The following is a 68089-nucleotide window of genomic DNA, read 5'->3' on the forward strand; positions in this document are numbered from 1 at the left end:
CTCGTTGCAGGTGTTCATGCTTGCGTGGGTCACCAATTTAGTGTGTTGTGTACTAAGTAGTTGTAGGTAGATGTTAAGTAAAACTCGGATGCCGTAATAAGACTGAGATATTTATTTCCAAAACCAGGGTTCTTATATTATCAAAAATGTATTCCAATTAGTGGGTCGTCAAAATAAAACTGCGAACGCATCGCATAGCTCGCTAGTGTAGGTAGGCCGCTGCAGCTGAAATCTACGCCACATAAATACGGCGCGTGCCCGTTGCCTCGCTCAGTGCACGGCGAGGACTCGTACGGAATGGTCACGCCGCTGCTCTTGCGCATGTGACGTCACCCATCGCCGGCGCACGTAAATACCGCGCGCAGCCGCCGTTCGCGCCAGTCAGCATAGAGAAAAGTAAGTAATACATAGGAAATAGAGAACCCTCTCTGTCAAATTTTTGAGCCTACTAATTGACAGCCTGGTGTTAAATTCGCTGTACTTAACCTACGTACGTAACGCTCACATACACACATAGTACACGCACACATACATACATAAAGTCCACGCACACATACACACAGTTCACGCACACATAGGCCCTCATAACCTTCAAAGAATTATTGTTTTTTTGATGTACAATGTAGAATTTTTTCAAATCCATTATTTTGAAAGTATTTATCTTTATGGTGTACGTATTGTATTATTTTCAAAACAATGGATTTGGAAAAATTCTACATTGCACATGGAAATGCAAATAAACAAAAACTTTTCAATTTAATAATTTTACTTTATTTATGAACACACATAATATTATACACCAAAAGCGTCTTTTCGCAAAGTTTTCAACAACACTAAAAAAGCATTTGCACTTTGAGAAAACTCAGATCACTTGTTAACATAACAGAAAGTTTCTTCGCGATTCACGAAGGAACGAACAAAACTCCGATAAACCAGAACAGCAGCAGGTACGAAGGAATGAACTTGAATTTGACTCGACTCTTCAATACTTTAATAGGGCCACAGAACTCATAAACGATGGCTAAGAAAACAAGAATGCATTCAACCTAACAAAAACAACACCGGCCATTTTGGAGGAAAAACAAAGTTGCCATATGTTAAATAGTAATTTCTACTACTCTATTAAGTAAATTATAACAAAAAATGTCACCGTTCAGTTTTAAATTAAAACAAATTAATTTCATTTTAAAAAAAGTTTTCACATTGTAATTAACAATATTCTGAAATATATTTTAATTAAGAAAAAAATGAAAATATGAAGGAAACAGGAGCAGCGACATGCGTTTTAGGGTAGTTAAAAAGTATTGCTTCCTCATTGTTTGTTATAGCATTGCTGCAAAATCTGAAAAGCTTTTAAATATTTTAAGATGTGTTTCTGGAGTCTGGTGGGGTGCTCAGTGCTCACCCAGCGTCATTAAGACTTTTATACAATGCTATTATAAGAAGTGTACTTGACTATGGCAGTTTCTATCTAGAGCCTTGCGATTCAATCTAAAGCGCTAAGGATTATAGCTGGTGCTATGAAATCGAGTCCAATTAATGCCTTGCAAGCTGAATGTGTTGAGCCCCCAGTGAAATTACGCCGCCAATATTTATGTGACAAGTATCTTTTCCGTGTACTTCAATTTGCTGACCATCATAAATATAGCAAACTCAACAGACTTAATGATTTAATTGATACTTCCTCTTATTGGTCACGTAAATCTCCTCCTTGTGTGATTATTAGTTTTCGTAAATTTATATCAATCCAAGCCCCAGTCTACAGAACCTCCTTTCTTCCGATCATCATCAACAGCCCTTTACAGTCCACTGCTGGACTATGAGCCTCCTCCACTATGGTGGAGGGATTTGCCATAATCTCCACGCTTGGCAGGCGGGTTGGAGATCGCAGTTTAAAAGATTGATGTTTTTCAGAGAGCGCTGCTGCCCATTCTCTATTTGTTGTGTAGTCCCTAAGTCGCCTCTTACGACACCCGCGGGAAGAGTAGGGGTTGGTGACAAATGTATTCTACTCTGCCGTCACCACACGGCGATTCTTCCGATATTTTCTGTTGAATCCCTTATTCTTACTCCGACAATTCATTTCAACCTAGACATACATAAGGATGACTACAATGCTAACATTAAGTTCAATCAGATCGTAGACGAACACTGGGGCGATTGGCATCATATCTATTGCGATGCATCTAAGCACTCTCCAACGGGTCATGTTGGCGTTGGCGCATACCATAAACAATATCATATTGTCCAGAAAATAAAACTCCCTCCAGAATCATCAGTCTTTACAGGAGAATGTTTTGGACTGTTTAAGGCTTTAGAGTATGCTCTCCTTATGAAATTAAACAAAACTGTAAATTTTGTGACTCTAAAAGTGCTTTGCAGGCATTACATAAATTTCCATTTAAGAACAATACTAATTATCCTATTATTACAGAATGCAGGAAATTACTTCACAAATGTAGTCTTAACAGTCATTTAATTAATTTTGCGTGGATTCCTAGTCATACCAATATTCCAGGAAATGATAAAGCTGATAAGCTGGCCAATGAAGCGGTTGAGTGTGGAGATATACATCCGTACACAAATTATTGCCATGACTTAACGGCAGCCCTTCCCAAAGCTTATCTCAAATCTGCCTGGGATGAGAATTGGGAGTTCACTAGCCAATCTAAGGGGAAACATTACAAGCTCATTCAACCATCCATCCTTTGTAAACCATGGTTTGTTAAAATGAATCTTTCCAAAACAGTTACTACCATTTTAACTAGAATGCGACTTGGTCACGTGTGCACTCCAGCACACTTGGCTTGGCTAAAATTCATGTACTTGATAATGATTCGTGCATTTGTGGTTCTGGCGTCGGAGACTTAAATCACATATTTTTTTACTGTTGCCTATATGATCGTTCCTCTTTTATTAGTTCTCTTTTAGCCATTAAAATTCCTTTTCCTACATCCATCACTTGCCTATTATATACCAATAACATTGATGTTTATAATATCCTAGCCGAATTTATTACCCATAATAATATAAAATTGTAAATAGTAATGTATATTGTACTTATGTAAATATTATTTTATTTTTATTATTTTGTAATTATATCACACCTAAATTGATCCTATGAAAACCATCCTTTGTTCCGTTTCCATCCGTAATTGATTCGTTTCCCTACCTTTTAACTTTAACCCAATCCCACCCTGTCTAAACGCAATGTCCGCAAAACTTATGGCAAAACTGAACGCAAAAATCAAGAACCCTGTCGTGGCTAAACGCAATCCGCGAGAGCCATAAAGAAAAAAAAAAGTATTGGAATTTATCGACTGAAGTCGCTGTTTGGAAGCAAGTTTGATCGTAGTATGGAAGTTTCCGTACCCTGCCAGTCAGTCTCAGGCGCGCGGCGCGTGCGGTCAAGCGGTGGAGCAATATTGATGATGCGATGACGTATGAGCTAGGTGGCTACACAATTAAACAAACCATGATGTCAGTGCCTTGTTTTTTCTTTAGCAACGTAAGATCATGTCATATAAAATACTAGCTTTTGCCGGCGGCTTCACCCGCGTGAAATTTAATTTGTCGCAGATCGCCATAAATTATAGCCTATATGTTATTCTGGGTTATAAACAATAATACTGTAAAGTTTCATCAAAATCAGTTCAGTAGTTTTTGCTTGAAAGAGTAACAAACATCCACACAAACTTTCGCGTTTATAATATTTGTAGGATGCATGCAGTATAAAATTTCAGTGTCCTAGATAGGCTAGAAATGATATTTACAGGTATGCGCTACTATCAATGCAGGGTTATTATAATTCCGATTTTTTCCACTTCACATAATGATACCATGGAGTCCATGGTATTATCATTTTTGTTATAATCTTACTAATTAAAAGTTCGAATAAAAAAAGGAAACAGTAAAAATGTGAACACCAAAACACAAGAAAAAGAAATGATTGCAAATAATTTAAATATGGTGTTAGTTTGTACTTATTACTATCAAAAAAGTAAGTAGTTAAGGATTACTCATTGTTTTATTCCTAAAACCAACATCTACCAGCTGTCAGAGGTAAAACCTAGCATATGCTGAATTCGAATGGTAAAAGCTCGAAAAAATCGTCGTATTTTCAGAAATACTTACATTTACCAACTCATGTCGGTAAATCATAAGACTTACACTTAAATCTTAAGATTAACCGTAGTTCGAGCTTTTACAGTAACATATACGTTCCTTAGGACATTTCTTAAAGTTAGATTTAGCCTTAATAATTTCCTTAGAAATATTTGTTACAACCAAAATAGTATTTGCCATAATGATAAACTAAAATAACACAAGTTCAACAAAAAATGTTCGTAAATTTTCTAAGTCTATACAAAAATATCCGTAAATTTTCTAAGTGTTTGGCACTTGGAACACAAAACCGGCGATGATTCCCCGTCGGTTCAAAATTCACGAAACTAAAGTCCCTGACGACACTTGTAAAATTTTGAACTCTTCACTGTTCACATGCACTAATCACGAATTTTCTAAGTTCAAATCTTCTTGTAAATAAGGTTCAAAATGTACTCACAATTTCTGTCCGTAACACAACTCACACTTGACTGAATGACGTCACTTCTGGCAATGTCCTGCTCGATGGTAGGGTGTCCGCGGGGGTGCTCCCCCCTGCAGCCGACGATGAGGTCCGAGTGGTGACGTCAGAGGAGGTTCCCTCCTCGACTCTGACGTAGTACGCCAAAACAGCTCGCCGCCACCTTGTGCTGCTCCAACAACCGCCAAGCACCATAGGCAACAATCCGCAACCTCTTCGGCGCCGCAATGGACACTGCACTAGTACTTCTTCAGAATATCGCCCTTAACCGGCAATACCGAAGGACCATGTACAAGTCCCAAAAAGCCCACAGCGATGGCTCCTACGTATAAAGGCGAAACTGCCGCTTACGCCTTTTTCCAATTATTTAAGCAATGATTTGCTCAAATCTATAACGTCAGTAAGAAAAAAAAATTTTTTTTTCCATTAGATACAAAATAAAATTTTAGGCAAATAGGCGTATGTGCAAAACTACGCCACGTATAAAGCCCAATCATACGATTCGTCAATCTATACGAGTAGTTGCTTACATAAATATATATTTTTTATAATCCAAATCTTAAATAAAGCCATGAAAATATTTAGCAAATTGTTTTATTTATAAATTATGACATATTATATGGTTATTTAATTTTTAGCGTTAAGAGTCGCATCTCAAACTAATTTGAAAATTATAAATAACTTGAAAAAATCGAACTGCCTAAGACATCGTGGGTTCAATTCCCGCCTTAGGCAATTCGATTTTTTCAAGTTATTTATATTTTTTTAAAATATGACACATTATGTTAAAAGACCTAACTAAATCTCAAGCACAGTATATGGGCGTATTTGCGTTAAAACGTAATAACGATACATTAAACAACTTTTTCTAACTGATTTATTATTGATATAGCACATGATAACAATTAAAATAATTACATGCATAAATAAAGAGAGTAATCGCTTAAAATATTATATTTACGTTGTCATTTAGGTCTCTTTACGTTGAACAATATACATGAAATTATAGAAATATGACGACGTAAAAGGGCAATGCGTAAAATCTCAAAATATATAAGAAAAATATAAAAATTGATAACAGCAGTAGCAAAAGCATTACATGTTAAGGCTAAATGTGAAATTTCATTAAATTCGTTTTAGTAGGTCAGAAGATATGACCCAAAAATATGGTTCTGGCCACTTAAATGGCTCTCCTGTAAAATCTATTTTTTTCACTTACGCCAGTATACGTAGGAGCCATCGACAGGTAGTAACTTGAATAAAACCAAGATTCCAGTGGCAAGTCTCATTTATTCCGAACCAAATTTGAGTATATGTAGGGGCCGTCTAAAACTTACATACCGCGATTCAACCTACAGACAGCGCCATCTATCGGTAACTCAATACACTACATATATGAAGATTAACATTGAACAATAAGTCTATCTGATGATGATCATAATAATATACCAAAACAGAGGAGACAAGAGATTATCGAATCGAGTGACACTGACTTAAGTAACTTGACTGTAGAGAGTGCAGATCGACGGTCCCTACGTATAATTCAGTATCTACCAGATCCGTGATTTGCCGTTTTTGTTTGCTAAACCTTCAGAGCACCCAACAGTTTCGGCTCAGTCAAAAAAACATAGTTTTTATTCAAATTGAACCTTAAAACGTCAAAAAACTAATCCCGCAACTACAAAATTAGAACGGTTTTCGCAGTAAAATTACATTAGTTGGGAGTTAAGAAATGGCAATGCCAGATTTTGTATGGAAGGTGGCGTCTTTTTTTTTTTTTTCGCGCGGCCATCGACCGAACCTTATTTTTTGATTACAAAATAGTGTGATAAACCAAACTTACTATGACATGTATACCTCTAAACTCAGTCTGAACTGAGTTACGAGCATTAGGAGTTTGATGATTTTACATACTAGATTTGCTTTCTGCGCGCAAGTTTTGTAAGAAATTGCAACAAAGTAGTGACATTGTATGTGTAAACAAACAATATCATCCATTATAGGCTCCAGCCATCAGTGTGGAGCAGAATCAGCGCAATAAAAAAGACGTCACTATTTTGTTGCAATATCTTACAAAACTTGCGCGCAAAAAGCAAATCTAGTATGTAAATCATCAAACTTCTAATGCTCGTAACTCAGTTCAGACTGAGTTTAAAGGTATACATGTCATAGTAAGTTTGGTTTATTACACTATTTTGTAACCAAAAAACATGGTTTGGTCGATGGCCGCGCGAAAAAAAAAGACGCCAATTTCCGGCATTGTCTTTTTACGTTGGACCGCACGCCTTACTCCGCGCGCCCCAGTAAATTGATACGTAATTTATGAAGGAAATAGGTATTATTATGGTTTCTGACTTAATTTATTTCACTCAACATTATACCAACGGCAAATTAATCAGTTAACTGTAGGCATAAGGTAGTTGCATTGTTTTACTAGGGACAATTAAAGTTACTTTTATAAGTAGGTGGCACTTACTTATTTTTACGTCGGAAAATTCAAGTATCTTCTAGCCGTAACTGCCACTATAAATGTTTTACTTTGGAAAAGTTTGTTTTATGTCTATAAGTTAGTGCCAGTAACGGTGTTTTAAGCTGAGAAATTGTATTTTAGCAATATCTGGTGGACATAAAAGTGAAGACAAAACAATATAAGATATGATATACAACACGACTGAAGTATCTAGGGTCATTTATTAGACTCAACGCAACCAAGTTCTTCTCATATGCTACTTTATAATACAAGATACAAGTAAAAAATCGTAAAATTTATTTTATTTATTTATTTAGCATATTAAGGCATTCAGAAATAAAGATAAGCAGGTAACACTTACAAACAAAAGTTTAAATTAACTGCATTTAGAATCTACTATTACATGATATTGCAAACATATACCCGTCAGAAGGATGAGGTATACCCACTAAAAAAACCCTAGTGCCCCGTCACTCGCTATAAGTGCTAACTTTGAGATTCCGGACAAAGATCTCCCACCTACACGGCGACAGTTGGGACACGTTGGGACGAGAGCAACCGGAAGTACACAGCTTTTCCGTGCACACACTCACCGTCAGCAGACGGTGGTGGTGGCCTATCTATGCAATGCCTCCCGTGCGGCCTCACGCCCCCGTTACGCTGGCCATTACCGAGGAAGGAAGATAGGAGGCAATCATACTGTCACCTTCCCTGGAGCGTTTGGTGTCTACTCTATTTGTGCGTGTATGAGGGTCCATAAGAAGATAAAAGAAACGTACACTTTAGATGATGATTTATTAGACACTGACTTGTCACATAAGATTTCAAACAGTTTCGTATAACGCTTTACATATTAGGAATACGTATGAGTAATCTCGCTAATGCCCGCTACAATACATCCCCCTTTCTTAAAAATAAAATACATGGTTAAACATTGTAACATACATGGTTACATAGATGGTTAAAAATACAATACCTATTCAATAATGCTTTAATTAAAAGATAACACTTTTTGAAATAAGTAGGTAATAGTTAATTATAGGTACCTACATACATGAGTATACACAAACGAGTACACAAAATACGATTACACAATTATACGATGTAACGGTTAGCGTTACCGCTGACCTTTATCTTAGACCTAAATTCTAATTTAATTACTATTATCTACCTAAATAAATAAACTTTAATAATAATATATCTAAATCTACGTAAACTACCTAACTAAATAACTTAATTAAATAATTTATATTGTTCTACACTAATAAAATAAATAAAATAATGAATCTACAAGCAAACCCGCGCGAAACAAGTTGTTAAATATTTCTTTTGTTCTCTGTCGAGCGGGCGGGCTGTTTTTTATGCATGCGCAAGCGACGCGCCTACGGCACAAAATATAACAGAAGGTAAACTCATGTATGTACCTCGCTTTGCATACCTCTCTCGCTCGCACGTCGGCCGTCACGCTAGGGTTGTCTTGTCATGTGTTGCGTTTATTTCGTTATGATAGAAAAATGTTACTCTTAATACTATGCAAGAAAGACTATAACAGATATCCACGTATTCTTATTTATATTTAGTACGTTATTATAGTAATAGTTTGCAAACAAATACACGAGAAGGAAGTAGTATTTAGTTGAGTGGTTGACACTATTATCCAATCCAACTAATATTATAAATGCGAAAGTTTGGATGTCTGGATGTTTGTTGCTCTTTCACGCAAAAACTACTGAACGGATTTTAATGTAACTTTACAGTATTATTGTTTATAACCCTGAATAACATTTAGGCTATAATTTATGACGATCTGTGACAAACTAAATTTCACGCGGGTGAAGCCGCGGGCAAAAGCTAGTCATCCAATAATTCCTAAAACCTCTCTAAAACAATTCGATATTCCTAATAATTGAGTTGGCTTTCAATTTCAATTGAAATTCAAATAAATAACTTACTTACCTCACCGAATCAACTGGTAATTAAAAAAAATGAAAATTCGGTATTTAATGATGAGTTTAAGCAACCAAATACCGAACAATTATAATACGACTTTTTCTGTTCACTCATTTTCGTCAATTTCGCAAAACAAAATAATATCACAGGCGGTTGACCGGCGCGTGACTCAAGCGAACCACAGCGAACGTGTGGCGAACGTCTGTCGCGTCACGTCGCGCTCGCATTCGTCCAAGACAGTCTTGCTAGAGCGGTGTCTATGTGTGCGTGGCTCGAGCACGTTTAGTATGGAGTTTGTCTTCTGTTATATTTTGTGCCTACGGCCTCGATGCTCCCGCCGCGTCTCGTAGTCCGAGCCAGAGCGTTATTGAGCACGGACGTATCGCTGTCCGTCACCGCCGGACCCGCGATGTACGTAACTTTATAAAACTCCAAAATGTAATCGCGTATTCGTGAACCCCGCTACCGGGTGAGTGTTGCAAAAGTATTTTTAATGACTAGATTTTATACTTGTCCTAAATGTAAGTGCCTAGCCGCCATTTTGTTCTTGAAATGTGCTATCCATGTGCTCGGTGTCATTTCATACAAATTTCCTATTTCTATATCTTCTTAATATTATTATTTTACAACTTACTACATGATTAAATAAGTAAACTAAATATTTTATAAAATGACATCGACGCGTCATGACCTTACATGACCTTGGTCGTACTGTAACGACACTTATTCCAAATTCTATTTAATTTGCTAAATTGAACTATTCTAATCTTATTCTACTTGTTCTATTATTCTAAATTATTGCCTACCTATATTGTTTTACAAATTAATTGCCTACATAGATGCTATTATGCTAAATTATTTTCTACCTACGTAATTTAATATTTTGCCTACTTCACTTTGCAATCACATTCACTGCACCTATTGTAATTCTGTTTGACTGCCACATCATTACATCACCATTTATTACCAAATCATTCCATCTGCTTCGCTAGTATTTTGATGTCGCAGTCAAACGGACAAAAGCTAGCAACTGCTTTAGTGTCCGCTTTGATTTGCAGGGTTCACGTTCACCCTCACCTCCAACTTCACTAAAACTACCTGCCATGCATGGCCAGCGGCTCCTCAACCCGGCAGAGCTGCCTGTCGTGTCGGACGGCCCGTACGCACACTCTAAGTGGCCCTACACCACAGTGCGTACGGTCCCTAACCGTCTGGCGCGTCGACGACCCTGCGGGCTCACCACCAGCGAGGAACCAAATCACATCACCATCAATGCTAGCGAGGACAGTGGTTTGAATATACTACCACCGGTGACGAATCTCGTGCGATACGATAGTTAGCTCGTAACCCACACCCTTAAGGTCTCTTATTCTTAATTTAAATAAATTACTTGTTAACTTAAATCTATCTTTTATTTAACTAATTAACTCTAAATTCTAATTATGTCACAGCTCCTAAAGCCTCTAACCGTGACATTGGCGCCCATACCGGTCTATTCTATCGCACTTGAGACGTTACCAGTGAGTTTTACTTGTAATAAATGGTTATTTTTGGTGTTGGCATTCAAATAACTTAGTTATAAGATTGTAACTAATATTGTAATCTCTGTGTGGTAGTACTAAACTTGTAATTTTTGTGGAGAATAGCTACACTATTCTACCTACTATAATTTTCTTAAATATAAAATGTATCTACCTACATTTTATAATATTAACTAAATTCTACCTACCTTTGGTAATATTATTTAACTTTTAATCACTACCTACCACACACAGATTTTGCTTTTGTTTGACTTTTGTGGTGTCTTATTGTGTAAATTGCAACACACACCCGCGCGCCTGCCTAGAATTTTTTTTTATATTACGTCCTCGGTAATTCTAATCTTAAATATAAATTTAACTTGTAACTAAAAACATTACTTATAATTAAACTATTAAATTAAATAATAAATTGTAAATAATACTAAAAATAAACAATTTATTAGACCTACTCGTATCTTACCTACTGGTATCTCTTAAACCTATAATTGAAAATCTACCTTAATTATAAAGTGTAAAACTATTTTTTAACTGTCTTGTCTGACGCACCATCTAAAATGGATTGCAAGGTACACTCTACTAAGTACCTCTTTGCATTGCTTAGGACTTAAGATAGGAAGTTGTTGGGTGCAGCAGTTGCTAAACAACTGCGCATACTTGTAATTAGCTGTAGTCTACCCTACAGATAATATTCCGACCTCTTCATTAAATAATGGTTATCTTATGACTTTCTCTAAATCTTAACTTAATAAATCTTGTGAGTATTATGAGATCTACTAATAATCATATACTCTGTACGTCAGGTTGCAAGTAAACAGACCTAAAATGTTTATTTTGTTAGTCAGACTCAAGATTAGCTAGTACAGTTGAGATAGCGGATTTTCCTTAGGTAAAATCCTACCGTAAAAAGGGGGATATGTAACGGTTAGCGTTACCGCTGACCTTTATCTTAGACCTAAATTCTAATTTAATTACTATTATCTACCTAAATAAATAAACTTTAATAATAATATATCTAAATCTACGTAAACTACCTAACTAAATAACTTAATTAAATAATTTATATTGTTCTACACTAATAAAATAAATAAAATAATGAATCTACAAGCAAACCCGCGCGAAACAAGTTGTTAAATATTTCTTTTGTTCTCTGTCGAGCGGGCGGGCTGTTTTTTATGCATGCGCAAGCGACGCGCCTACGGCCTCGATGCTCCCGCCGCGTCTCGTAGTCCGAGCCAGAGCGTTATTGAGCACGGACGTATCGCTGTCCGTCACCGCCGGACCCGCGATGTACGTAACTTTATAAAACTCCAAAATGTAATCGCGTATTCGTGAACCCCGCTACCGGGTGAGTGTTGCAAAAGTATTTTTAATGACTAGATTTTATACTTGTCCTAAATGTAAGTGCCTAGCCGCCATTTTGTTCTTGAAATGTGCTATCCATGTGCTCGGTGTCATTTCATACAAATTTCCTATTTCTATATCTTCTTAATATTATTATTTTACAACTTACTACATGATTAAATAAGTAAACTAAATATTTTATAAAATGACATCGACGCGTCATGACCTTACATGACCTTGGTCGTACTGTAACGACACTTATTCCAAATTCTATTTAATTTGCTAAATTGAACTATTCTAATCTTATTCTACTTGTTCTATTATTCTAAATTATTGCCTACCTATATTGTTTTACAAATTAATTGCCTACATAGATGCTATTATGCTAAATTATTTTCTACCTACGTAATTTAATATTTTGCCTACTTCACTTTGCAATCACATTCACTGCACCTATTGTAATTCTGTTTGACTGCCACATCATTACATCACCATTTATTACCAAATCATTCCATCTGCTTCGCTAGTATTTTGATGTCGCAGTCAAACGGACAAAAGCTAGCAACTGCTTTAGTGTCCGCTTTGATTTGCAGGGTTCACGTTCACCCTCACCTCCAACTTCACTAAAACTACCTGCCATGCATGGCCAGCGGCTCCTCAACCCGGCAGAGCTGCCTGTCGTGTCGGACGGCCCGTACGCACACTCTAAGTGGCCCTACACCACAGTGCGTACGGTCCCTAACCGTCTGGCGCGTCGACGACCCTGCGGGCTCACCACCAGCGAGGAACCAAATCACATCACCATCAATGCTAGCGAGGACAGTGGTTTGAATATACTACCACCGGTGACGAATCTCGTGCGATACGATAGTTAGCTCGTAACCCACACCCTTAAGGTCTCTTATTCTTAATTTAAATAAATTACTTGTTAACTTAAATCTATCTTTTATTTAACTAATTAACTCTAAATTCTAATTATGTCACAGCTCCTAAAGCCTCTAACCGTGACAACGATTACACAAATGACTTTTTTTTTAATTTGCGCACTTTTGGAACTTTGCACTTTCACTTTTTCACTTTAAACTATCACTTGTTGTGTATGCTGGGCGTGAGGGGAGTGGCTGATGAAGCCTGACTCTCCTCTGCGTACTGCTAGCACAGGAAGTTCTTGAAGTTCTCTCCTTACGTATCTTCCATAGTTTCTTTTCACTCTCTTCCAATAGAAATATGCGATAATTATGATGATGAAAATGGTAATAAATATCAGGTAAAATTCCATTCTCTCTCTATCCATTTGTGTAGAGGCGGCAGCGGCGGCACTGTTTCCGGCTCCGGTTTGGGCAATTATGATTTTTTCGTCAGCAACTTTACTTTGACTTTTTCCCATTGTAGATAAAATCAATTAGCAAAAGTGATTCGTGATTACGGGGCGAAGCGCACAACAGGTTTGACTTTTCGTCCCGATCTTGTGACTTTGGGCTCATTGTTTACATTCGTCGTTGCCTTATTTGTCGCAACGGGATCATCGGGTAGCACGACCTTATTTGTCGTGTTCCCTTGTTCATCAATCTCTAGCATAAATGCAGGTTTTAATCGATCTATACTAATTATTTTCTCTGACTCTCCTTGCAATATTTTAAAATATTTATCAGTCTTGCAAATAACCTTATACGGACCTGTGTAAGGTTGCGTTAAGGGTTTAGTCACTGAATCACATCGGACAAATACGTAGTTGCACTTGTTATTGGGCATTAGTCATTTGTAAATTAGGAAATATTAATGTATTAAAGCAGATTCTTTAATAATAAGAAACCAGAAACCTTACAATAAATTCTAATTTACGAATTATATAAATCTAAATTTTAATGTCACTTAATATGGCGGCTGTGCAATGTTTTGTGTGTGTAGTGTTTAACAAGTTAAAAAGTGTACCAATTATACATATTTACCATGGAATATTAATATAAATCAGGTATGTAGATATATATATTCTAACACGGCCATACTGACATGTACTTCGTTCTCGAAGTACTTTTCGATTTTATAAAAACAATACAGTGTTTACATTATAATTATTTAAATGTGAATTAGCCTGATGTATAACTACAGGAATAGCCACAGGCATTAAGCCATAAATATTTAGTCATAGTTACTTAGCCACAGGCACAGCCACCAGGTACAGCCACAGGCACAGTCATAAGTATTTAGCCACAGACACAGGCACAAGTATTTAGCCACAGGCACAGCCACAGGCACAGCCACCGGCACAGCCACTGGCACAAGTATTTAGCCACAGGTACAAGTATTTAGCCACAGGCACAAGTATTTAGCCACAGGCACAAGTATTTAGCCACAGGCACAGCCACAGGCACAGCCACGGGCACAGCCACGGGCACAGCCACAGGCACAGCCACAGGCACAGCCACAGGCAGAGTTTCTTATTGAACATTATATTTGCGTTTGGCACATACATAATAATTACCAATTATAAAATACCACAATCGCTCTGTCAGCCCTGACATCTATCAATCATTTCCTTGGGCCAATACCGCTAATTTTCTTATGAAACTATAATTAACACTAATTTTCATTCCTCTCAGAGCAAAACAATTAGGTATATTATAAATATTGACTCTATGCAATATTATTACTTGAATTAAAAATAAATGCCTATTATTTTGACAAAATGCCACATAGATTTTTTCTTATATTTTTCTGATAACCAGCACAACTTGCCTCAACACCCAGTTTCGGCTTGACGTTACATTACGGGACACCCTGTATATGCAGAGTTATTTAAAAGTTTTGAAAAAGGGAGGTTAAGTAATAGATAAACAATCTATACTTAACTAGTAGCCTGATCATAATGTGAAAAAATGTTTCCTGTTTAATAATATCATGTTTTTTCATTTCTATTCTAGCTACTAACAAGGAAGAGATTGTCCAAGAACAATACGAAATGCAATAACATCAGCTATCATCGACAGCTATCAGGGCACTGACAAAAAGAGATATATATTTCCCCACACAATTGTTTTGTGTTTAGTCCTGTCATTAATTGTCATTTAAGTAGCTCGCATTTAAAATGGTTTGATTTAAAATTACATTTTGTTTTAATCGATTGTACTTGTCCATCAAAGAATATTCTTATTTCTCCCTTCCCAGAAAGAAAGTTGAACTGTCCTTATTTAGGTTATCTACTTAAGATGATTAAAAAAGATGTGAGATGGTATATTGTTGACAATGACTAAAGAAAATTGTACTAGTGACAAATCCTCTCATGAGGTTAAATGAAGTGAAACTGCACCAGTGACAAACCCTCTCATAAATTAAATTATAGTATCAACACAAGCACCGATAAAATCGCCGAGGTAATTCAACTAGATACTAATAATAAACACATTTCCTTCATTATTAAACCAATGCCTTAAAAGGTACAACTACACCGACTCCAGGGTATAATATTTTTTTACGTCAGAATGAGCGTTATAATCTCATCAAAATAAAGAAAATTGAAACGCTTTTCTTTATGCGGTACATTCAATAACAAGTAGTTACTACAGATGGTGAAAAAAAAATAATGGCCTTATTTATATTATCATTAGGGCCGTTTAAATAAGTAAATCGACAGATTGTCTACGACTTGCATTTTGGCAGTATAACAACTAGCATGATTTTCATTATTGAAATATTTGGCTAAAGTAGGTTGTTTTCAAAGATATATTACATATTTGTGTTAATGACATAAATGATTATGGTGTAATTGTGTATAGTAGTGTTTGTTTATATTGCTATTCGTTTCTAATGCATCAATGTATAATAATTATCGAATAGGTCCATCATTAAACGGTCATTGTATATAATAGTATATTTGTCTCAATGCTTTTTAGCAAACAAGGTTGTAAAAAACCTATAGACTTTGAAATAGTATTGTTATTTTATTGTTAAATTTTCATAATTCGTTCGGCCAATCTGACATTTAATTACAATTATCGTGTTGGATATGTGTCAGAGACAGTACAAATATTACGCTCCATTTGATGGATGTACCGATAGTAATCATGTAATGAACCAAGTGTTTTTAATAGTAGAAGTAAACTAAATTTAGAAAAACCATTAACCAAGATTAGGATTATGTCTAAAACCTTCCGTGGATTTTATGAGTCTGAGCGGCATGAAAAGGTAACACAGCAGACTACAGAAGAAAAAGGATAAAACGCCAAGAGACTAGAAGAAAAGACTTATCGAATAGAATACAACAAAAAGGAAAAACTAATAAGAAAGAATACCTAGGGGCGGTGAGATATTCTTACGGAAAAAAAGGAAAAAAAAAAATAGCGTAGTGGTTTATGCTAATATTTTTGTCGAGTTGAATTTGAAATTTATTTTACTTTACTAGCCTATTTCATCAGATATAATATATTTTTTCAAATGTATTGTAATATTGCAATAGAATTAGAATTTATTTATTTAGTATGTAACTATGTGAAAAAATTATATGAAAACTATTTTCTTACACAATGTATTTTGATTATTGGAATAAATGTCTTGTGCATTGTCTTTTCAATCCGACGAAATGGCCCTCCCATTTAGGACCATGGTGACCTTCCATGCAAGTTAAACAACACTGTTATACTCTACACTGCTAACTAGACTTCTATTAAAAAGATTTACTACTTGTATAATTTTGCTCTGAGAGACGTATCTTAGGTTTGATATAACTAGCTGTGAACTACAATGATATCAATTCAGATAGGTGTTACAGGTTCTCGACTTAATATACATATAAAGAAAAGCCCTAAAGGGCCTTACCGGCCTTCGCGATGGTCGCCAAGCTGCTTCATCCAAACTCCGTCGATCGTTCTTCGATGTTCATTGCCTTTCTGCACCGTTGTCGCTGGTTGTTGACTCGATGACTTGCAGTGCCGCGTTTTCATCAGGTCTTCGATTCGGGAAAACAGCATATTATTCGGTTTTGAGGTCTATCCGGAGTGCCATTCTGAAACTTAGACAAGGAAGTATTAGCAAAAACGCTCGAATCCCACTTCTGATGTTAAAATTTTGGGCATTAGTCATTTGTAAATTAGGAAATATTAATGTATTAAAGCAGATTCTTTAATTAATAAGAAACCAGAAACCTTACAATAAATTCTAATTTACGAATTATATACATCTAAATTTTAATGTCACTTAATATGGCGGCTGTGCAATGTTTTGTGTGTGTAGTGTTTAACAAGTTAAAAAGTGTACCAATTATACATATTTACCATGGAATATTAATATAAATCAGGTATGTAGATATCGTTAATTTTGTGATTTTTTTTCAAATTTTATGACCTAGTGGCTTAATTTTTTTTTATCTTTTTTTTGGGTTGACTTTTCTCAGATTTCTTTTTTTTTACAGATTCCCTATTAGTTGCAGATATTTGAAAAAAATAATCACATTCCTATCTTTGTTGCAAGATACAAATTTTTTGCTAGAAACATAAAAAATATGCTTTTAGCAGAACATTCTAAAATTTTCAACTGAAATGTATGAGAAAAAAAAGAATTTCCATAGGTCCAAAATAATTTTAAAAACTGCGCAATTTTCTAAACTTTCATAATAACACAAAAAAACATGTACTTAACCCTCCGTGTACGAGGTGACTAAAAGTTACGTCCCGTACCAGGTGGGGTATGACACACCCCAATGTACAAAGTGATAAAATTTTCATTCAACATTTTTTTAGGTGGAATTTAATATTTAATATTGATTATTTACGTATGCTAATTAGGTTTAAGAAATGCTCTGAGCTGAAAATATGTATTATAACATTTTTATCATAAAAAAATAAAAAGACACAATTTCCGTTGTTCTTGTAATTTAGGAATCAGTTTCCTATGTATAATTTTTAATTAGTGCCTTTAATTATGACAACCGTTTTTACTTAACAAAGTACAAGTATTAACTTATAATTTAAAAGTAAATTAAAAACTGGAAGGGTATAAATTTGTTTTGATCATCGGTTTTCAATTTACCACAATTCTGATGAAAGAAAATGAGTATGCTCAATGCATAAAATGGGAGAGTAACAATTTTATTTATTTACTAGCTTTTCGCCCGCGGCTTCGCGCGCGTGGACTACATTATCGACATATTTTACGGAACCCTATTTTTTTCCAAAATAAAATTTAGCCTATATTACTCGTGGATAATGTAGCTTTCGAATGGTGAAAGAATTTTTAAAAACGGTCCAGTAGTTTTTGAGCCTATTCATTACAACCAAACAAACAAACAAAGTTTTCCTCTTTATAATATTAGTGTAGATAAAATATGTTATTCCATTTCAGTAGCCCATAAATTGTATCACCAAGTATAAATTGTAGCCCATAAGTGTATGTTCACATACATCTTCGGATCTCAGTACTAAACTTCCAGATTCGCACTAAAAGTCATCTCATTTGACTAAAAGTGCTTGAAAATTTCAGATACCGTAAAAATCACGAAAAATAATATTTGTATTGAATTTTATTCAATTGACAAAGCTAAAAATATATAAATTACACCAAAACTGTTAGATTTTTTTTTTAACTTTTTAACAACGTCCCGTACCAGGTGGGGTGTGTGACACCCAAACGCACTTTAAAGGCATGTAACTCAGTTGGTAGTCACCGCTGGACTGATTTTACAACGATGATCGAAGCAGCAGTGTCATAATTCCAGCTACTGAGAATTTCAAATTCAGCACTTGCAAATTTTTAAAATTGTGGCTATTTTTAAAGGACTGGGGTGTGTCACACCCCACCTCGTACAGCGAGGGTTAATAGGCCATTATTTTCTGTAATCGCTCCACTAAAGTGGTAAGTCGGAGATTCCGTTACATGTTTTTGACTTTCTTAGAACTAAGTAATATTTGCAATCCCCTAAGTTCACGTTATGTAGAACCCATTTAGAGACAATAACTGAAAATATTTTTTTTATCCACAACGTGGAAGCTCTTGCTGGTATACAAAAGGCAATATGAAAATATTGATGAACTGCTGCAAAACTGACTGAAGCACAAAACCATATTAAAATGCAAGAAGCTTTTGTAAATTTACGAATAATTGTTTTGCGTCGTTGTCGAATGTGCATTCAGGTCAGCGGCGGACATTTTGAACATTTACTTTAAATTAAATTATTACACCCTTTTTTGCTCTCTCTCTCTCTCTCTCTCTCTCTCTCTCTCACAGACACACACACACACACACGCACGCGCACACACACACACAAACACACACACACACAGACATACGCACACAAACTCTTTCCCTTTCTCACACACTCTAATAGGTAGGTATATCAAATTTAATCGTAAAGTAACAATCACCACTGTGGTCTAGTGGTAAGACTACCTATTTAGGACAGCCAATTCCTCTGTGGTTTAGGATTCCGGGTGAAGCTCGCTGATCATCCATCAGTTTCCAACTTTCCATCAGTTCAGATGAAGGGCAAGAGCTTCCTCGTTGTGGATAAAAAATGTTCTGTTCAGTTATTGTCTCTAAACGTGTTCTACGTAACGTAAACTTAGTGGATTGCAAACATTAGTTAGTCCTAAGAAAGTCAAAAACATGTAACGGAATCTCCGACTTACTACTTTAGTAGAGCGATTACAGAGAATAATGGCCTATTAAGTACATGTTTTTTTGTGTTATTATGAAAGTTCAGAAAACTGCGCAGTTTTTAAAATTATTTTGGACCTATGGAAGTTTTTTTTTTTCAAACTTTTAAGTTGACAATTTTAGAATGTTCTGCTAAAAGCATATTTTTTATTTTTCTAGCAAAAATTTTGTATCTTGCATCAAAGATAGGAAGGTGATTTTTTTTTTCAAACATCTGCTATTACTAGGGAATCTGTCAAAAAAAAGAAATCTGAGAAAACTTAACCCAAAAAAAAGATAAAAACATTTAAAGCCTTCTAGGTCATAAAATTTGAAAAAAACACAAAATTAACGATAACTTCTAAACTACGAAAAATCGTAGAACATACATGGGGGTGAAATCGATAGGTCTAGTCCTCACCTATCACCTGCCTTCGGCTTGACACCTTACAAGAAACACCCTGTATATTCTAACACACTCATGTAACTCTTGTCGCGTAGCGGGAAATTAATAAATAATCAACACTAGCGTACACAGATAAAATTACGGTTTATTTACTTTTACAAAAATATGAGGGCGGGGTTCGGATGCCCGACTGTGGGTATGCTTTCGCGGTCCGTGACTTCCCTGGCGAGGGCGGCTGAAGGTAGATGGTGGCCGTAGGTGCTGGACGTAGTCGCTGTCAGCTGGAGGCGCCTTGGATCTTGAGCCGCAGATGGTACGCGTTTGCCTCCGCGTTAGTCCCGAAATTCGATCCCTGGGAATGAACATTCCAGCTTAAGCCACTTCCGGTCTCAACATCCGGAGACTGCAATCATCGTCAAACCAAGCCAAGAAAGTCGAGCCTAAGTAAGTAGGATAGCAGGCGAAGTGGCGATGAATGCAATCAGATCGGAGTTTACAAACACAGCATAATCAAAATGAAGTAAACAATATTATGATTTATTATTAAGTACGCCAAATGCTTTAAATTAACAATTTGTATGAATAATTACGCCAATAGCGAATAATTACTATCTAATCTCTGCTAAGGGAAATTTATGACATAATAATTAGGGTTTCAACAAAGCTGGATAGCTAGGCACTAACTAATCTCGACTTGTAGTTACATTATCTGCTTAAAACTAAAGCGAAAGAAGAAATACTTTCACTTACCCTATCGGGGATGTATTCACTACACAGTTTTATCGTACTTATTTATGAAATATGGCGTAATAACTTGTACTTGCAGAAATTTGTACTTTGCAATCTGTATTTATTGCATTTGCACTAAATATTATAAATTATTTGAAATGGAATGGGCGCGGCGGCGATAGGCAGGTACGCGGCCGTACTTTTCAAGTTGGTTTGTCGAAATGAAGCCGGGGAGACGTGCCCTGGCCGACGATTTTTAAAGGTCAAACGGCTTTAGGCGCCGCCCATTAAAATCATACGATGTTTTTGACCAATGCCCAGACGCATAAAGGATTGAAGAGAAAGCTGCTTAGGGTCCCGCGCGACCGATAAACGAACCATTAGCAAGGTCACTGTAATATTGATCTATTTTATTTTAAGCTAGTTTTAAGTGGTTTATGTAATTATTTGTTTTGTAAATGTTATTTATTTAGTGATAAGAATAAAATCTTGTTTACAGTTTTTTTTGTTGTTTTATGTATTTGATAGTTTTAGTTATTTTTGTTAATTATTACGTTAATTTAACTATACTTTATTTGTACAAAAATCATTAAATGTAATTATGTGACGTATAACGTTACACTCTGGATGTACAAACATTTTTCCTTGTTTAACATTTCGTTTAGGCACAGATGACAAGTTAACTATCTTGTTTCGTAACTCCTTTAAAAAATCAGGGCTATTGGAAATTTCTCGCGTATTCGGCTGGAAGAAATCTCCCGGTAGTCTAATGGTTTCTCCGTATACCATCTCGGCTGCGCTTATCTGAGTATCTTGTCTTATGCTTGCTCGTAACCCTAGCAATGCTGATGGTAACTCTGATACCCAGTGCTCTGTGTTTCCTCTACACATAAGTGCTGCTTTCAAAGAGCGATGCCAGCGTTCCACCATACCGTTCGCTTGAGGGTGGTACGCGGTAGTTCTTAATTTCAAAATGCCCATTCTTTTCGACAGTTGGTTGAATAATGTAGACTCAAATTGTCGACCTTGGTCTGTCGTTAAACGCAAGGGACATCCAAAACGTGCAATCCAACCTGAGTAAATAATATCGGCAACTGTCTCAGCGGTAATATCCTTAACAGGATAAGCCTCTGGCCAACCCGTGGCTCTGTCTATCATAGTTACTAAGTATCGATAACCATTGCAGTAAGATAGTGGACCCACAATGTCCATGTGTAGATGTTCAAATCTGTCACTATTTTGGAATTTTCCTAGTGGTGATACAGTATGTCTTTGAACTTTGGACTTCTGACATTCGAGGCATGACTTAGTCCAACTCGAGATGTCTTTGTTCATTCCTTTCCAGAAAAATTGATCAGTGATCATCTTGCGTGTTGTGCGTATGCTTGGGTGGCTTATTTCGTGTATGGCTTTGAAAGCTGATACGCGAAACGCTTGTGTCAAATATGGTCGGGCCGCTTCTCTAGAAACTTCGCAGTAAATCGGGATGATGCAATTTGGAATAGATATTTGTTTAAAGTGTAATGTCCTCGATTGCATCAGGTTTTTTAATTCAGCATCGTTACTTTGTTCTCGGGCTAATTTTTGGTAATCGATGGGTGAAGGCATGTCAATAGATGCGATGCGAGATAATGTATCGGCTACAATGTTATCAATGCCACTGATGTGTTGAATTGATGTACAAAATTGCATAATAAAATCGAGGTGTCGTATTCGTCTCGGCGTGTCGTTTTTTCCAACTGTGTTTTTCATTAACGAATATACTATCGGTTTATGATCAGTATAAATCGTTAAGGGTCTGCCCTCTATAAGATGTCTAAAGTGTTGTGATTGCAGTTTTTTCGATATCACTGTCAGCAATTTTCAAATTATGGTAAGTTCGTTGTAGATCAATCCGTGAGAAAATGGTTTTTCCGTTTAACAAATAAGTACAATCTTGGATGCGTGGTATTGGGTAGCGATCAGGTTTCGTTATCGCGTTGAGTTGACGATAGTCGCCACAGGGTCTGATTTCACCGTTCTTTTTATTCACTATATGAAGAGGACTCGCCCAACAGCTTTTTGAAGGACGACAAATACCCATTTCTTGCATACGTTGAAATTCCTCTTTTACTTTTCTACATTTGTCAGGTGGCAAAGGTCTCGGTCACGCGAAGACAGGCGATCCCGTTGTCTCAATATGATGTACGACAGAGTGACGTGGCGCATCCTTGAAGCACATAGGTTTGGTAATGTTCGGATATTCCAATAACAAATCACTATATTCACTATTGCAGTCTATTGTTCGTATTGAAAAGTTATCACATAATGTCACTGAGGCGATAGAACAGAGGTTGGTAACAGAGTCTATAAGTTTTTGTTTGTTCACGTCCACTAACAACTTATGATTACTCAAAAAGTCAGCACCGAGGATTGGTTGCTTGACATCGGCTATCACAAATGTCCAACGGTATGGTCGTCGAAGTTTAAAGTCTAAATCGAGAGTTTTAACACCAAACGTTTTTATTTCTGATCCATTCGCTGCATACAGTTTATAACTATCACATTGTCCAAAATAACGTTGTTTTTGAGTCACTGGTAAAACCGATATATTTGCACCTGTGTCCACTAAAAATTTAAGTCCACTGTTATTGTCCAATAAGGTCAGGCGGTGAACAGGATTGATGGTGCAAATCGCCGCCTCCGACTGCACCACGTTTAGTTTTCCTTTTGTTCAGGTTTTTTCCACGCACACGGTTCCACACATTTAATTGCTCTTTGTCTAAATTTATGATGATAGTAACATAGCCAGGCTGGACTGTCCGGCGTACGGCGGCTCATGTTACGGCACGAGACGTCGAACGTGATCTCGAGCGATTATTGTTAAACCTTTTATAATGATTTCGACTTCTCTCCATGTCTCTGATTTTTAAGCTCAATTTAGCTATTTCGGCCAAAATGAACGAACTGTCACTGAGAGGTGTTGAGTTCATTTCTGCCACTTGTAAAGGTCTTGACGTTTCCATAATTTTATCCGCAACTGCTGCCAGGTTCTCCAGGTCTTGACTCTCACTTACTGCTAGCACGGCACGGACGGAAGAAGGCAAATGTCCTTGCCACATGATGCGAAGAGTTTCGTCAGGAATCTTTTCACGGGCCAAATCTTTCATTCGGCGCAGAAGCTGTGAAGGCTTCTGATCACCTAACTCCATACCACTCAAAAGTTTTTGAAACTGTCTTAACTCTGATTCTTCATAAGCCTTCAATAAACGCTCTTTCAATGCGTCGAACTTTTTGGTATCTGGTGGTTTCAATAATATATCACTGACTTGCTGGATAACTTCTTTCCCGAGCTTGGCTACGACGAGGTTGAATCTTGCCTCATCACTCAACTTTTGTGGTCCCAATATGGCTTCACATTGTATAAACCACAGACGCGGCTGGTCGCACCAAAATTCCGGTATTCTCGACGAGACTGTTACTGATGCCAATTCGGTAACTCCGCTGGAGGTGGCAGTGCTGGTTGATGGTCCTGTTTGCGAAATCATGTTGGTCGGGGTCACCACTTTGGTGTCTACTCTATTTGTGCGTGTATGAGGGTCCATAAGAAGATAAAAGAAACGTACACTTTAGATGATAATTTATTAGACACTGACTTGTCACATAAGATTTCAAACAGTTTTGTATAACGCTTTACATATTAGGAATACGTATGAGTAATCTCGCTAATGCCCGCTACAAGCGAATTCAAATGCACCCGCACTTGGTTTGTAGTCGCGCTATCGTACTGCAGCTTCTTGCGGCACCTTGTCTTCTCAGATAGAGGTGCTTCATTACCACCCAACTTTTGTTACCGTCCACATAGCTTTGACTATGCTATCCCGCAAGAATATGGTGTGTCGTATGCTCCTAGCCACCGCAATACAGGTAGGGCTCGAAGGATCCGTGCCCAGTCATGGTGCGATCGCTAGAGCAACCTTAAACTTCAGCACGAGTGCGAATAAGGTTCGGCGACCCAACTTAGCCACGGCCCCCGGTGAGGTGGTTTATCAACTATTAGACTACAGCACAGTCTAGCGAGTCTCACGTCAAACGGCCTCTCTGTCCTCCTATGGCGAAGCTTTCATCTCGTTCTTCACGCTGCGTTAAAGCCGACGATGTAGCCTTGTAGACTTTCTGGGCCTGTTAAGGTCTTAGAAAATGGGCAGCGTTACACTTCCCTATGAGGGTGATGCCTTAGATGGGACAGAATCATGCTTTTGAGGGTACCAGTATAGAGCTCCCGGCCTTTCTCTATAGCCTTCCGACATAGAGTTTTCGGACCTCCGAATTAGGGAAGCAGCCACGAAAAAGCAAGCTGTCTTTCATTCGCACGGCGACGGATTGGAAAAAGTGCGAGCTGCCACTGGTTATACAGGGTGGAAACGATAAGTGATCTCACTCGATTATTTCTAAACTATACAAGATATCGAAAAACTGGTGGCTGATCCTGAAAGTGCTTCAAAAGCTCTTTCAAACGGTACCAATAATAGGTTACAGAATAAACTGGAACTATCCGAAACTTTGCGAGATCGAATCAGAAATGAGGAAATCCGTAAACGAACTAAAGTCGCTGACATAGCCCGACGGATTAGCAAGCTGAAGTGGCAATGGGCAGGGCACATAGTGCGCAGAACTGACGGCCGATGGGGCAGCAAGGTTCTGGAATGGAGGCCGCGTACCGGAAGGCGCAGCGTGGGACGTCCACCTACAAGGTGGACCGACGACATCGTAAAGGTGGCAGGGAGGCGCTGGATGCAGGCCGCTACCAATCGATCAATGTGGAAAGCATTAGGGGAGGCCTATGTTCAGCAGTGGACGTCCTATGGCTGACATGATGATGATGATGATCCGAAAATTCAATGTTTCCAGCTTCGTGTAGCGTCAGGTGAAGGTGTCAGGGATGCCTTTAAATATACAGTGTGTCCGGGCATGTAGTGATCAAACTTTAAGGGCGAAATCTAGGGACAATTTTACCGACAAAAATACTTCAAATTTGGGGCTTGACCCATTTATCTCAAAATTACAAGGATTTAAGTTTTTAATTTTTAGTTTTCACCTCTTCCTTCAAAAACAAGTTAAAGCGTGGGTAGCTTAACATTAATAAGTAAATATTTTATATCATGCGATAGCCAATAAAATTATCTTTTAGTAGAAGCACAGAATAAGTAATAGTACAGGTACAGAAGGATTACTCCGCAAGACGATTTAAATAAATGCGAGTCTTGCTACGACGCGATACAGTGGAATTCAGCTCGCACAGCACTACGTACCTACAATTTTATTCACCTACAAGTTTTGTCTCTTTCTATCGCGTGCCTCTGAACTCTTCTTACGCTGTTAGGGTTGCTGTCTAGTGAAAAAATAATTAATCTACTTATTTGTAATGAGGTACGTATGTAGGTAAGTATGCATTCATTATGGAAAACCTTGGGAGAGGCCTTTGTCCAGCAGTGGACGTCATTTGGCTGAAACGAACGAACGCATTCTGAGCAGTAGTCATAGTAGGTTAGGTTCCTATACTATCCTAAGAGTTATTGATTACCTACATGGCCAACATACCTTTCAGCATCTTTGGGAAGCGAAAAAAAAAGATAAATCCGGTAGATTTCTTTTCGAATTTGAACACCCGAACACCGCACAATATTTCTTTCTCTTTATGTCCATTTTTAAATAATACTTCGATCATAGAATTATAATCATACTACAACGGACGCCAGCGTCCTGACGGGCGCGCGCGTGACACTCGACTGATATAATACCCGCCGGCGGGGCGCTTCGCTGTAGGTAATTATCGGATGTACCGCGCGGAGTGAGCCAGGCCTGGTAGAAGTAGAAAACAGACACAAGTTTCATACATTATATGGGAGTAAGAATGGATTTAATTAGAAAAATACATGACTTTTTTCACTTCTTTTTCAGTTATTTTCCAACACAAGAAAAACCAGGTCGTTAAAGTATGTTTTTTATGCATTGTATTATTAATATTTGAGCTATTCTACAAAACGAATGTAAATTTATTAGTCTATGTCTATTAGTTTCGACGTAATTGTTGAACAAATATACCCCTTCCCAGCCGCTTCCATAGTGCGTCGGAATAAGTTGTGTGATTCTTTCAGGCAGTGCATTTTCGCATGTTAGCAGCGCTATGGAACCGGCTGGGAAGGGGTATCTTTGTTCAACAATTGCGTCGAAACTAATAGACGTAGACTAATAAATTTACATTCGTTTTGTAGAATAGCTCACACTAATAATACAATGCAAATAAAACATACTTTAACGACCTGGTTTTTCTTGTGTTGGAAAATAACTGAAAAAGAAGTGAAAAAAATCACGTATTTTTTAAATTAAATCCATTCTTACTCCCATAAAATGTATGAAATTTGTGTCTGTTTTCTACTTCTACTAAAATATAATTTTATTGGCTATCGCATGATATAAAATATTTGCTTATTAATGTTAAGCTACCCATGCTTTCACTTGTTTTTGAAGGAAGAGGTGAAAACTAAAAATTAAGAACTTAAATCCTTGTAATTTTGCGATAAATGGGTCAAGCCCCAAATTTGAAGTATTTTTATCGATAAAATTGTCCCTAGATTTCGCCCTTAAAGTTTGATCACTACATGCCCGGACACACTGTATATGGTCCCTGGCCTAGGGCGACCATAATGCCGTCTGTGGCGCCCAGGCATGCCGCCTCGCTGTGAAAGTTATTTATTTATGAGGATATTCTTGTAATGATGAAACTATCTGCATGAAAGATGATACCTTGAAATATCCATGCCCTTGAAAAGGGTATTCAATGTTCCACAAGATCGAACTCAAATAAGAGCCATGTGGATCTTCGGACTCGATGCCATGCTGTCAAACCTGGCCGGCACTATTGACAAAGAAAATTTACCGGTTCTACAAGTATTCTTCAGTCAAAAGACCCCTTAGATAAGGAAGAATCTTAAGGTATTGAGTGCTTCCAAAATGCAACTATCTGGGAAACGAGGCGGGACGCTGTTATGCCTCGTCGAGCAGGACTATGGGCCTAGAGTGAGAGTTACGGTCAGTAGTAACTGAACTTTGTTCCCGTGTACAATTACTTATGTGGCAGTTAATAATTTAAACAAATATATTACTCCGACATAAAAGTTAGTAAGTACCACTTACGTCATTTTTAATTAGAAACTTTCCGTTGTATAAGTGAGTAAATGACAAATAATACACTTATTGTGATTATTTTTTATGTTTCATGTTTTATAAAATATACCTTATATAAAACTATTATTATACCAAATTTCATCAATGTATGATAAATAGAACGCGAGCTACACATGTTTAAACCTTCAAACCGCTCTCCTGTAAAATTGGCCGTTTTCACATACGTTTTTATACGTAGGGACCGTCGAGATGATGTGCTGGATAAAACTTACTGTTATATACGCGAATAGGGACGTGTTTAGTGAAAGGCCGGTTAGAGCGCACTGAGGTTTATTGGTATAAGAACATAATAAATATGCCGGTGATCGCAGTCACGCGGCGAATACTCAACAGTTCCTCCCTCAATAGCTTAAGAACATATCAATAAAATAGTTAAACATCTATGCAAAAGAATTGTTTATAATCTATTTGGGGTACGGGCCGTAACAACCTTCCGGCTGCTCTGCTACGTGCATTTGGTAACGGGGGCTCCGAAGATTGCGAGACTGATTCCAAACCTGCCCCACTCTCTCCTTCTAGTTCAACTGCCTCATAGAATTCCTCTTCTTCTTCGTCCTGTGAGCGTTGAGGTATTGGAACCTGCCCGACGTTCATGGGCTCGGTAATGCTATTCGGTGACTTACGGCCGAATACTGAAACACCATTTAAATATTTGACGGCTTCTCAAATAGTTAAGCAGCTCCTAAACTTACATTTCGCATACTCAAAACAATATCTGAGCAGTTCTCAATTTTTAAGCACCTCTCAAATTAAGTTGCACTCAAACGCCACTTAAATGAATTTTCGCATACTGAAACGCCATTCAACGCTAAGCATTACTCAAACAACTGTCAAATCGTCTTAAGCAGCTGTTAAATTTGAGAGTGCTTGCGCGGTATCTTAAATCCTATTCTTATACCTAAATCGACCTAAATAGTGGTAAATAATGTGTGTCATCGTTATCATTTCTTTCGAGCCTCGAGGAAATACCTAGATCTAATCGCAGGAACGCAATAAGGCTGAACGCTATTGAAAAATATTATTATAATGACATGCAATTCCGAGCGAGGTTCCGCGTTCCTCAAGAAACGGTGTTGTTTCTGGATTCATAATTTGGAAGCTCTTTGAAACCCCTCACCAAATGCCATACAACCAGTGGACCAAATACTTATTATAACCCTAATATTCTACGCAACGGGAAGTTATGAACGTGTACTAGGTGATATCTTCCAAATCTAACAGCCAACTGTGCATCGTATAGTGCGCGAAGTAACAACCAAAATAGCTCCTATGAAATCGCTTTACATAAACATGCCTATTTCTGAGGATTAAGGGGACATCGCATAGCAGCATTTCCAAGAGTTGTTGATTTGTCAATTTGATGCTCTGTCAGTCAACAATGATAAATGTCAATTGTGGTTACGTTTCGGTCCACGATCGCCACTTAATAGATTTCAACAATAAAAAGTATCACCTTTAAAATTATTTTTTTAATTAAATAAAAATGCAAGCATCAATTTTTTTATATGATAAAACGAGATTTATATATAATAGAAACTAAAAATAAACTGTTCTATGTTAAGTTGATTGAGTATTATTTCCATAAAAGACAATACATAACCAAACGATGCTGCGTGTAATGGATAAAAGACGTAAAGTTATCATTTGTGTAAATGAAAACATACTTTTTTTGGTAAATGTTGCCATTATGTAAACATTTGAGAGCTGCTTAGCTGATCACGGCTTCAAATCCGTTGAGTAGCGTTTGAGAATACCATTTAAAATTGAAGGATACTTAAATTTAGGAGCCCGTCAGCTGAGTGACAGATTTGAGTAGTGTTTCAGTATTCGGCCGATAGACTGTGATTTTGTGAAATCGTCTAATTCTATTACACAGTCTTTAGCAAGCAGTTGTTGGTTACAATTGGCTGTACCCCTATAAAGCGTTAACTGATTTTTATGTTTTTTACATGTTAATGACGTTATACAATCCTTAACTAAATAGGTTACTTTTCCTATTTTTTTTATAACTATACCCTTATTCCATGGGTGAAACTTAATATTATATGTTTTATAAAGTACAATGTCTCCTTCACTAAAGTACTGTTTATTTTTTCCACCATATGATTTACTCTGCAAACACTGGTTGTTTTTAACATTATTAACGAGAGCGTCGGATGACGGCGGGGCAGTTAAGGGGTTAATCAGATCCAAGCGTGAACGAAGTTTACGACCAAAAACTAGCTGAGCGGGCGAAAATCCTGTTGTAGAATGAATTGAATTTCTATAATCGAATAAATACTTTAATATTTTTGCATTCAAATCTTTTTTATTGTTTTCAATAATACATGACTTTATACCACGTTTAATTACTTTAACGTAACTTTCCGCCTGTCCATTGCTAGCCGGGTGGTAAGCAGGTGACGTCACATGCGAGATTCCGTTAGAAATACAAAATGCTTTAAATTCCTGTGAGGTAAAAGCCGTACCATTATCACTAACAAGCGTCTGTGGGAGCCCGAAGCGCGATATGAATTCCATTAATTTGCTTACTACCGAACTAGAAGAAGTGCATTTCATATAGTAAGCCTCAACCCACTTACTGTGAGCGTCTACAACAATTAGGTACGTAAGGTTATTAATGGGACCGAGAAAGTCTATGTGTATTCTATGGAATGGCTGCTTAGGGTGCGGCCACACTGCTAGCGGCGCTCGACCGGGTAATGGCCTTAGTTGAATGCACACTTCACAATTACTTATCATATTCTCTATTGCATTGTCAATACCCGGGAACCATAATCTAGCACGGGCCTCAGCTTTGCTTTTTACCACCCCCAGATGTGATTTGTGTAATTCTACTAGAATTGTGTGTCTTAATGCCTCTGGAATGACTACTTTATGTCCCCGCATTATACATCCATTTTCATAAGAAAGTTGTGTCCTACATAAATAGTATGGCTTTAGCACTGGATCAGATACCTTAGGTGGCCAACCGTTTAATATATAGTTTACAACCTTACAAAGTACTCTGTCTTTACTAGTAAGTTCGCGCATATCGCGTAGTGTGACAGGTAACGTGCCATCTGTAACAAAACAAACATAGGACGCACGGTCGTCAATGACGTCATCGGGAGCGCCGTCTCGCTCGGCGCGCGCGCGCGCAGCCGCCTGGGCGAGCTCTGGCAGACTGGCCCGCGATAAGTAGTCGGCGCTATTGTTACTGCTACTTATGTATTCTATTGTATAGTTGTAACCGCTTAAAAACATTGCGTATCGCTGTAATCTGTTAGCGGATACCTCGGGTATGCCGCGTTGTGGGCCAAAGATAGACAAAAGTGGTTTATGATCTGTACGTAGAACGAAAGGAACAGATCTGCCGTACAGATATTGATGAAAACGCCATACTCCAAAAATTATGGCTGTGGCTTCTTTTTGAATTTGCGAGTATTTCTTTTCGGCCGAGTTCAGAGTAGGGGAGACCGGGGATGGTTGCATATAGGGGTAGGTAGACTAACCGCCAAAAACTCGCCAACGGTTTGAGTATTGCGTCATCCCAGCGCAGCCGCGCATCACTTTCCGCCCCCCGCTCATTCGTCGGTAGCGCCGCGTCGCCGGCACACGCCGTTTTCGAGTAGTGACCCGTGATTTGTTTTCATATCATGTAAGTAATATTTTCTTGTTGCATATTTTTTGATTTGGTACCTACACATTTTATGTTAACCGTTTGCCTATTAGTCAGAGTGTTTTATGAGTCCATATTGATATTATTTCTTGTGTTATTTCTTTATTAGGTGGCAGTGTGTAGGTTATCCATGCCATCGAAACTTAAAATGTCGTTTGGGGTTGGTAGACTAATTTCTTTCGGGGCTGGTTGAACCAACCAACCCCAATAACATTTTGAGTTTAAAATATCTTTCAAATTATCTATTTATTCGATTCTTAATACATACATTCTTTTTATTGCTACAGCACGATGAGGATCTACATAAAAACGAACGACTGAACGATGAAGAAATAAGACCCTTTCCTAAAGCGGCGCCACGTTTAGATAATAGAAGAAATACTTGGAAACGTAAAAGTACTATACTATACAGGGTGTCACAGAATGGGTGAATCAAACTTCTAGGGGAAGTAGCTCTACTAATGTACTATGCCAAAAAAAAAATGAAAAAAAAAAAATTTGAGTTCGGATTTTTTTTATAGTAAAGTGCTCTCAACTCGAAATCTAGTCATTATTTTCGAAAGTTTGTTTACAGATAAACGAAGCGATCATGTACAATTTATATTAGTAAGAAAAAAGTACAAATAAACTCAAACGCAGCAATTATAGCCAAATACTTAGGCAAAGCTGATTTATTTTCACATTAAAAAAAATTTTTTTTGTGTCCTTATGCGCTTTATTTTTTTTTCATATTATTTAGCGATAGTACATTAGTAGAGCTACCTCCCCTATCAGTTTGATTCACCCATCTGGGACACCCTGTATACAAAGATTGATATGTGATTTAAAATGAGACTGAAGAAGATTTTAGTTTAAAAAGTTTAAATACTAAGAGTTGATAGTTTTTTTAAAGACTTATTAAAGATGTCTGTACCTAATTATAATTGTTTTTGAATAAAGAATTCAATTAAATTGAAAATAGTGTTTTATTACTTGACTCTTCTCATAATTTCTTGCTTATTGATACGTAGGTCTACTTACCCCGGGCATATAGTCAATCTACCCCGGAACAGGGGTAGATTGACTAAGAGTTGATGTTCTATAAAATGCATTTAAATATGATGATGATATTTAATAATGAACTATGTTTTGTTGTTTTTAGGGTTCCGTACCTCATAAGGAAAAAACGGAACCCTTATAGGATCACTTTGTTGTCCGTCCGTCCGTCTGTCAAGACCCTTTATCTCAAGAACGCGTGAACGTATCAAGCTGAAATTCACATGAAATACTCAGGTCTATTGTCCCTTTAAGCTGTGAAAATATCAAACTTCTAAGCCAAGCCAATCAAAAGATACAGCCGATTATGTCGATATTTTCAACAAATTTTCGACACTCGCAAAGGAATCAAAACCTACAGGATACTTCCCGTAAACTCAGAATCTTGAAATTTGGCATAAAGCATTGTCATATAATGCAAATATAGGAAAAATTGCGAAAATTTCATTTTTTTAGTTATATAATATAATAAAAATATTTTAATAAAATGAAACTTACTACCTTATTTCTCACGAACGAATAAAGGTATCAAATTGAAATTTATACCAAATACCTAGATCTATTGTCCCTTTAAGAAGTAAAAAAATCAAACTTCTAAGTTAACGCGATCAAAAGATACAGCAGTTTATACCGACACCTTAGACGAATTTCCGTCACACGCTAGGGAATCAAAACCTACAAGGTACTTCCTGTAAACTCAGAATCTTGAAATTCGGCACGAAGCAACGTTATATAGTACAGATAAAGGAAAAATTGCGAAAATGATAAATTTGAAGTTATATAAAATTTAAAATATTATTTTTGCTTACATGACAAAATATTTTTTTAATAATTATAAACTTACTACCTACCCTTTTTCACATGAACGCGTAGAGATATTAAAGTTGAAATTCATATCAAACACTTCTTAAATCTAATTGCCTCTAAACTGTGAGAAATTCTAAATCAACGCAAAAATTCAAAACGCTGAGGTAGGTACCTACCTATAATGCAAATATAGGAAAAATAAATAAATAAAAAATAATCATACCCAGTGTTTCCACATTGAGGGGAAATTCCCCTTTTGAGGGGAAATTAGGGTCAAGAGGGGAAAGAAAAGGGGAAAGACTATAAAAGGGGAAATTGCGGGAAATCGTAGATAAATCCTTTCGGAAGTAATGAGGGTTTTCGCGTATGATAAATGATGGCTCTAGCTGCTACGATTGGTGAATTTTGACAGTATCTATCAATGCTATGCCAAAAATATCCAATCATGCAGCACTCGGACGGACCTCACAAGTCACGCCTGCGTATTGCCATCTAGTGGATTTTTCATACACGAAATCTTTTATTATTTATGGACTCTACCGTGGACTAGTGTGTTACCGTATGAAAGGAACTGCGACAAGCGACAACACGAGCAGGTGGCGTATACTTACCCTTATTTCAATTCTGTTTGAGGCCTAAAATATTATTCTGTGTATGCGCTGACAGCGTAAACTAATTTGGAATAAAAAATGAGTACACAACTCCAAGTTTTTATTATATTTCTGGTCAGTCTGTAAATAAAACACAAATCGTTTAGTTATATTTTATTCATGCTAAGTCTAATTTTTTTAGATTCGCTTGCACTTGCATTAGACTGTACAAACTTGAGGTGTGGTATTTCTAACTGATTTTTCATTAGTTGTACAGAAGTTGTTCCCGTTCTTTTCAAGCCAGATTTTACACAGAGGATTGATGCAACCGTTTCATTATCGAGCCTATTGCGTTTATCTGTTTTGATATTTTTTAGATCACTAAATAATCGTTCAACAGCAGCATTCGAAAAAGGCAACGACATGAAATAGTTCACTAAAATTGGCAGTTGAACGAATTTACATCTGCTGTCAACATTTTTTTTTTCAAAAATTTTTTTCCAATAGCTTACCGTATCTATGGAATCATTACAATCCATATCGGACAGGAGACTTTGATTTCTCCATTCCTTGTCCAGCTCTGTTAAATCTACAGCAATGTGCGATGGAATGTATTTTTTCGCGATTTTGTACAATGATGTAGGGTGCAAATCAATGGCATTTTTCGGGTTTAAAAAAGACGAATCATTGTGCACATCTTCAAATACAAATCGTTTCTTGATTTGTACGATCGCTTCAATATAAAACAATTTTGCTGACTGAAAAATTTTCTGAATTTCACTCTCTTCTTTCTTTTCGATCTCTGTTAATAAACAGATCGCATCTACACCTAAATAAATATGTTTTAATTCAAGATGTTCTTCTGTCTGATGAGGATTGATTTGGTTAGCAGGGATTTGCTTAACATAATTTCTGTTCATGAAATTTAATGCCAATGTTTTGATTAACTCCTCAGTTTGAGTCTTCAATTCTGAGAACTTAGGATAATCAGCTTGAAACATGCAATTAAAATCATTAAAAATTCCAAGAGCGTAGTCTACAAAATGCATTTGGCTCTTTATCAAAGGGTTCTCCAAGGTTTGGAGAGTGTGACAGTTTGCATGTGTTGGATCTTCGTAGTTTAATATTCTCCAGTAACTCTTCAATGGCTCCCACTGTTCTAAAATTCTTCGCACGCATGCTTGAAGTGACAACCACCTGGTTTGACAAGCTCTCAAAATCTTGTGAGGTTTGACTTCATGGAAGCTTTGAAATTCTTTGAAAGCAGCAGAATTTTTAGGACTCCTCCCAAAATGATTGTATACATTGCGGCACAAATCTTCTAAAGAGTTGCTTAACTTAGTGCATGCCTTACTTGCCACCAGATGTATCATATGGCAAGAGCATTTTGACACGAATACTTGAGGATAATTTAGTTTGATTAGTTGAGACACAGAGTTATGCTGTCCCATCATGACTGCAGTTGTATCAGAACAAAAGCCTATCCAGTTTTGCAGAGGTACATTATTTTCTTTTAGCGTGTTAATCATTTGTGTGTACAAACCCACAGCGGTCCCGTCAGGGCAATCTACTACGTCGATCACATCTACTTTTGTTATAAAATTATGGCAGTAGCTGACTAGTATCGCTAGTTGCTTTGTGACGCTTACATCAGTTGTTTCGTCAATATAAACGGAAAACAAATGATTGTTCAGTTCATTAATAAGTTTATTATTAAAAAATGGGCGCAATCCATTCCTAATGACATTAGTGGCTTTTTGTTTCGCTAAAGAGATTTGCGATGTGATTGCCTTCTCTGGTAAAGATTTAATCAATTCAATTAAAGGTTCAATTGATGAAATAGGAAGATTGTTTTCGACGATATAAGAACAAATGGCAGCTTCGGTATTTTTCAGCTTTGTATTTTCTGTAACGAATGTTGTAATACTAGGTTGATTAATATTACTCTGTAGCCACGCCTCCATATTTTTTTTATGAGCTTTTCCATCACCATGCTTTTTAAGCTCTGATTTTCCCGCCTTCATAACCACATTGCACACCTTACAAATTGCATTATCATCCTTATTCCCATTTAATAACCATGCTTTGAACTCAGGTTTCTTAAGCCAATCATGCTGAAACTTCTTCTTAAATATCTTTTTCCTACCTTTTGCCATAGATTTTGAACTACCAATCTGCTTGAACTGCTTTTTTTCATTTTCAGTATTGTATCCCTCTTCTTCGTCTTCAGTACAGTTATCAACCTACAAAATACAAGAAGGTAATGAGCAAATTTTAGAAAACTCATTTATAAAGGTGATTTATTACAGAATATGGAAAAATATGAATATTTTAAAAATCTCGGCGATTGTCCGGCGAGGCGATCCTATAATTTAAGTATATAATAACCCAAGCAAAAGTAACTTGATTATATTAAGTAACATGACAATTACCGATTTTTCATTTTCGATTTCCATTACTGACGAAGTTTGAGGATCTAATTGTTCTTTCTGATCCTCGACATAACTAATGGACTGAAAACTCGTTCCGGGTTGAAGTTCATAAGAGCATGTACTAGTGCCGGGTCTTTCGGATGAGCTCAGAGGAATCTTTTCTTCATTCTGAAAAATTATTGATAGGTTTAGCAATCGCCATTCACTCAAATTTAAATTCCTGTAGCAATGTCAGGCAAAAATTTATTTAAAAATTTTCCCCGACTCAAATCAAAAAACCAGTTGGCAACATTCTTAGCACTTCAATCTTATCTTAACAATGATCGAAGGAATTAAACTTTTTTAATTAAAAAAATTTTTAACTCACCTGGAGCCTAATTCTCGGCCCGTGATATTTCTTAAATTGCGATATATATCGCATGAAAACAGTTTTTTTTGTATGGAGTTTCATTCGATATCCGCCATGTTTTTTAATATCGAAAATCCGAGAATAAGGCTCCTGTGGGGTGAATGGTAGTACAAATCTTTGCCTACCAATCAGCTTGGACATAAAAAAACAGTTTTTTCATAACATAACCTAGATATTTTTCATAACATTCTAACCTAGATTTTCATTGTGCACTAAATTATATACTGATTAATATAAAAATGGAAGCACAAACTTACCGATTTTTTAGCAGCAGTATTTATTAGCCACCGATCCATTTCTTTTCACATTAAACAACCGTCGCAATAAATATTTCTAGCTGTGATTATTTATTTGAATGGATCACCGTACCAACCACCATAGAACAAGTAGTACCAACAGTAAGGAAATTGATAGCTAGTGATGTGCAGCTATATCAAAATAATAGTAGTAATCTGCAAAGTCGACTGTCGATGATTTTGTTGACGAATTTTGTGTAAATAATAATATTAATACAATAGACTATAGAAGAAGAACGATAAATAAACTATAAATTTTAGGTGTGGCGTGTGGTGTCAAAACTACAGCAAAATAATTTTTGAGGGGAAAAAAGTCCGTAGAAGGGGAAATCTGAATTGCCGTGTGGGGAAAGGAAATCGTTCTAGTGGAAACACTGATCATACCGCATATTTTGAAATTCGCCACTACTCGCAACGGAATCAAGTAAGTAATTTGATTTAATACGTCATAAATTGTAAACCGCTACGTTTGTACGGCGGAACCCTCGGTGTGCGAGCCCGACTCGCACTTGTTTATTAGTTTAATAGTTCTTCTATCCATTAATGCGATTTATTTGTCTGTATGGATGAAAACACAAAAAATATGTATGATTTAGTAAAAAATTAGTCAACTATCCCCGGTCTCCCCTACGAGAAGCAAAAGATACAGGCCGTTCCGTTTCATCGTCCCCTATTTGCGATAATATTGCCCCCAACCCGTGCGGAGAGGCATCCACTGTCAACACAACCTTAGCCTTGGGATTGAAGTGAGCTAGAACATGATCTGAAGAAAGACACTTTTTGATTAGATTGAAAGCATCGTTCTGTTCTTTACCCCATTCCCACTTATGTCCCTTGTGTAATAATTTGTAAAGTGGGCATAAAATTGTTGATGCATTAGGTACAAAATTTCGGTAGTAGTTAACGAGACCTAAGAAAGACTGAAGTTGATTAATGTTAGAGGGAATGGGGGCCTTTAAAATAGCTTTTACCTTTTGTGGAGATTTATGTAAGCCACATTTATCTATAGTGTAACCCAAATATTCAACTTTATCTTTAAAAAGTTCACATTTACTTTTTTGAAGTGTTAGTCCTGCGTCCTGGAGTCTCTTTAACACTGCATTTAGTCTTTCCAGGTGCTGAACTCTATTAATTCCCGTGATCAAGATATCATCGAGCATGCATACAACGCCGTCCAGCCCCGACAACAAACAATCCATCGCGCGTTGGAATATAAGCTGGCGCGCTAGCTAAACCGAACACAAGCCTAGTGTATTTGAACAACCCGCGATGAGTATTAATGCATGTGAGTTGTTGCGAGTCTTCGTCTAAAACAAATTGCGAGTACGCTTGTGTAAGGTCAAGTTTACTGAATTCTGTACCGCCGTGTAAGCGAGAAAACAGTTCCTGAGCGGTGGGTAACGGATACTGCTCCACTAACAGCTGTTTATTAATTGAAACTGAATAGTCTGCACATAACCTAATTGAACCGTTGCGTTTGAGCACAGGGACTATGGGTGACGCGTATGCTGCATGCTGAACCGGTTTTAGGACACCTATATTTATCAAACGATCAATTTCCGCATCTATCTTGGATTTCAGGGCAAAAGCAACTGGACGAGGCTTAAAAAATATGGGCTTTGCGTTTTCTGTCAACTGTAATGTTACCTTGTATTTATTAAATTTGCCTAAAGAATCTGAAAATACAAATGGATATCGTGATTGTAATTGTTCCAACAGGTCGTCCGTTGACAGAAAATTAATAGGTAACAGTGCTAGTTTGAAACGTGAAATAAAATCGCGTCCCAGTATCGGCGGTCCGCCGTGCTTCACGACGTAAACATCAAGCGAATTAGTTACGTTGTTATACGTGAATGCTAAGCGTATGATACCTAAACAAGATATTTTTTCACCTGTGTAACTTAACAGACGCTTGTTAGTTGATTTTAACGGTACATTTTGAAATCTCAACTGATAAATTTTATCGGAAATAGCTGTGACTGCCGACCCACTGTCAATTTGAAACTTCATTTTCACGCCCTGAACATTAACCATTTCAGCCATTGGCTCCCCACTAAATGACCTAATATTATATAAAGTTGACCTACCGTCGTCATCCTCGCTCTCGTTTACCACTGCATTATCCAAGTAATTAACTTTTTTGCACATTCGCTGTAAGTGCCCTTTCGTGTTGCACTTTTTACACTTGTAACTTGCAAACCTACACACCGATGCCGTATGATTTTTATAACCACAAACCGAACACTGGATTTTTTTATCACTTTTTACGCGATCCTGCTGCTGGCTGATTTTAAATAGCGCCGGGTCGTTTGGCGCATGCGACGCCGCCGATGACGCTGCTCCTTGGCGAGCGCAGTGCACGCTCACCGCCAGCTCCAGCGCCTTGGAGAGTGTCAGCGCCTTCACATCCTGCGCGAACAGCTTCTCACGTTCCGGCCCCGGTCACATGCCCATCACAAAGCGATCCCTAAGAGCTTCTTCCACATTGAGGAAACCGCAATGAGCTGTTAGACCACGCAGTCGTGCCGCCCATTGAGTGTATGACTCGCCCAACTTTTGCGTAGCGACATAAAAAGTGAAACGTTCGCCAAATCCACATGTTTTTGGGGTGAAGTGGTCGTCAAAAAGCTTAAATATGTCTTCAAATGGCAAATCTTGCACTTCTTTTGGCAAAGCCAAATCTGCTGCCAATTTATATGATCCATCGCTGAGTGCACTCAAAAGGATCGCTCGTCTTTTTATACACTGAGGATCCTCTGCCCTTCCGATGTTATTCGCGATAAACCATTGACTCAACCGATTTTTATATGTTTGCCAACACTGTGAATTATGGTCAAAGGTGGCCAAAATCCCAAAATGAGCCATTTTTTTTTTTTGCTTGTGGGTAGATGTCGCCACTGTTATATACGCGAATAGGGACGTGTTTAGTGAAAGGCCGGTTAGAGCGCACTGAGGTTTATTGGTATAAGAACATAATAAATATGCCGGTGATCGCAGTCACGCGGCGAATACTCAACACTTACGTTCCAGGAAGTTCGTGCTATGACTCGGAAGAGACTTCAACCTTCTTCAGTCAGTCAGACTCCGATGAGTATGCTGGTATGGCAGCATTGACAGCAACGGCAAATTACGGGAACGTGGATGATCCGGTCACCGTGGAGGAGGCTTTGAGCAGTGAAGATGCCAAGAAGTGGCATGATGCAATGACAGATGAGTATAACTCTTTTTATAAAAACAAATGTTGGACTTTAACAGAATTAAAGAAAGGCCAGAAACCTGTGAAATGTAAGTGGGTTTTTAAAATAAAACGAGGCTTGAACGGAACAGTACTAAAACATTAAGCTCGTTTAGTGGCAAAAGGCTACAGCCAGAAATATGGAATAGATTATCAAGAAACATTTGCTCCTGTAGTCAGGTACTCTACGATCAGAATGTTATTTGCTGTTGCTGCCCAGCTGAACCTAAGTATTGATCATCTAGATGTGAAAACGGAATTTCTAAATGGTGACCTCACGGAAGAAGTAGTGATGGAACAACCAGAAGGATTTGTTATAAAGGGGAAGGAAAACCAAGTTTATAAATTAAACAAATCAATCTATGGTTTAAAGCAAGCTGCCAAATGCTGGTATGATAAAATTAATGAGGAACTGATAAGAAAAATGCATTTTCAGAAATCATCAGTTGAACCTTGCGTTTATTTTAGATATAAGCACAGACAGCTGACAATAATTGCTTTATATGTTGATGACATTTTACTATTTACATCTTCAAACAAGATAAAGAAGGAAGTCGAGGACCAGTTGACGAAAGAATATGAAATAAAAGACTTGGGAAGGGTTCATGAATTTCTTGGAATGAGAGTTTGTACAGAAAAAGAAAATGTCATTACTCTTGATCAAACTGACTACATAAAGTCTGTTTTAAAAAGGTTTCAGATGGAAGACTGTAAACCGGTGTCCACACCAATGGAAGTCGGACTGAAATTACAAAAAGAAGAAAAGAAGACTGAAAATGAAAAATATAGAAACTTAATTGGATGTCTCATTGGTAAGTATAGGAGCACAGGACGCAAGTGAAACACGAGACTGCTGTCAACGCACTGATTTATTATTGAGACGTTAGAACGCGGGCGCAGCCACGCATCGTATATCTATAGCTATACATACATGTATAAAGGCGGCCTGCGATCCAATATGCAACATTCCTCCCCCAATAGCTACAGGAAGGTACCTATTTAGAAGAACCTTTTATAATCGACCGGGGGACGATTACGTCTAGATCTTCCGATATTTGTAGTCTCTGCAATTCTCTCATCTGGACTTTCATCAACATCGTAGAACTCATCGTCACCTTCAGATGGCGGTCGTCGCACTCCTCTTGACATCGTTACGCCACACCATGAAGGAGAATCGCGCGGCGTTGTGACGTCGTCAACGGATGCAGGTGGTGGCGTTGCGACGCCATCAACAGATGCAGGTGGCGGCATCTCGTTCCCTCCTCTCCCTTCAGTGAGAGACTCATTTGTAAACTGCGATTGTGTAGATGACAATGAGTCACTCGGTGGCCCCGATATTGTGATGTCATCAAACACTGTTGCCTCATGATGGGTATCGATTGTGCGGTTTACTACAATTATTATTGCTACAGTTTATTGGCGGCCCCTTATAATGTAACAATTGATTTTTATGTTTACGAACCAGAACAGATGTAAAACAATCCTTAATTAAATATAACATAGTTACAATTTCCTTAATAACTATACCTTTCGACCAGATAAACTTATTATTGTTAAGATATTTTTTGTATAACACTGATTGATCAGGCAGAAACTTAGTGTTCTTTCCACCGTGCGCTTCAGTTTGTAAACACTGTTTGGAATGAACATGTTCAGCGAGTGAGGTCGACGAGGGCGACGGTGACGGGTTCAGCAGGTCTAACCGCGACCGCAACTGGCGACCAAACACTAGCTGAGCCGGTGACGTTCCCGTCGTTGTGTGGATAGAATTACGATAATCAAATAGGTACTTTAATAACTTTAATTTACATTGTTTTTGAGTTTCACTAGTTTGTAGACTCGACTTAATTCCCCGTTTGACTATTTTGACGTAAGACTCCGCTTGGCCGTTACTGGCTGGGTGGTACGGCGGTGACGTCATGTGAGAGATACCATTTAATTTACAGAAATTATCAAACTCTTGCGAACAAAAAGAAGTGCCGTTATCTGTTACTAAAGTATGAATAAATCCAAACCTTGACATGAACTCATACATTTTATCTATTACAACGGAGGTGGCAATAGAGCTCATCTCATACACCTCCACCCATTTACTATAAGCATCTACTATGACTAAGTAAACGCGTCCATTTATGGGACCAAGAAAATCTAAATGTACTCGGTAGAAAGGCCGCGGAGGATATTTCCACGGCGATATAGGCGCGCGCGGCGGCGACGCTCGCAGCTGCGCGCACACCGCGCACGAGCCTATCATGCGCTCCAGCGCTTCGTCAATACCCGGGAACCAAAATCGTGCGCGTGCCTCTGCTTTAGTTTTTACGATTCCCATATGAGATGTATGGAGCTCGGACATAACTCGCTCACGCAACGACTCGGGGATTACAACTTTATGACCGCGCATGACACATCCATTTTCGACTGACAATTCCCATCTGCAAAGATGGTATGGTTTTATACGGCTGTCTGACATACTTTTAGGCCAACCATTAAGTATGTAGTTACTAACACTTTTCAAAATACAATCCTCAACAGTTGCATTACTCAATTCGCGTGCAGTTACTGGGAGTGCTCCATCCACTACAAAACACACATACGCTGCGCTGTCGCAGCCGACGTCCGCGCGCTCCCCCTCCCGCGCAGCCGCCGCCGGCAGGCTCGCGCGAGACAGGTAGTCTGCGCTATTGTCTGCACTTTTTATATACTCTATAGTATAATTGTAGGCAGTCAAAAACAAAGCATATCGTTGCAAGCGATTTGCGGATACTTCAGGTATACCTTTATGAGGCCCAAAGATATAAAGAAGGGGTTTATGGTCTGTACGTAGTACAAATGGTGTGGACCTACCATATAGGTACTGATGGAATCGCCTTACTCCAAATATGATCGCTGTGGCTTCCTTTTGTATTTGAGAATAACGCCGTTCCGCATTATTTAACGTTCGGGATGCAAACGAAATAGGTTTTTCTTGGCCGTCCTTATCAACTTGAGATAAAATTGCCCCTAAACCACTAGGCGAAGCATCTACAGTTAATATAATTTTGGCATTTCCGTCGAAGTGAGTAAGCACTTGTTCTGAAGCCAAATATTTTTTTATAGTATTAAATGCCTCATCTTCCCTACTGGACCAATGCCATTTACAACCCTTTTTTAAAAGCTCGTACAGCGGACTCATTATACAAGATGCTCCAGGGACAAAACACCTATAATAATTAACTAATCCTAAGAATGACTGCAATTGGTTTATATTTGTAGGTACTGGTGCTTCTAGTATTGCTTTTACCTTATCTGGACATTTTTTTAACCCGTCTTTGTTAATCACGTAGCCTAAATAACTTATTTCATCTCTAAAGAAATCGCATTTTTCTGGCTGTAGTGTTAATCCTGCGTCCTGCAGTCGTTGTAACACTTTATTTAACCTATCTAGGTGGACTGACTGGGATTGGCCAGTCACTAAAACGTCATCAAGTAGTACTAGGACGCCGCTAATGCCTGAAAGTAGATTTTCCATGGCGCGCTGAAAGATAGCCGGCGCGCTGGTCAACCCGAACACTAGACGCGTATAAGCGAACAAACCGCGATGCGTATTGATGCACGTTAGGGGTTGTGACGTCTCATCTAGACAAAATTGATTATACGCCATTGATAAATCTAATTTTGTGAATTGTTGCCCCCCACAAAGTTTAGAAAATAGCTCAGTTATAGTTGGAAGTGGGTATTGTTCAACCACTAATTGTTTGTTTAAAGTGACTGAGTAATCCACGCACATACGAACTGATCCATCGCGTTTAAGTACCGGTACGATTGGTGACGCGTATTCTGAGTGTTCTATCGGCCGGAGCACCCCTAATCCAACCAACCGATCAATTTCACTTTCAATTTTATCTCTCAACGCAAACGCTACCGGCCGAGCCTTACAAAAAATGGGCTTAGAACCTTCCCTCAATGTTAATTTAACCTTGTATTTGTTGAAACATCCTAATGTCCCTGAAAATAAGGCGGGATAACGATTGCGAACTTGCTTTAAAACATCATCACTTTGTTCGCAATAATTAACCGGAGTCAGCTGTAGCTCAAACTGGGAAATGAAGTCGCGACCGAGAAGCGGCGGCCCGCCGCCGCGCACTACGTAGACGTTGAGTGAGCGCGTTCGCCCACTCCATTGCAGCGGTAAGCACATTATTCCGGCGCAACCTAACATTTCGCCTGTATAACTAACAAGTTTCTTTTTAGTCGTTAGTAACGGTATATTATTAAAATGCAAATTGTAGGTACTCTCTGAAATGACTGTAACCGCCGATCCACTGTCAATTTCGAATTTTAAATGTTTACCGTTAATGCACACCGTTTCAACTAGTGGTTCGCCTCTATAAGAACGTATGTTGAATAACTCACCGTCGTCGTCTTCGCCGCCCTCATTTACCTCACTCGGATTTGTAGCAACATAATTAACATTTTTGCACACGCGACGCAAATGACCTTTTTTATTGCACTTCCTACAGGTATAGTTGGCAAAACGACACGATTCCGCTTTGTGGTTCGCATAACCACACACCGTACACTTCACTTTTTCACTATGCTGCTCCCTGACGGAGCCGTCTCGACGAATCTTGTACAGCTGGTCCGGCGCGGGCGGCGCTGAGCCCGCAGCCGAGGCGCTGCTGACGGCGGCGCGTGCGCTGCGCATGCTCTCCGCCAGCTCCACGGCCTTGGCAAGCGTCAGCTCTGCCAGCCCCTGCACGTACATCTTCTCCTTCTCGGCTCCCGGCAGCATTCCCATTATGAAGCGATCACGTAGGGCTTCCTCGACGTTGCTGAACCCACACTGCGCGGTCAGGCCCCGTAATCTGGCAGCCCACTGTGCAGGCGTCTCTGTCGGCTGTTGAGTAGCGGCGTAAAACTGATGGCGCTCGCTAAACCCGACCTGCTTTGGGGTGAAGTGGCTGTCGAGGACGTCCACAATGTCCTCATATGGCACGTTCTGTAACTCCTTGGGCAGCGCCAGGTCCGCTGCGAGTTTGTAAGTGCCCTCGTTGAGTGCGCTGAGCAATATTGCCCGTTTTTTGCTCTTGTCCGTGACATCATTTGCAATAAACCACTGCTCCAATCTGCATTTATATATCTTCCAAGTCTGAAGATTGTGATCAAAATTTGAAATAAATCCGAAATTTGCACCGGCCATTTTTATTTCTTACAAACGCGGGTAGAAGTCGCCACTGGTAAGTATAGGAGCACAGGACGCGAGTGAAACACGAGACTGCTGTCAACGCACTGATTTATTATTGAGACGTTAGAACGCGGGCGCAGCCACGCATCGTATATCTATAGCTATACATACATGTATAAAGGCGGCCTGCGATCCAATATGCAACACTCATGTACATTGCTGTGTGTTCTAGGCCCGACATAGCTCATGCTGTGAGCTACCTATCTTAGTTCAACGACTGTTACTCTGATGCACATTGGAAGGCCGCGAAACGCGTTTTGAGGTATTTAAAAGGAACAATCAACTACTGCCTGATGTATGAAAAATCCGACCTCAACGTGCGAGGCTACGTCGATGCGGACTGGGCTAGCTGTGAAATTGACAGGAAATCATACACAGGGTATGTATTTAAAATAGCTAATTCCATAGTGTCTTAGGAGAGTCGCAAACAGAAAACTGTTGCATTGTCAAGCACCGAGGCAGAATATATGGCTCTTGCTAATGCTTGTAAAGAATCATTATTCATTCGTACCTTTTTGAAAGAATGTTTAAATATAGACTGTGTAACTTTGCTTTGACTTAGCTTTGACGCCGACTGGCGTAGTGAGCGGACGTGCGAACACAATTTCTAATAAATTATTTTTACTGTGACACGCCAAATTAGACTTTACTTCGGTGAAAATACAGTGCTTCTTAGCGACAGTGCACATACGTCCTCCCGTGTGGGAGACGAGACCTCGCCGAGTCGAGCATTCGGAAGCGCTCGGTGGCGGCGGCGCAAGTTCGTTCACGATCGCCGATCGGACCATAAGCGGCACGCAGATATTAACAAGCGGAGCGATAAGCGGGCGCAGATTGTTATATGAGTATGAGCACTCTTCGATCCCCAACAAAGAAAACCACATCGAGCAACATGAGCGACATAGCAGGAAGCAGCTCTCAACCCGACCTGCCAAGACTGGGAGTAGGCGACCAGGACGCAAATAATATAAATGTCCGTTCCACATGATGACTACGCAAAACAGTTTAGTGACTTTAAAAAAGAGGTTTTGGACTTATTACAAGTGTTTGGAAAAAAACAGAGTGAGACTATCGATACTATAAGCGAGAATATATCTTCTATCAAGGAACAGTTGACTGACATTAAAGCTACAACGGAGCAACTGATAGCTGAAAATAAAACCTTTAAATCTCAGATAGAAAACCTCACAACCACTGTCAGTGAAACACAGGAAAAGGTGAAATCACTAGAAAATGATGTTCAAGAGCTGAAGCAGAATAAACCTTCCTCTCCATTGTTGCTACAGAAATCATCCCCAGAAATTGCCTGCGATGACGTAGTGGCTGAAATACAAGAACGTGCAGATCGCAGTAAGAACATTATAATTATCGGAATACCTGAGCAACATCACGACGACATCAACGTGAGACGAGACACTGATAGAAATGAGGTAACAAAGATTATTACTAGTTTTTACCCACTCTGTCCCAAACCTGGAAAAATCATAAGACTAGGAAAATATGACCCAAACAAAGCTCGTCCTCTAAAAGTCATTTTTACTTCACAAGAGACAGCTAAAGCTATACTAAAGACAAAGTCAACCCTCAAGAATAATATTGTTAAAATCTACTCCGACCAAACTCCCTACCAGCAGAAGAAAATGGCGACTCTAAAAGAAGAGTTGAAACGACGTCTAGAAAACGGAGAGAGCGGCTTAATTATAAAATATATAAAAGGAATTCCGAAAATAATTACTAAACAAGAACCAAAAAACTAAATTCCAGAGAAGATACAACTAAAGCAGAATTAGTACGCAACGTTAGTTTGTTCAAATTCAAATTCAAATTCAAAACGTTTATTGCATGTCACATTACAATTTATATGTTGTTGCAAAATAGAGGTAGGTATACATGTGACGCCCTGCAAGGGCACAGCAAAACATCAGAGAGAGGGTTAGTATTTACCTTAAAAATAATTTTAAATAACATTTAGTTAGTCTTAAATGGTCAGTATTATACGGAAAAAAAAAACGTTATTCCATTTTATTAAATTACAAAAACAATTTGAATTGAGACGTCGAAGCATTCCAATATGTTAGAAAATGATTAATAAAATTTTAGTCAAGCTTGTCATTAAAAAATTCTGGTAAGTCATAGTAGCCTTTATTTATTAAGAATGATTTTAGTGTTTTGTTGAACAGTGTTGATTTTTCTAGATTTTTAATGTTATTCGGTATATGATTGTAAATTTTTATTAGCATCGTCGGAGGGCTACATGTAACTAATTTTAATTTGGAAAAAGGTACTTTAAGTTTATTTTGGTTTCTATTGTTTCTTTTTAAACCTTCCAGTGGTGAGTATAACTCTGGGTGGCTCCTAACAAATTTACACGACTCAAATATGTATATAGACGTTAGCGTGAGTATTTGGTGTTTGATAAAGTGCGGTTTACATGATTCCAACTGGTCTATATTTGATAATATTCTAATACACTTTTTTTGCAGTATAAATAATTTGTTTGCTTCACAAGAGTTCCCCCAAATAATTATACCATAGGAAAGTCTCGAATACGCATAGGCGTAGTATGCCGTTAGGGCCGTCCCGAAATCTGTTACCCGCTTTAAATGATAAAGTGCATAAATTAATGACGATATTTTATTCAGTAAGTATTGAATGTGCCTATTCCAGTTCAAATGTGTATCAAGATGTATGCCCAATAGCTTGGCAGAGTTTACAGTGTCTAGTTTTATATTGTTGTAGTGATATAATATCTGTAGCGCTTTTTTCTGGTAGGGTTTAAATTGTATAACTTTGGTTTTGCTCAGGTTAAGTTGTAGGTTATGTGAATCAAGCCAACCCATAATCCTATCCAGCACCGAATTTAGCTTGATTTCCAATTCTGCGGTGTTACTACAGGGAATTAGAACTGAGATGTCATCGGCAAACAAAACACATCCTTCGTTCAATATACTAGGGAGATTATTTATATAGATCAAGAACAGGAGACATCCCAGGACGCTGCCTTGAGGTATTGAGCCAGTAATAGGAACTGCATCCGATCTACAGTGGGTTATTTCTCCGGTTTCAAAGTTGGTGTTTTCTATTTCCACGTATTGATAACGGTTGCTCAAATAAGATCTCAACCAGTCATGAGCTACTCCTCTGATTCCTGACTGGTATAATTTATTTAGAAGGATTTTATAGCATACTCTATCGTAGGCCTTGCTCATATCTAAGAGTAGACCTACTGCATATGTTTTTTTATCAATTGTGTCTACGATATTCTCTAGGTATTTATAAACGGCAAGACTAGTAGAGCGATTTTTTCTGAACCCCATCTGATTTTCATGTAGGATTTTAAATTTTTCATAAAAATCATACAGGCGATTCACCATAGCGGTTTCAAAAATTTTCGATGACGTAGGGAGTAATGCAATAGGCCGGTAGTTTGTGATGTCCGTTTCATCCCCCTTTTTGTGGATTGGCTTAACTATTGCTATTTTTAGAGCATCTGGTACAGTGCCCTGTGAGAAGGATTGGTTAATTAGCTTGGTATATCGCACACCTAGATCTAAACTGAGACAACTCAAAAAAGAGCATTTTTCAGGAGGCGAAAAAAACGTATTACTACATTTTTTGTTAGGGAAGTTATGAAACTCAGTTTTATTTTGGATTATTGATAGGCTGTGAAATGACCCTGTGTATAAACTGGGTCAAAAAATCTATCCGTTTTACCTTTAATCGCAGTTTTTTTAGTTGTTACATTTTAGGGGAATGACTTTGTATAAATAATAAAGTACATTTAGACTTGAATCAGTTTTGTTTGGACATTTTGAGATTTGAGTCCTCCTTTTCCACTCTTAAAATTTTTATATCGTGCCATTTAACTTGATTCCGATTTTCGTCTACAACCAAATTAGTTGCCCACATTTTTTGCAAGATTTTAGGGTCATAAAACTTTTCAAATGTCATCTCTTCCACGTTCTTTGGTCCTCTGTATTTCTAAATTTCAAGATGTGGCTGAGTCCTCTTCCTGCACTATTAAAGTGTTTTCATTGAATGTTTCGATATCCTTAATGATCAATTTAGGAATTGTTTGAGAAAACAGTTCTTTTTTAACACGATTTGGATCAGCATAAGAGATATAAATGAAGATTTCATGACATGGTGAACATGATAGGTGTTTGAGTTTCTTCAACCACTTTTTCTTAGCATCAGCTGATTGATATGTTTATTTATTATTTATTTACTTATTATAGACCTTTTTTCTACATTATTTTTTATTTCCACATTATAAAGAAGGTTTTATCTCTTGTGCAGACAACAGCATATCAGACTATACACTTGTATTACAACTACATTAGTTACTACAGTGTTTAAGTTGAAGTGCCGTCGTCTGTACATTGCCATTTTAACTATCTTTACACTGTTCTCTCAAAATATTTAAAAGAAAACGACCTAGCATATTTTTTTCGGAAAATAAAAAAATATCCACTGTAATTTTTACTTATCCAACAATAGTAAGTTAACTCAAAACACTCTTCTCAAACACAACAGTTGAACAGTTTGAATAAAACTAACTTTATTTAGAAACAGGGATTATCATACTGTACCTGATTTTAGGTGAAACATGCAAAACTACGCGTTCTGTATAGAAAAACATTGAATTGAAATTTGATCCAACAAAACTACGCCAACTAGAAATTCACAAGTTGATTCATCAAAACAAACTCAACTCAAAATAGTAACAAAATATAAGTTACTCTATCAAACAAAACTGGAACAAGTCAAAATGATCTGGTTGACTATTGCAGAACAATTCATCAATACTGTTACTACTCAAATTAACTCATTATATATTTTCTGCTTAACTGTAACAAATCTAAATATCCGCGTTTTCGTTCATTTTAATACGTGCACTCTCTGATATTAGCGAAGGTCAACTGACAAAACGCTTGTTTAGGTGGAAGGGGTTGACAAGCGTTGATTCAACAAAAGTAAGTTATCGCCATCTAGCGGCAAATGGATCAAGGCTTTATTAAACCTGTTATGTTGGAAAGATGCGTATGATAACCGAGTATTTAAATACAAGCATAAGTCAAAATTGGCAATTTTTGAGTTGTCTCAGTTTAGATCTAGGTGTGCGATATGGGTAGGTGAGCAGTGTTTCGCATTTTTTTACCAAAGAGGGGGGATCTCATCGATGCCGAAGGAAGTCTTATTTTTGAGGTTCTTTATTATATTGCTTATTTCTTTTGGTTGAACAGGGCTAAGGTAAAATATGTTTTCTACTGTGTTGTTTGGTGTCTTTTCAACAATTTTTGCCGATTTTGTTTGGGAATTTCCAATGGACGCAAAGTAGTTGTTAAATGTGTTTGCTGTCAATTTAGGAACGCATTGAGTATTTTTGTCAGGCGCCTTAATCATTAGGTTCCTGTATCTTTGGGTATTTTTGTTAGTTTCACGGTTTATAATTTGCCACATAGATTTAGTTTTATTTTGTGAGTTTTGAAATCTATACCTATTACACATCTTTTTTGATTTATAGATAACTGCTTTTAGTATTTTACAATAGGTTTTATAGAATTGTTTTAAATTATCATTTTTTGTTCTTGATGTTATTAGTTTTAAGAATCTTTTGTTTCGGCATGATGTCTTTATTCCTGTAGTGAGGTGTTTCTGCCTGTGATTTATTTTGATTTTAATAAGTCTTTTTGGCATACAACTGTTCAAGGCCGCCTCCAAGGTATCATTGAAGGCATTATAATTTTGATTAATATCTTTATCCAGTGTAATTATACTGTCCCAATCGGTATTCATAAGTGCAGCCCTGAAACTGTTAATACTTTTCTCATTAAATATTCTTTTACAAACCAAAAATTGCTTTAAGTTTTGCGACATGAGAGGTGCTGAAAACAATATTCCTCCATGGTCCGAAAGGCCAAACTCGTGAACAGATGTTTTAGTGTCTCTAATTTTAAAATTAGTAAAAAGTAGGTCAATGCATGTAGAGCTACTTGGTGTAACTCTAGTGGGTTCTTTTATCTTTTGGTGAAAATTAAATGTTAGCATTAGATTTTTGAGTCTTATTTTATTTTTATTATTTGTCATAAAGTCCACGTTGAAGTCACCTCCTATAATAATATTTCTAGAGCCATCTCTTGTAGAGATGTGCTTTAGAAGTTTCTCTAGGCACATATAAAATACTTCGATTTCCCTCACACTATTCGGCCAATACAAATTAATGATCAAAAGGTTCTCTTTTGGTAACTCAATAGCACATACCTCGAAAATCATTTCTAATGACATAGAGGTTATATCTGTACGTTCATGGTAATGCAATGTCTTTTTTATTAATATGCACACGCCCCCACACTCATGTTGTTCTCGGCAGAACGATGAGCATATAATGTAGTTATCTAAATTTAGTAAATCTTTTTTGTCTTTGTTTAGCCAAGATTCAGTTATACATATGATGTGCAAATTTGAATTTTCCTGAGTAAGAGCATCTAAAAGATGGATTTTATTACAAATGCTTTGCATATTTTGGAACATAATATTTAAATTAGCTACGAAAGGAACAATTTTTAGATTGATTTCCATTTGATGTGCCTACTCTTTTACCTTTTACCACATTTGGAGTTTTATGTACAGTTTGGGTGGGGGAAGGAGATAGGTTTGGGGGTAAGCAGGAGCGATTTTCTTGTAGATTGGTGGCTTCTTTATTTTCTGTCCTTGAAACTCGGGAGTTTGATTTACGGTCTTTGTGTGGTGGGGAGGTTGTTTCTTCTTTTCCGTTTATAATCAATTTGTTATTTCTTATTATTGCATGCTGCCCGTTTCTTCTAGCGGCTTGTAAAGCTTGATGTAATTTCCTCCTTTCTTGCAATGCTAACGGGTTTAAATATTCAGTGACGTTATAACCTACTTCTTTCAAATATATAGAGTTTTCCAAAATGTATTTTTTCATCCTTTTGCTAATAAGTTCGATTTTTAAAGGTCTTTTGTTGTTATTTATTCCTATAAATATCATTTCTTCGACGTGTCCCGATATATCTACATTTAGCAATTCATAAAACATGTTTGTTACTCTGGCAATAAGTTGTTCTTCTGATTCCCAGTAATTTTCTGTTCATCATCATCATCATCATCATCATTTCAGCCACAGGACGTCCACTGCTGAACATAGGCCTCCCCCAATGCTTTCCATGTTGATCGATTGGTAGCGGCCTGCGTCCAGCGCTTCCTTGCTACCTTTACGATGTCGTCGGTCCACCTTGTAGGTGGACGTCCCACGCTGCGTTTTCCGGTACGCGGCCTCCATTCCAGAACCTTTTCTGTTAGGCCATGTAAAACTAATGTTTTGTCATTTGTTTCGTTTTTCATTTGGTTGTTAGGTTGGTATGTATTGCATGTTTTCTGTAGATTTTGTATCTCTATTTGTAATTTTTCTTTTTCTGATTGAAGTGTGTTGCATTTCTTTTCTAGTACTGATAATTTGGAGTTTATAGAAGTGAGATCCTGTTTAAACAATGTTTGTTCGTTAAATATTCTTTCAAAAGTTTGTTTGAAGTCCGCTTTTATCTCTGATACAACGTTTGCTATATCATTTCTGAAGGATGCTTGTAATGCAGATATTATGGTTTTATTATTTTCCTGTAGTATTGATGTAAAACTTTTTAGTACTAATGGATTTTCCACAAAGGAATCAGTTGGTTTGTTTGTAGTGTGTGCTTGTGGGCTTGTTATCAGTGTATTTCCTTCGGGAGAGCAGGTTGAGTCATCATAGCTTTCTATGTAACTGGTGTTTCCGCTGTAGGGAATCTTTCTTCTAACCGTGACATTTTGATCTAGTGTTGGGGTCTCCGATGAACGTGCTGGACCCTGGCTTTCATGAGATATATCAAGATGAAGGTCTGCGCGAATTGGCGTGTTGCTGTTACCAGTTTTCGGTTCCTTAGATCGACATAGTTGACATTTCCAAGCTCTTTTGTGGTCACTTGTCATAGTATTGTAGAAACGCTTTTCAGGTACGTTTGCGCAATCAAGATCATAGTTTTCATGACATTTCGAGCACTTAAGGTATTTTCTATCAGGTATTGTTAGGCGGCAGCCTGCGCACACATTTGCCATCTTTCGGATAACGGCGTAAACTTAGTATTTGGTATGGATTGCACTGTTTATCGCAGATCTTTGCGGTGTAGGTAATTTTCTACAACTTCACTAGATGGCGCTATTTACGTAGATAGTTTTCGATTGTTTTAATAGATGGCGTTGTTGTAGTTTTTCGCTCGCGATTACAGCAGTTCATGAATCATCAATATTTTATTTCGAGGTTATTAAAAGATATCAATTCTCATACCTTGAGCTTTAGTAGCACTCACAAGCGTCCTCGCAATCCATGATCAATTTTGCACGTAAATTGATAGGTCAGTCATAAGAATCCGCAGGAATGAGATGAATTTAGCAGTGTTTATTGCGTATCAGTTTTTGGGTAATTTCACTTCACACAAGGTAGTTTGTACGTAGATAACACTTTCACTTGGGTAATATTGTTACTCCTATACATAGCACACGTTAAAAATTTAATTTATTGGGTGTGTATATTTTTAATCACGTAAAAAGTACGGATCCGATGTTTACTTGGCAACTATCCTATCACATAAAAAAAAAAAAAAAAAAAAAAAAAAAAAAAACTAGCGCCATCTCTCATTCTAACTACAGTGAAATCAAGATTAACGCAAAGTCCTTAAAATTTCTGTATGCAAATGTCAGGAGCATAGTTAAACCCGGAAAGTTAGATGAATTAAGAATCGTAATAGAATCCTTTGATACAATAATTAATGTCATCATTCTGACCGAAACCTGGATAAAAGACGAAAACGAAGCTCGAAGGCAAAACCTACCTAATTACACACACTATTATAATTACAGACCAACATCAAGAGGGGGTGGCGTATCGATATTTGTTCACAATAATATGATTCATGAGTCTTTACAAACAACAAAGTGATGATAGAAATCACTTTCTATGGGTCCATCTCAAAAACCTTTCACTAGATATTGGAGCAATATACAAACAGCCCACAGCCAACACAAAAAACTTCTTGGACATTTACAATGAACAATTATCAAAAAGAAAAAGGGTACTTGTGTTTGGTGATTTTAATTTCGATCTGCTGAGTAAAGATAGTGCTATAAAACAATATAGAAATATTCTTAAAGGAACAACCTAAAAATATTAAATAAAATCAACAGAGATCACTGTACTCGGCAAACAGCGTCTTCTGCGACAATTTTGGATCATGTATGCAGTAATCTTTCTGAAAATACTTTCAATATGATTATCATAGAATCCAACATGTCTGATCATAAGCAGATTTACCTTGAAATCAATAGATCCTGTCCTGATAGCGCTGAACAAATTCCTGAACATAATATCGACTCAGATTATGCAAGACTCGAAACTGCTTTACTGGAAGTGATTGTAAAAAATAAGGTTAAAAAATGGAAGACACTTAACCCACCAAAGAAGGATTGGATAAAAAAAAACGTTATAAAAGAAATCAATGAAAGGAATATTCTATGGCACCAATGGAAAAAAAGTCCTCAAGATGAGCAGTTGAAGAAGGATTTCGTGCAAAAAAGAAAGATTACTCTTTCTAAAATTCAGACAACAAAGAATGAGTATTATCTTAAAGCTTTTAATAACTATCGGAATGATCCTTTAAAGATGTGGAGACTAATTAACTGCCTGTCTAATAATAAAATAGACACATTTTCGGTACCGTTGAAGCTTAATAGTCCATCTGGTCTAATTATAGAAACCATCGACATATGTGAATGCTTTAATTCATTTTTTGCTACCATAGGCACTGACCTTGCAAATGAAATTCTTAAAAACACAATTACAACCAAACGTACACTTTAAGCGCAAATCAATCCAAAATAAATAAAAATAAGTTATCAGAATTTAACCCAACGACCCCAGACGAAATAGTAAAAATAATAAATAATCTAGATGCTAATAGTAGTAGTGGCATAGATGGTATTAGTACAAAAGCAATTAAATGCGTCAAAAATTAATCAATTAAAAGCAGTCAACTTGTCCAAGTGTATCAACAGGTGTTTTGAAGAAGCATACTTTCCAGACTCTCTGAAAATAGCTAAGGTTTGTCCCATTTTCAAATCAGGCGATAAAACAGATCCTGGCAATTATCGCCCAATATCTGTACTGCCTGTTTTGTCAAAGATGTTTGAAAAGGTGCTGTATAATCGGTTGGAACATTTTCTCGTAGATACAGATTTTCTTTTCAGAAAGCAGTACGGCTTTCGGTCTAAGTCAAATACACTGTCGGCAACTATTGATTTAGTAACAAACATCAAGAATAATATTGATAAAAAGAATATTACTTTAGGGGTTTTTATTGACCTAAAAAAAGCCTTTGATACGGTGGGCCATGACATACTTTTAATGAAACTAAGTAATATTGGTGTTGTTGATAAAGCCTGTGAAATGTTTAAATCTTATTTAAATAATAGAAAGCAGATTGTCAAAATAAAGGATCAAATAAGTCAACCCCAATCAATTTCATGCGGCGTGCCCCAAGGATCGATCCTTGGACCTTTACTGTTTCTGATCTATATCAATAATATACATGAGATAGGTCTAAAGGGGAACATAACACTCTACGCTGATGATACTAACTTGCCATATTCTGGCTATTCAATTGATAATCATAATCATAATCATAATCATAATCATAATCATAATCATAATCATAATCATAATCATAATCATAATCATTTATTTGCAATTAAACATGGTATATAAAGATGTTAGGTACAGACAGTGGGAACTATACATGTTTAGCTAAATTATTATTAGCATGCAAAAGTTAAATTAGAAACACCACAATATTAGCACAATACTGATTCAGTAATAAGTCAAGCACAGCAGGACCTGGACATTCTCCACTTTTGGTTTCAATCAAATCTGTTAACAATAAATACCAGCAAAACCAACTATATCGTTTTCTGTGCAAAAAATAAAAAAATAGGTAACCATAGTCCACTGAAAATCAACGGCGAAACCATAAAAAAGGTGAAAGAAGAAAAATATCTTGGTCTGATTCTTGACAATCACCTCTCTTGGAAACCTCACATTGAGAAGATAATATCAAAATTGACATCACTGAGAGGCGCATTGCGGGGTATAGCACGTAGCCTTCCAAAGCAAGTTCGATATACCATTTATAACTCACTGGTGAAGTCTCACTTAGACTATCTAATCGAGGTGTGGGGATCAGCTGCTAAAACCAATCTAATAAAATTACAGACATTGCAAAATAGAATTATCAAAACACTTTTTCAATATGATTATTTTACACCTACAAAAGTAATATTTATGGAAACAAAGTTAATGAATATCGCTCAAATATTTAAATTTAATACTTGCCTTTTAATTAGAAAAATTTTGGACAAAAGCATTCACATTGACATAACTTTCATAAAAAAATCACAATGTCATAAACTTAGAACTCGCCAATCAAATAATATCTGCTTGAGTAAGCCCCGAACGAACTATGGAAAAAATAATATTACGTTTCAAGGTGCACAATTTTTTAACAAATTGCCCAAAAATATAAAAGATGCTAAAACCCAATTAACATTTAAAAAGTTACTTAGAGACTACATCTTGAAGGATCAGTCACTTTTAAGTTGAATTAATTTTGTTGCGTAAATGAGTTAATGTATCCGCGGCCTTAGCGCCTGCATCAAACTTGTTAGATTATTCAGACTTATAATGTAATTTTTATTGTAATTTTAATGAAATCGTATTTCTTGGAATTGTCACAAACTGCATAATTTTGATTCAATTAAAAGCTACTCATTTGATTTAACATTTTACATTGATCAAAATATATTTTAATATAATATTATATAATTATACATTTAAATATTTTTATTTAATTATTATTGTAATTTTAAATAACGGAAGTAATTTGAGTATTTGTGGCAAATAATATTATTTTAAAAAAGTTGCTCATTTGACTAAAATCAACCATTCGTTCGCTCGATCGTTCTCGGTCAAAGTGGATAGTCGAAAGTTGATAAAATAGTTAGTTCTCTTCGAGCGCTCGAGCAGTACGGTCCAATGAGCAACTAAAGCCGTGATTATGTCCGTTGTGATGTGATGTGATGTGAAGTGATAATAATTGTAATATTGAGACACTATTGCAATAAACTGTATTACTGTGGAAAGTGCTGGCAGTTTCATTTATCTACGTGGAATTTAACAACTTCAGAAGTGGAACGAACACGTCGTGCTGTTCGGTACAGGTTTGTTTAAATAAAAAACCGAAAATTTAAGGTAAGTCACTTTTTATTACTATTGTGAAAAACAATTAGTTTACAGTATCTTTCTTTTGTGTGACCCGTTTGCATGGTAAAATATCCTTTTAGAAAATTGATCGTATTAAAATTTATATTATACAATGTGTCCGGGCATGTAGTGATCAAACTTTAAAGGCCAAATCTCGGGACAATTTTATCGATAAAAATACTTCAAATTTGGGCCTTGACCCATTTATCGCAAAATTACAAGGATTTAAGTTTTTAATTTTTAGTTTTTACCTCTTCCTTCAAAAACAAGTGAAAGCGTGGGTAGCTTAACATTAATAAGCAAATATTTTATATCATGCTATAGCCAATAAAATTATCTATTAGTAGAAGTAGAAAACAGACACAAGTTTCATACATTTTATGGGAGTAAGAATTGTTTTAATTAGAAAAATACATGACTTTTTTCACTTCTTTTTCAGTAATTTTACAACACAAGGAAAACCAGGTCGTTAAGGTATGTTTTATTTGCATTGTATTATTAGTATTTGAGCTATTATACAAAACGAATGTAAATTTATTAGTCTACGTCTATTAGTTTCGACGTAATTGTTGAACAAAGATACCCCTTCCCAGCGGTTTCCATAGTAATCGGAATAGGTTGTGTGATTCTTTCAGGCAGTGCATTTTCGCATGTCGCGTGCGCTATAATTACGTCGAAACTAACAGACGTAGACTAATAAATTTACATTCGTTTTGTAGAATAGCTCAAATACTAATAATACAATGCAAATAAAACATACCTTAACGACCTGGTTTTTCTTGTGTTGGAAAATAACTGAAAAAGAAGTGAAAAAAGTCATGTTTTTTTCTAATTAAATCCATTCTTACTCCCTTAAAATAAATGAAACTTGTATACGTTTTCTACTTCTGCTAAGAGATAATTTTATTGGCTATCGCATGATATACAATTTTTGCTTATTAGTGTTAAGATATCCACGCTATCACTTGTTTTTGAAGGAAGAGGTGAAAACTTAAAATTCAAAACTTAAATCCTTGTAATTTTGCGAGAAATGGGTCAAGCCCCAAATTTGAAGTATTTTCATCGATAAAATTGTCCATAGATTACGCCCTTAAAGTTTGATCACTACATGCCCGGACACACTGTATATTCAAAATAGACAAGGCCACTATAGTATATTTTTTTTTTTATTTTATTGAGAAAACCAACAGCGTATTTATACAATTTTACCATACATAAATTTAACATACAATATGGCCAATAACAGGTTTCCCTTAAATTATTACCAATAGTACTAGTAAAGGTTGGAATGCTACCAATACCTATCCACACAAGTTCACACAACACTACCTAAACAATACACTACAAAACAAAGATATCATCCCGATAGCCAACTCAATGTCAGTTGAGATACAGAAAAGATATTATGTAGTTTACATCCTACTATTATTATAAATACGAAAGTTTATTATGTTTACACAAACTTCTATTTGAGTACATATTCATTCATGCAAAAACCACTGAACGGATTTTAGCGAAACTTAAAGCATCATTACTTATAATCTACGATCCAGAAGGATCCGTAACAGGCTAAACCACACGCGGGCGAAGCCGTAGGTAAATAATAGTTCCATGATTCCAGACTCAGCCACAAGCCCCTGCACCCGAATCCAACAACGCACCTACATCTCTTTTAAACTTGCGCTTAGTGTTCGCAAAGATATCGACACCTTCAAAACGCGCATTATATTCACGAGCCAGCCGCAGCAAAACTGAATTTTGCTGGAAGTTTGTACGATGCCGCATAATTTCCAAAAGTGGGGTTTGACGGGTTCGGTATTTAGGTGTACGAAATGTGATTTTAGATACCAGATACGGACAGTCAATCTTACTATTTATTATGTCGTGCAGAAGACCCATATCCAACAATATACGTCGCTGCTCCAGAGATAAGATTTTATGTTTTATGCAGCCGTCCTCATAATTATCAAAAGTTTTACGACCACGATATTTTAGATGGTTAACGAAAATTTTTTGTATACGTTCCAGGCGGGATTTGTATACAGAATACTGGGGAGACCATATAGGGCTAGCATACTCAAGGACACTTCTCACATTTACGCGTTATAAACTGTTTTTACAATTGAAATATCCGAAAATGGCTTGCACACACGCATAACAAAGCCTAGATTTTTGTACGCCTTCATAATAGTTTTTTCAACGTGGAGGGAAAGTAGCATTTTGCTGTCCAAATGTACTCCTAAGTCCCTAACATTACTTTTCCTCTCTATTTGTTTGCCGTTGAAATTATAATTTTGTACGATAGGCTTTGGCTTTCGAGTAAATGTTATGCATTCGCATTTGCCTGCATTAACGGTTATATTATTTTTAACCTAATACTCAAATAGGCGATCCAGATCAATTTGTATAGAAAGGCTGTCTTGTAGGTTATTAATTTTATAAAATATCTTTTTGTCATCCGCATGCATGAGATAGTGACAATGCTCAAAGCACATACCTATATCATACAGGTAGGCGTTGTAGAAAAGAGGACCCAAAAGGGAGCCCTGTGGAACCCCTGTAGGGACATTAATGTAATTTGAACGAAAACCACTCATCACTACAGCCTGGGAACGATTTGTGAGATATGATTCAGTCCACCGAAGTAAATCCCCATGGATTCCCAAAACCTGAAGTTTATTCAATAGGATCACGTGATCCACCCGATCAAAAGCCTTCTCAAAATCGGTGTAGATCACGTCGACCTGCCCACCCCCATCCATATTCTCCAGTACAAAACTCGTAAACCATGCCAGATTTGTAATTGTTGAACGGCCCTTTAAGAAACCATGTTGGTTTTCAGGTATTGATTGTGCCAAGGTAGAATAAATTACGTTATAAACAATTTTCTCTAACATCTTTGCAGCAGTATTCAATATAGAAATGCCTCTATAATTGACAATATCCATACGCGACCCCTTCTTATGTACAGGCACTATTAGGGCGGACTTCCACCTATGTGGAAAAGTACCCTCCCGTAAAGAGCGGTTAAATATTATAGTTAACGGAAGAGCAAGCGACCTAGCACATCTCCTCCAAAACACAGCCGGCAACCCATCACTCCCAGCACCTTTATTTATGTCCAGGGATTTTAACATATTTTCTACAATTAACAAGGAAGTTTGTATATTTGATACTGTGTTACATAAAGATGGTTTCTGGGTTGCTGGTGAGTAATTGTCAGAGGGTGTGCCAAATACACTCTGGAAGAATGAGCTGAAGGCATTACATATATTTTTCCCGTCCGTATATTCAACTCCCTCCAGGTAAAACTTTTTGGGGTATGCGGATCCACCACGCAAAGCCTTAACAAAAGTCCAGAATGCATTGGGGTGTTTTTTAATATTGTTTCCGCAGTGTGCTGTAAAATTCTTAAAACACTCATCTTGTACGCGTCGCTCTCTTGAACGTAATAGAGAAAACTCATCATAATCTAATCTATTTCCATATTTTTTCCAGCGCGAATGAGCTTTTGTTTTTTCTTTTATAATATTTATTAATGCTGGTGAGTACCATTTAGGGTACGACCGACGACTATCTTTTTTAAAGAAATAAGGAATGTTTAAATTTAGACAGTTATTTATGACATCATAGAAAATATCGACGGCCTCGTCGATAGTGCCTGTACACAAAAGAGATTGCCAGTCCTGTTCCTGAAAATATTTATTTACGTTATCATAGCATGCTATATTGAAATTCCGCTTTGCTGCGGGAGCCTCTCGCAAAGGTGCGATATTTAAGTCCAGAAGTGAGCAATAAATAGATGGGTGTGCGCGATCCTCCTTCAAGAGTGGTGTGAACCCAGATTCAACACGTATTGGAAGATTGGAAAACACAAGATCTAATGTGTTGCCATGAGAATTTTTTAGAACGTTATATTGTTTTAATCCACAATACGCAACTGTTTCCATAAGTTCCAAACTAGCCTCTTGAACCTCAACCGACCCTTTTTTTAAAACTGAGTATCCATTCTGGCTCCAAGATAAGCATGGCAGATTAAAATCACCCAGTAATACAAGATTATCTTCGGGACAGAGATCAATTACGTTTTTAACCGTATTTTTAATCGTTTTCAAATCGGAGGGTATCTGACGCATATTGGGGGGTATGTACACCGCACAAAAATGCAAGTTAGGTTTAGAAATGGACTGCGACGGCACTGTAACCCACAGTAATTCAGTTGGGGCTATGACGTTTAGATCACGAGACATAGCACCCAGTGTGCGTCGTATCATTATCACTACTCCACCACCGGTACACTTACCACTGGCATTCAAATCCCGGTCGGCCCTAAAAACATCATACCTGTCGTCACACAACTCACCATCAAAGATACCACCGTGCAACCAAGATTCCGTCAAAATAATTACGTCGTAATCGTTATTCAAAATGCTAAGTCTCAAATCGTAACATTTAGTCCTAAGACCTCGAACATTTTGGTAATAAATATGTAGATTATTATTCGCCATTTCGAATTACGTTAAACATAAAAACTCTAAATTTAAAGTATAATGTAACAAATTGATCGCATTCATCACCATTAAAACTTCTTTTCAATTTAGTAAATACATCACTTCTTTTCATGTTTAAAAAACACAACTTCGTTATGCTATATTTATACCACTTCTGCACAAAATAAATAGTTAATAAGAAATTAAAATGACGGATATCGTAGCAAACACGGCGAATATGCACTGATGTATAATTATTGTAAGACGACGTTACGTTCCGGCGAGTGCCAGTAGGACTGAGTGATAATTTTGTTGTGGGGTAAACTGAGTGAGGTGCAAAACTCCGGCCGAGCCCAAGCGTTACAAAACAGTCTATAAAAGAAGGTGCGCTCTTATACTGGGATAATAAGTGAACAAATACAGTCATATTATCCCTATAATTGTATATTAAATATTCAAGTGTGCAATTTTGACAGTTCATTTTAGTGTTAAAATAAATAATTATGTATTTTTGCAAGCTACAAATACTGATTACAGGGAGGCAGATGGCAATTATAATTGCTAAGTAATCTATAATTGGATATGAGTTTAAAAACATTAGATACAATAGAATTACAATATTCAATCGAAAAAAAGCGTTTAATTCTGTTGGTATAATATGACGATCTCCATTGGTAACAATCGTGAATCGCCGCACATGCATCGAACGAACCACCAATACTACCGAAAAGCAAGTCATTGTGAGCAGTGAGTGCAGCCCGTGTGGAATCATAGAATAGTTATAAACAGAGTAGAAAATCTCAGTTGCTACAACATAACATGGGGCTGGCTTTACAGTTTCTAAGGCAAACAGAATCAAAATAACAGCATGCAGTAATATGTAAGGAGCAAAACTTAAATACTTGAAAGTCTCACATAATATCACACTATTTTCGCGACATCCTTGTCCTGTGTTACATGTATAGCCGGTGAAGTATCGTTTTTTCTCACGAAAATTCTTCCATTTTTTGTCCAGATATACCGATATTCCTTTACTTTTGCGGCCTCCCTGCATTTTTTCAAAAGGAGTTTGTTGTATTGCGTAAGATGTTCATTTACATACACTCGGCCAGCCTTGCCATGCAATCCGAGATCCTCGTTAGATAGGTGATTTTTACGGATTCCAGAGATTATGTTGTCCTTAATTAGTCGTGATTTCATCTTCGCAATTATATTCCTCGGACGCCCCTGTTGTTTCACCATGGGTGTGATGCGGTTAACCTCAAGAACTTCTTCTGGGGAGATAGGTACGCGAGCATGTTTGGCAATTGACATGATGATATTGAGTAAGTTCTCTTCTTTCGTTTCCAAAACACCAACAATTTCCAAATTGAGCAGACGTTCTCTTTGATTAGAGGTGTTAATTTCCTGCTGTAGGAGCCTGTTTTCATTTGATAATGCGTCTATCCTAGACTCAAAGGTCTCAATATTTTTCCCCTTAGCTTCCAAAGTCTTCATATTTTTATCGAAATCGTCGCACCTGTCACTGTGAAACTGCATCGATCCTTCCAAAGCCGCAACCCTCTTTAGTGTTTCTTTGTGTTCCGAGTCAAGAGATTGGACAGATTTCTTCATTTCCTGGCATTCATAATGTACTTTACCAATTTCAGTTTTCATTTCAGTGACTGAAAGAGTAAGTTTCTCTAAGTCAGACTTGAATACTGACTGTATATCGTTTTTCATTTGCAGGATACTATCCTTTAGTTCGGTCCTCAATTCAATTATAGTAGATTGCATCTCCTTGAGAGCCACTGAAACGTCATCGTCGTGTTTCCGTTTTCGGAAAGTAACACTACCTGCTTCAGCTGTGTTACTGATGTCAGGATTCGATTGGCAAAGTTTGCTTGGTGATCGTAGCATTTTGTGGTATGTTTGTCTCTTCTGTATGTTTTATCCTTTGATTTGTGCTGGAGTTAGCTGCTCTTTCAAAATCGGACTGTGTGCACTGTTATTAAGGTACAATTTAGAGTGTATGCTTCAGAACGCAACGAGCAACACGTCCACCTTGTACGAGAACGCAAACGAGAATATTAATAAAATTATATTAGTAATAGTGTAACTAAGTAACATATTATTATAAAATACTCGAGTGGATTTAGCTGACTTTGGTTTCCCATAATTCAGGTAGAAATAAATGTCGTTGTTACGTAAATCAATGAAATAATTAAAACCACATCATGCTTGATTAGTTTAATTAACACATAATACATAGTAATTATTTTTATACATATAACAGGCGCTGAAATAAATTAATAGCAAGTGATATTCTTGCTTCGGATTTATTTGCTTACATACTTCAGATACTAATTGTATTTTATTTTACAGTTTACTCGGTCATTGTCTAATTACAATGCCAAGCGAGAGACAGTCACGAGATCCGCAGCGGCGTACGACGCCAAGGCGGCGATCGCGGTCCGTTGCAGACCGGCGGCGGTCCCGTTCCGTTGCGAAGAGAAGAACGCGGCGCAACTCCAGTCGGCGGTCGCGGCCCACCTCGAGTCGGCGGACGCGGCCCGCCTCGAGCCGGCGGACGCGGCCCGCCTCGAGCCGGCGCTCGCGGCCCACCTCAAGTCGGCGGTCGCGATCTCCCGTTACGCCGTATTGGGTAACTCACGATTCGATTCAGCTCTAGCATATATGGACGATATTCTAGTTCCGTCAGAATCTTTTGATCAGGGGTTGGAGAGGTTAAGCACAATTTTCGAGAAAATTCGCAATTCAGGTCTAACTTTAAAACCACACAAATGTTATTTTTTCAAAAAGCAAGTCGATTACTTGGGTTTTGAGGTCTCCGGAGCTGGAATTAAGCCAGGTGCACGAAAGGTAGAATCTGTTAGCAACTTTCCCACTCCAAAAGACGTTCATAACGTTAGGCAGATAGTTGGACTAGCCAGTTTCTTTAGAAAATTCATAAAAGACTTTGCACAGATTACCAAGCCTCTAACAAAATTATTAAAAAAGAATGCTGTCTGGGAATGGGGCGTGGAACAAGAAAGCGCATTTACTGAAATTAAAAATAAATTAGCTTCTAGACCTGTACTTGCTTTATTTGATCCGACCGCTGAGACTCAAATTCACACAGACGCGAGCAAACATGGAGGTGGCGTACTGCTGCAAAAACAGAATGATTCTAGTTTCAAACCAATAGCTTACTATAGCAGACAAATTTCTCCCGAAGAATCACACTACTCGTCTTATGAATTGGAGACATTAGCGGTTATAGCTTCATTAATGAGATTTAGGCCATATGTTCTGGGATCGAAGTTTACTATAGTTACCGACTGCAACTCACTGAGGGCAACCTTTCAAAAGAAAGACATGATACCTCGTGTTGCAAGATGGTGGAGTATAATTCAGGAATATGATTGTGATGTCATATATAGGCCCGGACAAAATATGGTTCACGTTGACGCGCTGAGTAGGAACCCAATATCTGATGGAATAGGTATTATAGAGACTATTGAAGCTTTTGATGTTATGAGCATTGACAATGATTGGTTAGAGACGGTGCAATCGAATGACTCAGAATTAAAACGTATCAAAGACATTTTGTCAGATCCCCAATATGACGACATCATAGATATAAAAAAGAATTTTACATTAAAAGGCGGGAGGATTTACAGAAATACTGATGAAGGGTTAAGATGGGTGGTACCGAAGGGATGTCGTTGGCAAATTCTACAAAAGAACCACGATCAGATAGGACATTTCGGTTTTGAAAAAACATTCGATAGAATTAAACAACGCTATTGGTTTACAAAAATGAGAAAATTCATAAAAAAGTATATCAATTCTTGCCTTGAGTGTGCCCACAATAAAATGCCTGCAGGCAAAAAGGAAGGTTATCTTCACCCCATACCTAAGATTTCTACGCCCTTCCATACTATCCATATCGATCACGTTGGTCCATTTGTGAGTAGTAAACGTAAAAACACATACATTTTAGTAATTATAGATGCATACACTAAATTCATAGTTTTAAAAGCAGTCAAAAATAAAAAATCAAATACGAGCGTAGCAGTTCTAAGAGATTATTTTGGTACATTTGGTTTACTGACACGTTTAATTAGCGATCGTGGAACTTCTTTTACTAGCGCAAAATTTAAGAAATTCATCGAAGAATTGGGAATTAGACACATTCAGAACGCAGTTGCCTCTCCACGAGCCAATGGTCAAGTGGAGAGGTATAACCGCACTATATTAGATTCTTTAGCTGCACAAAATCATGGCAATGATGAAAGATTATGGGATGATAGACTTTTACAAGTTCAGTGGGGCTTAAATAATACGATTAATAAAGGAACGGGGAAATCACCGTCAGAAATTTTATTTGGGCTAAAACTTACCAATTTAAACGAAGGCCATATTGTACCCGAAATTGAATCTGATCTAATAAATGATGGTGTAATTAATGAAGATAATGTAGACAAGGGTAATGATAGTGGTAGTAACAATGATCAATCGAATGTAACAGTTAACGCAGATGTTTTACCATCTGAAGATAATAATACTGAAAGTAATCTTGCACCCAACAGTCTAATAACAGAAAACCCAATTGCTACCGAAATAGATATTGCTAAGGTTAGGTTAGAAGCGGATAAATTTATTTCACAATCTCAAGAAAAACAAAAACTATATTTTGACAAAAAGAGAAAACAATCAAGAAAATATAATGTAGGAGATCTAGTAAGAATCGAAAAAGTAGTGCACAGTGTAGGTAAAAGTAGGAAATTGTTGCCTAAGGTTTCAGGTCCTTTTAAGATTACAAAAGTGCTAGAAAATGACAGATATGAGGTGCGTGATACACCTATTACAAAAAAGAAGGGTAAAAATGTTTACACGGGAGTTTATGCTGTTGACAAAATATTCCCATGGTTGTGTTTTAAGGATAAAGTAAATGGTTCCAATTCGGATAGTAATAATGACAGCGATAGTAGTGAATAGCGTAATAAATAAGTTTGTATTGATTTTGCATGTATGCCTTCACGAGTTGGGTAATAAAGCACATTGTCATTTATATTGTATTCGCAAAGTGCGATTAGCGCAAAGTGCGCTGTATAAGGTTTATGTATGATGAAATGACAGTGTACTATGCAAAATGTATATTGGAAATGATTATGATTATATTAATATTTAATAGTATGAGTGTATATATAGCGCAAGGTGCGCTACGCGCAAAGTGCGCTGAGAAGCACAAAGTGTGCAAGACTGAGGTACTCAAACGCAAAGTGCGTTAAGCGCAACGTGCGCAATCTAGTTTAAATGTTTGTAATGTACAATTTAATGATTGGTTGAGTAGTGATAATTTGCTATGAATGCTTTGTTAATTTGTTTTAAATCTGCTGTTCACGAGGACGTGAACCTATATCAGGATGGACGAGCTGTTAGATTATTCAGACTTATAATGTAATTTTTATTGTAATTTTAATGAAATCGTATTTTCTTGGAATTGTCACAAACTGCATAATTTTGATTCAATTAAAAGCTACTCATTTGATTTAACATTTTACATTGATCAAAATATATTTTAATATAATATTATATAATTATACATTTAAATATTTTTATTTAATTATTATTGTAATTTTAAATAACGGAAGTAATTTGAGTATTTGTGGCAAATAATATTATTTTA

General features: G+C 37.2%; 1 protein-coding gene and 1 long non-coding RNA gene across 4 annotated transcripts; both read right to left on the bottom strand.

Moving 5' to 3' along the window:
- Positions 1-34070: 34070 nt before the first annotated feature.
- LOC135087290 (uncharacterized) lies at positions 34071-37475 on the bottom strand. 3 transcript variants are annotated; one of them, XM_063982093.1, is made up of 4 exons: positions 36765-37053; positions 36398-36565; positions 36112-36208; positions 34071-35871 (listed from the first exon to the last, which is right to left on the bottom strand). In XM_063982093.1, the coding sequence occupies exons 1-4, from the start codon at positions 36945-36947 to the stop codon at positions 34133-34135; spliced, it is 2187 nt and encodes a 728-aa protein (XP_063838163.1). In that variant the 5' UTR covers positions 36948-37053; the 3' UTR covers positions 34071-34132. The 3 variants fall into 3 exon arrangements, with proteins under 3 accessions (XP_063838163.1, XP_063838162.1, XP_063838160.1); XM_063982092.1 differs by lacking the exon at positions 36765-37053 and adding an exon at positions 37064-37475 and having other exon boundaries at positions 34071-36208; XM_063982090.1 differs by having other exon boundaries at positions 34071-36208.
- Positions 37476-41188: 3713 nt separating this feature from the next.
- On the bottom strand, positions 41189-44973 carry LOC135087340 (uncharacterized). The gene is made up of 2 exons (XR_010260751.1): positions 44730-44973; positions 41189-41970 (listed from the first exon to the last, which is right to left on the bottom strand). It is a non-coding gene; the product is annotated as an uncharacterized LOC135087340 (long non-coding RNA).
- Between the last annotated feature and the right edge of the window lie 23116 nt (positions 44974-68089).

The sequence above is a fragment of the Ostrinia nubilalis genome, assembly GCF_963855985.1.
Source record: "Ostrinia nubilalis chromosome W unlocalized genomic scaffold, ilOstNubi1.1 SUPER_W_unloc_1, whole genome shotgun sequence".
Lineage (NCBI taxonomy): Eukaryota > Metazoa > Arthropoda > Insecta > Lepidoptera > Crambidae > Ostrinia > Ostrinia nubilalis.

What these genes read in the sequence shown, in the direction of transcription:
- LOC135087290 (XM_063982090.1), bottom strand. Translation starts at nt 36,947, where the DNA reads ATGTCCAAGCTGATTGGTAGGCAAAGATTTGTACTACCATTCACCCCA. An exon ending in GGCCGAGAATTAGGCTCCAG is followed by an intron (nt 36,566 to 36,764) that starts GTGAGTTAAAAA and finishes ATAATTTTTCAG; the next exon opens with AATGAAGAAAAGATTCCTCT. An exon ending in AAATCGAAAATGAAAAATCG is followed by an intron (nt 36,209 to 36,397) that starts GTAATTGTCATG and finishes TGTATTTTGTAG; the next exon opens with GTTGATAACTGTACTGAAGA.